The 72,089-nt window shown below is 41.6% G+C and overlaps 2 protein-coding genes across 3 annotated transcripts; both read right to left on the bottom strand.

Annotated features, from left to right (window-relative positions):
* Positions 1–24,901: 24,901 nt before the first annotated feature.
* On the bottom strand, positions 24,902–30,343 carry kcnj2a (potassium inwardly rectifying channel subfamily J member 2a). Its single transcript, XM_034227587.1, has 2 exons — positions 30,171–30,343; positions 24,902–28,113 (listed from the first exon to the last, which is right to left on the bottom strand). Exon 2 carries the CDS (start codon positions 27,866–27,868, stop codon positions 26,585–26,587), a length of 1,284 nt encoding a protein of 427 aa, XP_034083478.1. The 5' UTR covers positions 27,869–28,113; positions 30,171–30,343; the 3' UTR covers positions 24,902–26,584.
* A 3,122-nt stretch (positions 30,344–33,465) lies between these two features.
* kcnj16 (potassium inwardly rectifying channel subfamily J member 16) lies at positions 33,466–43,047 on the bottom strand. 2 transcript variants are annotated; one of them, XM_034227584.1, is made up of 2 exons: positions 42,880–43,047; positions 33,466–36,789 (listed from the first exon to the last, which is right to left on the bottom strand). In XM_034227584.1, the coding sequence occupies exon 2, from the start codon at positions 36,777–36,779 to the stop codon at positions 35,502–35,504; it is 1,278 nt and encodes a 425-aa protein (XP_034083475.1). In that variant the 5' UTR covers positions 36,780–36,789; positions 42,880–43,047; the 3' UTR covers positions 33,466–35,501. The 2 variants fall into 2 exon arrangements, with proteins under 2 accessions (XP_034083475.1, XP_034083476.1); XM_034227585.1 differs by having other exon boundaries at positions 42,930–43,007.
* Between the last annotated feature and the right edge of the window lie 29,042 nt (positions 43,048–72,089).

Below are 72,089 nucleotides of genomic sequence, written 5' to 3'. Positions count from 1 at the left end.
GAGTTTTTCATGAGTCAGTCACATTAATTTGTTTTCATCAGGTTTTCATATGCCATATTCATATGTATCACACACGTAAGGGTAAGACACAAACCTATTCAACAAATGCAATGCAATGGATAAGCTTAATGTTCACTGAAGTCACAGATAACGTCATATCTAATATTTAAACAAATCATTTCCTTGTCACTAACTAAAGCATTGACCACGCTATTCATCGTCCTTAAATGCAGGCATTAAGTTACATGTTCCGTTCTACAGCCACGATAAGTCTGTTTCTCAAGTGTGATGATAATACAACTGAAAGAGGCATTGGTAATAATATTAAAAACAACAATGTTTGGGTCGTTCGTCGGATATGCGGTTAGCTGCAATAAATAACTCCAGTTCAACAAACCATATTACAATATCTAAGGGAGCGTTATTTCTGGACCATCTTGAAATGTGACGTTCATATTTTAAAGATTCACACATTTTATTGTGAGGTTGATTTAATATACACTAAGCCTCTCTTCAACAATACGTTGACGTTAGCTAGTCTATTTTATGCTATAGTAGAGCATAGCGAATTGAAATTAACCTTAACAATGCATACAGTAACCTAACTAGCAAACTAACTATCTAACGTACAAGGATGACCTTATTTTACCAACCTCGCACAGAAGCCTTTTGGTATACAGCAGCATCCCACTTAATGTTTTATACTTCTCTCTTACGTTTAACTTGGATGCTACGCATAGCATCGTTAGCACAGATGGAGCTACCGATTGCTCAAATGCTAACCCAACTCTAAACATTCATTAACGTTAGCTTAATAAAAACACCAGTAACATAACATAAAGTACGCAGGGTTGACTTACCGAAGAAACTGCATTCATGGATGGTCTGTTTTAACTGCAGATAAATCCTATATTTGCAGGACGAATAGTCCACCAGGAGCCAACACAACAAACACGGCCGAGTTAGTGTTCTCCTCATGAGCTGAGCCCCTGTAGCATCACGGAGCCAATGGAGCTAACGGAGCTAGCAGTGAGACAGAGGAGCTAGGAGCAGCAGTCCCGTTGTCATGAAGGGGGAATCTAACTATATACAGAATATGTTTTTGTGGATCCAGGCTAGAAACATGTTCATTTTCTGATGTTAAGTTGGAAATTTTAACATAGGGTCTACGGGAATTGCTCCCATCTGCATCCATCGCCAACAGTTTGCAGCATTGGGCTTCACCGCACTCTGTCTCAGAGTTCGCCGCTTGGCTCTGATAGGCCAGAAGTCGGTTTGATTGCATTCGGGCTCGATTGCTTATCCTGTCTGAGTAGCCCGGATGATGTTGCATCGCAATTTTGGACATCGAATTTTAAACACTGACATTTTTGACGTCGAATTTTATATGCATTCAAAAAATGTTCACTTGCATTTTTGGGATCTGAATTTGACTATTCAAATTTTTTTAACTTGAATTGTTACATTTTTATTTCACATAGGTAAATTCGGAGCAAAAAAATTCAGATATATGATTTTCAAAGTAATTATTTTCAATGCTATAAATTCGGTGTCTGATAAAATTCAAATACTTCTGTCTCTTGTTTGCTTCCATAACAGAGGGAATAAAAAAGTCATCGTCCATAAATACGGTGTATATGTTTTAACCTGATGAGCCTTCTTACTTGTAAGACTTGCATGTTAAACCAGGGTGTTTACTATATTTTATACCTCTGAGACATGGATGGACCTCTTACTCTAAATGCCCAGAGGCCTTCTTAGGATTCCCTAGTTTCTTATGCTCCAAATGACCTCAATGTGACAACAGGGACCACACTGTGCGTTGCGGGAGTCAAATAATCCTTAGTCTGAGTGTTTACATTCAAACCAAGATCACGTTCAATACAATCATACGGTTGAAAACCTCCTAATGAGCCCTTAACAGTTATTCATTTTATTTCTACACATACCTGTTAATGGCACAGTACATTCTGATATGTTTTAATTATCTGCGTAGCAAAGCAGAGATCATTATGGTTAAAATGTAACCATCAGTAAATGATCTGAACATTACACTAAATAATTTCTAAGATGTGTTTACCTGACTGCAGACTCTCCTGGTTGCTATGGAGAGACGAGAGCTGGGAACGACGAGTTTGTGACTAAGGACACGGGTAGCAGCAACAGCAAGTGCATCAGACCACACGTACACACACTTACACACACTCACTGCACCATTAGCATCCATAAAAAGTCAGGGCTTGTCAGCATTAATCAGCCATGGCCTGTTATTGTGAACTATTTTGCCCAGGTGTACATGGACGTCCAGCAGCAGGTTTTTCCTCATCATCATTTGTGCACAGCTCACGTTATCTAACAGGTAGTAGGGGTTCTGATATTCATCCTGTCCTCCAACAGGAAATTGTCACAGGGTGTGAAAATAAGTGACATTGCCCCAAACACTTGACAGTGATCATGGTTAAATGTTGAAGTGACCCTATTCTGCTTTTTTTAAGTTTCCCTTTTTTAGTGCATGTAAATGGTCTTCATAGGCTAAAATTCCAAAGTTCCCACCAGAGGGAGTTTCTCTCCCATACATTCCCCTCCTGCCTGAAACGCCTGCATTGGACTACTTTGTTTACTTGAGTAACATAGTGACATCACTGCGTAACACTCACACTTCTATTGGCTAGCGCTCCACATACATTCATGATAGGCTAGGGGCTCGGCATCACTAAGCAGTTGACCAATCACAACAGAGCCGGCCAGCTGACCAATCAGAGCAGACTGGGCTCTGGTTTCAGACAGAGGGTGAAAAGAGTTGCTGCTGCACACGTTTTGTTTAAACAGTCATAGTTCCCATATGATCAATCCAGACATTCGTGATCCCCTCGAATTGCCCCAAACACTTTACAGCGACATGTTGTCCACCCAACCTTTAATATACTCTTACTTTCTGTTTTATATCTGTTTACATTTCTCTTCATATCCATCCTTTGCTATCTTCTTGTTGATCAACTGTCATAATTTTTATCCTGTGATAAGTTCAGTTTGAGCTTGGACTTTTCTGAGGCAAACACTTTCACTTACAGTATAACTGTAGCTCCAATACCTGACTAGTAACGATTAACACTTTTAAATTAAATTAGCAAAACTGTTTGAGACAGCAATCTTTTTGACTTTGCTTGTCCAACTTCCTGGGTCCCTTGCTACATCCAAACGCAAAGACATTGCAGTCGCTGGTGAATAATTGAAAACACATTGATGCACCCTCCTGTTTTAAATAGCACTTTGGCTTCCCAAAGTAAAATAAATTAAATGGGTAAGATATTGATTTATTTAGGATTAGTTTTAAAATTAAATTGATTACTTTTGTTATTTAAGATGCAAGTTATTATCAGCTCCCTTTCAAAAAAGAAAATAATACATAAAGTCTTGCATTGGTCATACCCTTACCTGAGAAAAGAGACACTATATTTTTTTCAGCGATCTCTGAGCATTGCTACTGTCTATCAGAAATATATATTTATTTTATTTTATGTCTTAGATTATATTATTTTTAGATGTATTATTTTATTTTCTTATATTATAATTGTTTCTTGAAGGCGTTTCACTGGGTAGTTTCAATTTAAGATTAAGACATTAAATGGATGTCACCCTATTTTCTTTATTTTTCTTAAAACCATCTTAAAGGTGGGGTAGGTATATTTCAGAAACCGGCTCGAGTGCACTAAAATTTGAAAGTACACAGCCGAAAAGAATCCGCCCCTTCCTTCAGACTTCCTTATAGAGCACCTCCTCCAACACACATGAACGCGCACATGACGTCAGCAGACTGGTGAAAGTGGCCGCTTGTTGCTGGCGAGTCATTGAAGTACTGCTGCAATGCACGCGATACATTTGTGCGTGCACGAGATGGAAGGCTGACAGACAGGGCGGCAATCCAATCCGTTTAGCCGGGCCGGCTAAACGGATTGGTTGTACTTTTTACAGTACCACGGCTTCCACAGATAACATTTTTTTTATGGATTTTTTGTCAAAGCACTTAAGATATTCATTGCTATCGGGATGTTAAGAGCATTCCATGGAATATAACAAAAAGTGTATCTCGAGCCGGTTTCTGAAACTTACCTACCCCACCTTTAACTAATTAATTAATTTAGTCTGTGCTTCAAATGACTGCAGTAATTGTTGTGTAGCACGGAGGAGATTTTTTTTAAAGTGGACACTTGGAAATTAGGTTTCTTTGTTGGTTGCCCTGGTGATGCGAGGATTAAATGAAGCCTCTAACTGAAGAGAGCATCTGATTCTTAAGGTCAAGTCCAGTACTCCATTCCAGTCCTGTACACTATTAATAAGACAATTGAGGGTACTGCCCTCCAAACCTCTCATGAGACATGAGCAGGCAGTCTGAAAGATGCGTCATGTGAGGACAGGGGGACTTATAATCAAAGATTTACATTGCAACTGACTGAAATTCCAGTGTGTTTTAAGTTTAGCTGAAAGTTTCTTTAATCGGGTCTGAAGAATAGGGAATTCAGGAAGGACTGTATAATGAAAGTTCCACTCGGAATGACGAACGCTTTGGGGTGTCGGTAAAGGCCGGTACACACCAACCCACAGGCCCGGACTGGCCATCAGGAGGACCGGGAGGTTTCCCGATGGCCTGGCCTGCTAAGTGGCCTGCTGGCCTGAGGATTTTTTTTTTATACGTATGTATTGTGAACGCAACTTTCATACAGTTCATACTAATACCCTCGATTGGTCTCTGTGTGTCATTCAAGCTCGGGAGGGTGTGTGTTATGTGTGGCGCGAGCGAGTGAGATAAAGCACGCGCACCGGTTACGTGTATTGTTGTTGTTAGCATCTTGTGCTAGCTAGCTGCGCTAACGGATATAAGGAGCTGTTTCAACAACAAGGTGGAGGAGAGTCCTCTCCAGTCAGACTGAGAGACTGATAACTACAGCTCAGGTAAGGACTCTGAGTGTTTAGATAGTTAACTTAGTCTAAGTTCTCTGTGGGTCTCAAACGGTTTGGTCACCATTTATGTAAACACATATTTCCATTTGAGGGGGGAGTGATTAGTAAAATATGCATGAAAAAAGGTAAGATAAACTATTAAAACTAGTCTTTGCTGCTGCCTCAAAGAGGAGACGGGGGAGACGGGGGAGACAGCAGAGGCTGGTTCAGGAGCACAGACACACTCACAACTATAAATGAACCAAAAACAAATAAATAAACAAGTTTCAATGTTTTTTCATATTGGATATGGGATGTTATTGGTTATGGCCATGTTCTTATGATTTTATGATTATTTAAATGTATACAGTTATGTTTCATATGGGTGTAGTCTCTTTATTTCCCCCTCAAAATGCACCAGATTAATGCATTTAAGTCCAACATTTATACCGGACCCCCCTATAGGATTTGAGGTCCACCCCCACTTAAAATATGTTCACATAGGTTCCTAAATAGATTTGCACATTTTTTTAAATAGTAACCCATGTCCATATGTTTATTTTGGGTAGTAGATTTAGAGGGAGATCACTATGGGCAGCAACGCTGTAAATATTGACAAATAAATCCAGCAAAATGGCACAAAAAACTGGTAGTGGCCTGGCTGGGTGTATAATTCCCGGCCTGACTTATTGTCCCAGTCCGGCCCTGCAACTTGAGACCAAATAACACGTACCGAAGGCGTCCCGACTTTTACGTCCGCTACGTCGCCTGCGTCGGCTACGCCGCCCCCCTACGAACACACCGCAAAGACTTCAGTCGACGTGTGGCAATAACTGTCCTTACCAGCAGGCAGCGGTAGTGTGTATTCGTCATTCAAAGGAGGCAACAGCCAATCTAGAGTGATTTCTTTGGCCGACTTTCTTTGGCCGCGGGAGGTGTGAAAATGTGCCGTAAAGCAACGACGGTGCGGAACACACCAACCTGAGTAGGGTGCCGCGAATGCCCGACTGCCTCTGACGGCCTCTGACTTCCAAAATCGGGTAGGTGTGTCAGGGGCTTGGTAGCGGTTAATTCCTTTTACTGAAGATATCAACACAACAGTCACAGTATTACAGCCTTGGAGCAGGTGTAGTGTATGTATATGTGTGGTCTATAAGAGAGAAATACAAAGGTACAAATATAATTAGAATATATTATTCCAATATATTATACAGTGAAAATATGCATAACTTTCGCATTAATAGTACTAAATGACATATTCTACCAGGCTAATTGACTGCTCAACAGGCAGGTTGTAATATAACCCTTCCACATAAAAATGAAGTATACTGGACAGATAATTCCTTTAACACATAACATTTCAGATGGAGAAAAGTACAGCTACATAGTGCTAACATTAGCTTTGTTAGCTTTGCTCAACTTGTCGATAATAACCTGAGTTAGCACACTCCAAAACAAGTAATATGCCGTGAAAGGCTGAATACTGTCCAGTCCCATGTGAGTAACATTAACTTACTGTTAACTACTAGTGGCGCGTTTCCACTGCAGCGGGTAGCTCGCTTTAAGCGTGCCGAGCCGTGCGGGGCCCGTTTTTGGTTGCGTTTCCACTTGGCCTAGTTTTGGCTACTTTTTCACCTTTTTTCTGGCCCGACTAAATCGTGGTTCTAGGGCCAGGAACAACCAGGCTGAGTCGGGCTGAGTATGCTAAACTAGAGAGAGAATCGCTGGCAAGGGGGCTACAACTACAACAAGATGAACATATTTGACCTTGATTTAATTGCAATACACATTTCAAAATGATGCCGAAGTAACAACATACTGATACCGGTTAGTAAAAACCATGAATTAATGCTTTGACAAGTCTGCAGACAGACGGCAGGCGAAAAACCCTTTTAAAATGCGTGCTTTCTAAATGGAGCTTGGCTAAGCTAACGTTATATATGCTCCGACCGTCCACACTTACAACAACGGCCTATACAGACATAAATAAACCAGCGACTGTATTCGCCATGACACAGGCAGTCTGTGGTTTGTACTTGTTTAACTTTTGTCTAGTTTCTGAACAGATATGAAGAGCTGTGAGCTCTGAGTGCTAAGAGCTAACGGCTGTGTTGTTTTTTGGGGCGCTCATTGAAGATGACGTCACGGCTCCGCCTACACTGCGTTACTATAGTAGCTACCCCAGTTCCTAAACTGTAATGGAAGCGCAGCATTAAAGTGAGCCGGGCCTAATAAGGCCTAACCAAACCGAGCGAGGCCGAGCGAGGCCTGCAGTGGAAACGCGCCATAAGTTGCCACTAAAGGCCCAGGCTGCACTCCGTGGACATGGCGTGCTTCTCTCCCTTTCTCCTAACAGCTGCGCTCGATGTGCTTGATAGTTACAATTGCGCGTGCCGCCAACAGAGGGCGCTGGAGTAACAGTCAGCAGGCTTTCCAACAGGGTCCTTATTTACAAGAGCTATAACGAACATTTATTTCTGAAATATTTTTGTTGATAAATCGAACACTTATTTTCTAAATTAATTGATAAACCCTGCAATTTCCCAGAGCCCAAGGTGGTGTCTTTCAATGTCCTATTTTTTCCAAAACATCTCTGCTGTTCACCGAGATGACGATAATGTTCACATACAGTACTCCTGCGCAGGTAACCCATTTAAGATACCTTGGCAAAAGAGGAAACATGTTGTGATTCTATTTTCCTGTTTGCCTGTTTATACAATGTTCTTTGAGATTAGAGGACAAATCATGACTGAGAGTCAGTTCATCTAAATTATAAAAAGACCCATATCTCTCTTTAACCCAGAGGTATATGGACAGAGAGATTCCGTTTGATGTTCCAATATCTTCAGATGTCTACCTCTGTCAAACTGGAGGTGAATAGAATTTGAATCCTCAAATCCCTGAAAACTCAAGTTTTTAAAAACACAAAAATGACATGTGGCAATAGCAACACCATTAGCATTAGCATTAACACATTTAGTCACACAAATATTTGGTTCTACATGTTAGGGACGAGTTTGTGTTAACATGCTTGTGCTAGCTAGCCAAAATAGCTTGCTTGGCTATAGGGCTTGCTACCTGTTAGCAGTCTCGCTAGCATTGTCAATAACTGGACTAATTAAGTTAAGGGAACATTTTTTATCACCCACTCATTTCAAACCATGCCCCTGGAGTACAAGCACTTTGACATCCAGGGTCAAAACAGGTAATATGATAGCTTCCTCTACTTTTGAGACTTGATCAGCGTTGCGTAAAAAGTGTAAAAAAAATAATTACTTACTTACTTAAAATATGCTTATACTCTGGCTTTCCTAGGTATGCTATATTATATGTTGAATAAGATACATTTATGTCGAATACTTTCCCAATGAATCGGCCAATTTATTAGTTGTTAGCAACATTTTCTGTGAATGATTTCCCAAAATGTGCATTTCACGGTGCCTGGATGAAGCAAACGTTATTTTTTTGTAGTTGGGATCCACTGACCCTTCAAAGCACCTTTTCAGGTCATTGATTGAATGGTTTGTCCTAGCTGTCGTGTTGTGAGGTCAGTTTTGAGTAATGCATCCAGGATGCGGCTGCTCTCAGAAAAGGTGAGAGAAGTGAAGTGCTTGCCAGACCTCTGCCAGTGTTAGGCTCTCTCTGTAAAACAATCCCATCCTGTCCACAGCTGTTGTTTTCTCTCCTCTGTGTCCCAGTCCCTGATTAACCACACTGACCAGTGAATAACCCCCCCCCCATCCCGTTCACTCCTCCCTCACTCTGAATAGTTAATCCCTCTCTCTGTTTGTCTGTAGATATCTGGCACACACAGCAATGCAGCCTTATCCCGAGCTTCTGTGGTGTCCATTTAATCATTGACAATGTCTTTGTATATCTTGCATTCTGTGCGATAAAATCACCATGTTAACAAAGCCACGAGCCCTCCTGACAACATGAAAATGAATGGCAATGTACATGGAGCTCTGGAGTTACTGTTGTCAATGCTAATTGTTGACTTTTCTGTGTTCGCTGTTATGGAAAATGCACTCTAAACACGTCATTCATGAAGTGTTAGATACAGTAATGCTGGTTTTTAATTAATCTTGCAGGGGTTGCTCCATAGACTACATCATGATATGTTCTGGTCAAGGGAAACGGTCAATGATTTTCCACTGCTAATTAGACCATAACATGTCAGAAAATAATCACTTTACAGACACAACGGCTCAGAAGGATATCTTCCCATGTTTTGTTTTGCTGGACCAACAGCGGGAAACCCACAGGGATTAAATATACAGTAATATCGAAAAGAAAAATGAAGCAAATGCGATCTTTTTATGCCCATTTTCCTGTATTTGACGGTAACTTGGTGAGGTTTTTTGATCCTTCAAGAAAAAAAGGTCTTTATATCCTGAATTAACTGAATAAAAACTCCACTAATATCTAACTTTGTCATGATCAAAACAAAACCAGTCATACTGTAGTGATGTCTGAAAAAAATCGACCAATTTGTAGACTTAAATAAAAGTCAGTACAAAATGTGGCAACAGGCGCCCTGGGATAAAGAAACCAGGTGCGCATTGCAAATGTGTTCCTGATTTAGCTTTTCAAATCATAAACAACAAGTGACATGTGCAAAACAATCTTTTCTCCTAGGTGTAAACCCATCAAAACTAATTGCGCTGACCCTGCAATATTGTGACCCAAATCTTGGAAACATGTTTTGAGCTGCCCTTAAGATTAAAGTAAATAGGCCACTGTGACATGACGGATACAAAGTGACACACGCTTATGTCAGAAGCCCTTTTACAGATAGATCCTCCCATCAAAGTGAAACACCCCATCCGGCCACCGATCACACCACAGAAGAAGAGTCACATATCAGCTGGTAAACCTAAAACAAACAGGCAGCAGATACTGTGAGGATATAACAGTAATCCAGTTTATTACTGAAACGGGTATCGCTGACACAAGTGTGAAACACATTGATAGTGTTCAGAAAAAATGGCAACCGCTGCACAAGTCAGATGGTTGGCAAGTGACAGACTCGTGACTAGAGATTTATTTTGTGTAAAAAAAGCTAAAAGAAGTTTCTGTTGAATTCCCATTATAGTGTTAATCGTGACATTCCACTTGAAAAAGCTGTCAAACTTGCTATCATGGTAGAGAAGTAAAAAAATAGAGCCTGATTTAAAAGATACAGGAATAAAACATTTTGATGGAAGGGATCCTTATGATATAATGACTTTATTTAAGCTTATTTAATAGTTTGTAAAAATGAATCTTACATAAAAAGGTGAATCTTACCTGTAATGCCATACAAAAATGTTTGTTTTTAAAGGTCCCATGTCATGGCCATTTCTACTGATCATAATTCCATTGTTGAGGTCTACTAAAATAGATTTATATTGTGCAATTTTTCAAACTCACATTGGTTTCTCATACAGCATCTCTGTCCTAAACGGCTTGTTGGAGCTCGCCCCCCCTCCCTGTGAGGCCAGTGTGCTCTGATTGGTCGGGACGCTGAGAGGCTCGTTGCTGCTCGCAGCTGCTGCGAGCTGCTGTGAGGAGCGGACAGGTTTCCGGGTTGGCGATACAGCGAGAACAAGCTAAACTCATCCTGAGCACACACAAACACTCACAGCCGAAGTAAAAACAATAAGTGTGGCTTGATATTGAGTAAGAAAAAGGTTTATTTCGCTGTGAGCATGGGTCTGCGGAGAGCATTTCTCCGCGACCCCAACGTAGTAGCCCGAAAAACGTTTACCCATTTAAACAGTCGTGGTATACCTTATTTGTTTTAAACATCAGAAATACACAAACAACAATGAATACTTACAGGTTGTGTACCCGAATCTCCCGCTGGTCCAAACAAAGTAGGAACAGCTTCGTTCTTCAGTGCCCTACGCTGTACATATCCGGCATGAATCGCTGAAAGGTTTGGGAAGCTTTGTTTCGTGAAATGCTGGCAGAGGGTGCGGCCTCTGGGTATTCCCACGTCAGAGTACCCAGGAAGTAAATGAGAAATCTCCAACGAGGCGTTTTGGGGCAGCATAGACTGTGTTAGAGTTGTACTCGCCACAGGGTGTACTTTGAGGGTTTTTGCCTCTGCAGACCGTTTACATGCATAAAAACCTTCATAACACACAAGGGGACGGGTAATAACCGGAAAAGCATGAAATGGGACCTTTAAGATTAAATGTAAGGCAAAGTGATTGCACTATGTATAAGTGCCGTTTTAAGCATATTGTGGTGATTATCAGGATAGACTCGCATCAGTTATTTTTGGTCAGGGTAATAATGACATGACATTTTCATATGGTCCAATGCCTACTGGTGAGCCCTGTAGAAGCTGTGTTAGGGTTAGGGTTATGCCGAAGAATCTCACTCCGGGTACGATATGTTGGACAACAACAGAGAGGTCCATGGATGGGAACATGAGTGCCTTTACAAAATGTCATGGCAATCCAGCCAATGGTTGTTAAAATATTTTGAGTGGTAGACCGACTTACCAACAGACAGACAATGCCAAAGCCACGCTGTTAGCACAGTGGCCTTTTTTTAGAACACCTAGTAAACTCTTCATTGTCAGTCTTGGATTAACTTTAATCTGTTTGATCTGCTCAGTTGTGTTTTGGCTCAATGCTAAACACTCAAGTTTAACTCTTAAAAGCATACGTTTTTTTCAAACGTGCCTACTTTTCTCAGAAATGTTTTTTACACTCCAATGGTTTTTTACACATAGTTTGAGTTCACCATCCTCTTTTCTTCCATTTAAGTTTCTCCGTTGACAGCAGGAAATATAATTTAGGCTTCATGAAGAACCAGGGCTGTTTGTGCAACAACTGTTTGACGTCAACAGTCAGAATATGACCAACAGCTCGGTCCGAGTCAGACTTGAAGTTATGACAAGCACCTCAGTAGATCTCCAGCTATTAAACATTACACAATATGATTTAGCCTCCCAGCAGTTGCCACGCAGAATTTAGACTGAGTCCACATTTAGCAGGAGCAAAGACAATAACCACTCCAACCACCCATGACCTTAATTTAGTTTGAGTAGGAGACAGTCATTGATAAATCCTGTACTTTGCCATCTTGTCTCACTTCATTTTTCAGTATGACATTGGTTTAATTTTCACTTACTTCTTAAAACTCTTCTGATTCACTTCTTAAATAAAATATAATAAGTCATGACCAAAGCATTTGCAAAAATGGCATGATTTGCAATTGGCCTTCAGTTAATATGCCATTCTTTCTATAACAGTATGGCTGTGGCTGGCTGTACCGTAGTATTGAAAATAGTGGAGGGGAATATGTTATTAGGTCTCAGATGTTGGCGGTGTGTGGCACAGTGGGTTGTGCGTAGGTGTTGGGATCAGGAGGTCACAGGTTCAAACCCCACTGCAGTCAGCATGTCGTTGTGTCCCTGAGACACTTCACCCCAAATTGCTCCTGTGGGGATTGTCCACAGTATTGAGTATGTAAGTCGCTTTGGATAAAAGCGTCTAACAAGTAACATGTCATGTAATCTTGGAAATATCATTTGTTCTGAGTATCACAATTAACATATGATGTCCTTTCCTGGTGTTTAAGGTTTCAGTACAGTAAAGTGATTGATTTTTAAAATGTTACCAGACTTTTCTAGCAGTTGTAGTATTACCCTTTACCTTCTTAGTCATTAAATCGATATTACTGATAATTATTTATCGACATTCTCATTAACTACACATTTCGTGAAAGCATAATTGGTCAACCCTAAAGTATCCTCTCAACATCAAGCTATTTGGTCAGAAATATGGTGTTATATGTCATCAGAGAAGTTGCCTTAAGGTACCATAGGATTGAAAGGCCCTCTCTAGAGTGTGTATATAGTATATCCATTCTGGGCTACTGTAGAATCATGATGGTTCAACATGGCGGACTCAGTGTAAGATGACCCACTCCCTACAGTATATGAAGAGCTAATTCTAAGGTAATGAAAACACAATCTTTTTTAGTTTGAGTTGATTATACACCAATAAAAACATAATGGCAGATTCTGCCACTATCATTAAAACAAATATATCGACAGGCATGTAAATACATCGAAAGGCAATTGCTGAAAACTGCTGACCATAAACAAGTTTAAAAAAGCCTTTCTGAAAATCTTATTTGTATATAACGACCGACGCCAAAGCTAATGCTCTGTACAGGAACACACATACTACCGTCCCTATGTATTACTCTAAATTAGCCAAGACCAAATTAGCCACAGTGTTTTCTAAATATCCCAAAATATAAAACTTGGCTCATTCAGTAAACCCTGCATGACATCCAGATGTTGCTGTATACTGAATGCATCTCTGTTGTTACCTGCAGATTGTTGATGTGGTCTGCTCTCCTTCCCCATAGCAGACATGTGAGAGAAAAGTGGGCCCTTTGATTTGATTTGTCCAACGTGTTATGCTCTATAAAAAGACCAAGTGAGGCCGGATTAAATTAACGAAATGATTTAGCCATGTAATGATGATGGTGATGGAAACGTTCCTAATTGGTCATTGCAGTGTGCGTGTGCATGTGGTTATCAGCAGGATGAGGCAGCAGATATTCTTATAACAGGGCGTATTAACCCGTAATGTGTGCTTGTCACTCTGTGAAGCATTGGCACCGTGTTGTGGTCCGCCACAAAGGACCACATGACCTTTCCGTTACGCAGCTACAACACACCTCCCCTCGCATCCCTCACATTCTTTGGCTTTTTTGCCAACCTGACATTCTCGCTGGCGTTTTATGGCTGAATAATAGGAGGATCAGAACTGGAATTTGTTAAACAAACTGTGGTGCTTTCACTCGGAAAACATTATTGTGGGGTCCACAGAGTCCCCAATGTGGTATTTTTCTCTCAGGTAAAGCAAATGGCCAATGGTATTTTAACACTTTATTACTACATTTGATGTGGTGCAATATCGTTGGATGAAAAATACAATTTTTTTCTGAGAAAACAAAAACAATCCTCACACTAGCTTTGTTTTAATTATTTCAGTGTTATAAGATGGCTATATTTTGATATACATTCTAGCGTTGCACAATTAATAAACATTTTATTGGGTAAAATCAGGCAGATATCCCCACCAAAACATTTGTTATTCACAACATGCTCGTTTTAAATATATATATTAATGATAAGAATAATGTTTAATAAAAAATGGTGTTTGTTGCTGGAGTGTGAAATAGTGGACAGGGTCACGACGTTGTGAACAGATTGTGCTTCAAGATTCTCTGTGAAAGTGGCTTTTGTCGCAAAATTGTCAGACCTCATGCCAATATTTTAGAAATCATCCATATCCACTTTATTTCTATAGCACATTTTAAAAACAGAGGGTTTGCCAAAGTGCTTCACAACGAACATATCATTATAACAAAATATAATATTACAAGAATAGATAAAAGGCAGTGGCACACATAAGAATAAATACAAGGCACATAAAGGCTATGGACAGACAATAAAAGCATACAAATAGGTAGAGCATAGCTCAGGCAGACTCGAAAGCGAGGGAAAAGAGGTGGGTCTTTAGGCGGGACTTAAAAGTTTGAGGAGTGGGCGACAATTTGACATGGGGGGGCAGGTCGCTCTAGAGCCTGGGGGCTACCGCTGAGAAGGCTCGGTCTCCCCTGATATTTTTCTTTGTTTTAGGGACTACCAGCCGCAGCTGATCAGCCGACCTCAAAGCCCTTGAGGGGGTGTACACCTGTAGGAGGTCGGAGATGTACAGAGGGGCCAGCCCATTAAGCGATTTAAAAACAAACAATAGAATCTTAAAATTAACCCTAAAATGGACAGGAAGCCAGTGGAGGGAAGCCAGCATTGGTGTGATGTGCTCATGCTTGCGGGTTCCTGTAAGCAGCTGAGCTGCAGCGTTTTGTACAAGCTACAGGCGTGCCAGCGAAGTCTTATTTAGGCCGGCATAAAGTGGATTACAATAATCGAAACGAGTCGAAACAATTACACGCTCAAAGTCTAAAAAGGATAAAACCGGTTTAATTTTGGACAGGAGCCTCAAGCGATAAAAACTGGACTTAACCACAGAGTTTATCTGTTTATCTAATTTAAAAGCACTGTCGATTTTGACGCCAAGATTTGTGACCATGGGTTTTGCATACGGTTGCAGGGAATCCAGGTCAATGGAAGGGACATCACCATTTGGTCCAAACACAATGACCTCCGTTTTGCTCTCATTTATATTTAAAAAGTTTAGCACCATCCAGGCCTTTGTCATTTAGACAGTCAACCAGGGGCATCAGAGAGCTGGTGTTTTCTTTTAGGGGTGGATATATTTGGGAGTCGTCCGCATAAAGGTGGTAGGAGACGCCATGTTTTCTTAAAATTAGTCCAAGGGGGAGAAGGTATAAAAAAAAGAAAATGGGCCCCAAAATAGAACCTTGGGAAACTCCACAGGATAGGGGGGCAGAAGATGATGCAAAGTCACCAAGCCTAACAGAGAAGGATCTCTGGGACAAATAGGACCTGAACCACTCTAAGGCAGCGCCCCTGATACCCACACAGTGCTCTAGACGAGAGATAAGGATGGAGTGGTCAATCGTATCGAAGGCAGCTGTCAGGTCTAAGAGCATAAGAATGGCAGAGTCACCAGCGTCTGTAGTGACCAGGAGGTCATTGAATACTCTTAGAAGGGCAGACTCAGTACTGTGAATCGCTTTAAAACCGGACTGAGAAATATCAAAAATGTTATGTGCATATATAAAAGACTGCAGCTTGTTGTTATAAGGTACAAAAAAAAAACTTTAATTTCTCTAGCAAGTTTGTCCTGCATCCAATTTGTTCAATCTCACCCTAAAATACAAGTAAATACATATATATATATATATTGAATAATTAATCATGATTAACCTCAGATTATTATTGTGGCTGCCATATGTCTGCTATTCACGGACAGATTCAAGTTTAGTCTCCCTGCTTGTTATCGCATGGGGCTCATACCAGATCACAGTTGACCTACAGCTCTGTATCCCAACATGTTTCTTACAGTCTATTCGTCTGTCAGCGTGCATGAAGAGGCTAATCTCCGCCGCACAATGCTCGGAGCTAAATATGAGGACAACCCTGTCCGTCAAACAGCAAAGCCCCCCTGCCAGGCTCAGGTTTCTACGAGTGGTTGCATCCAATATGAACTCATGCCCACCCACCCATTCTCCAGTGTCCCGTTAACTTCGGCTACCACTAACACGGCGAAGGTCAAGGTTAGACTGCATGTACCGGGCCAACAGCGTGTAGAACTGACCCACCCTCCAGGGCACAGACTCTAACTAGAATCATCACTGAAATATGCAGGGCATGCATTCCACTTATAATGGATATGAGGATGTATATGGTGCTTTAGCTGGGGGTTCTTTAAAAGATTATCACATAACACGTATGGACCTGAATTTCCCTTTTACCCAATAAAAAAGGTCCAAATTAAAAGTGGTTTAAATTATATAATTTTTCATTACTAATTGTAGGAACACTGCACTGTGTGTGCTATTTTAAATGTTACTTTTTACATACTGTTAGTTACATTCACAATTCAATTAGTTTAGATGTTAAGTCACGGACAGTGGAATACATTTTTGGAATTGATTCTGGATTTTCCTTCTTTACAGTTTACATTTAGTTTTCTCCTCAATTTTGTTATGGACATCCTGACATACTTACATTTTGGATGCACAGAGAGGCTTTCAAACCTAACTAGGTTTTTTTACATACAACATGTATTTATTAGGGATGCACGATATTAGGAATTATGACGTCATCCCGATAAACCCGATACCAGTATTAATAGCCCCGATAATATACAATATATTTTTTGGGTAAAAAAAAAGAAAAAAATACTGCGGTGTGGGTGGATTGGGATGAGGGGCGCTTGTTTTTCACTCGGCTCCTTCCGTTTTGCCAGTACTGTGGTATTAGTGGTTTAGGAAGAGGGGAGTTTTTCACAAATCCAGCGCTCCCTAACTCATGCCTGGCTGTGACGTAAATGGTGTGCGGCCGTGAAACCAGGACAGTAAACAAACATGTCGTCGGTGGTATGGGCGTTGGAGCTATGTGCAACTCAAGGCATATGCTCGAACCGGAGCTGCCTGGACGCTGCAATCATGTTGCGCACTATCCGTGCTGAGTGTGCTGACTTTTCGTACAATGTCCCACTGTCTGGCTTCCTGCATAAAGTCAAGTGCTCGGCGCAGTTGTGGCGAAATGTCGCTCCTCTGTTTTCATTTAAACAGCTCCATATCCGTTAGCGCAGCTAGCTAGCACCAGATGCTAACAACAACAATGCACGTAAGGTCTCTCTCTCGCTCGCTCGGGCCACACATACACACACCCTCCCGGTCCTCCCAACAGCCAGTCGGTGCCTGCCGGTGAGCGTGGAAGTGTGGTCTGCCACAAGCGGGCGGCAGGAGTGGGGCTGTCAGCATCAGCTTGTAGATGGTATTTTAAACTCGATGCGCTCTGAAACTACGGGGCGGCCGAGGAAAAAAAATACACATGCGTTAATCGCGTTAAAATAATTAGTGCCGTACATTTTTTTTTGTTATTGGTATCGGTCTTGAGCAGCAGGAAGTTATCGGTATCGGTTTCAAAAAACCAATATCGTGCATACCCTAGTATTTATCCAAATGATTTGGTAAACAGCGGTAGTGTGGGGATATTCCCTGATGCATCAGAAAGTAAAGGAGTTAAAACAGGTATGAAAAGTGTTGAATGGTTTCATCACCTAGTAGTAACCAAGAAACTGTTGGTATATGGTCTGTTCAAAGTGAATAAAATATGCGTCTCTTTCGGGTTGATGACATGAGATAGCCTGCACTTCAAAGGCCTCTATGGGAGTAGTCATATGAACAACTTTGCGAAAAGGTTTTTTTTGGCTGTGTTTTACTTTGTAGCCCAACTATGCTCAAATGACAGATGTACAAATGTACCTCTGGGTACAAGTTACGATTTTGTGCCCACTTCCTGTTTGCAATTTGTTGCATTAGCCATATGGTTTGCGCTGTTCCAGCTTTGCTCTGTGCAATGATCAGAAGTCAGAACACAAAGCATTGTCCAAATGTCATGCAGATGATGAATTGTTCCCGATGTGATAAGATGGCGACATAAAGTATTGTTTACTAACCTTCTGTTTACCTGTTACATCCTACTGTGGCAGTCTTTCTCAATGGGCAAGGCTTTTATTTTTGTCATCAGGGGAGAGGTCAGGATGTCCAAAGTCCCTGTAGTGTTTGTTAGTCGTCAACTGATACTCAGAAATATTTTATACATGATTTGTAAAATATATTTAGTGCCAGGAGCTCCCAATTTATGCTACGAGCTTCCTTTGACATGGCTGTGACCTGTTTGTTGACAACACAAACTAGAGATGGAACAAAGCTTCCATTTGTCCACCACTCTGCTCTGGATGTTGCCAAATAATGCCACCAATGCAAGGAGACCTTTACAGAATGCCAGCTCAAGACTCATGCAGGAGGATCTGAACCAAAACTGTCTTTTGCTAATTGCTAAATTTCAATACTGAGAAGGACATTTCCAGTGAATGCCAGAGAGGTCAAAATACATTTATGGGCGGTTCGGTGATGGGTTTTTTCTTTGTCGGTGACATTGTTTGGCGTCACATCAGAGACGGGTCAACAGAGTTGGAAGAGCTTCAAAGTGCAGCGAGGCGTTTTGGGGTCCACTGGATGGTCAGCCCATAGGAAAATTCCACTGTCTCTCTGCATGCTTGCGTGGCTGATATACACACAGTAAATGGCTTTATTATATTATTGTTAGGAGTACAAGTGTTTAAGGCTCAGGGAATTCCTGTCAATGTTATCTGATACTTGTGGAATTTGCAATATTAGTTATCATAAAGATAAATGTATATACTTTTGTATTATTTTAAAAAGGGATGCACGATATTGGTTTTTTGAAACCGATACCGATAACTTCCTGCTTCTCAAGACCGATACCGATAACCGATAATAATATAATATATATATATATATTAAATGTACCTGTAGTTTTTGCAAACCTGGTGGTAAAAAAAAGACTAGTAGTGAGCAAAATGAAGTTAGAGATCGTTTTAGCCCTGGGGTCCTCTCTGGCAAACTTCTTGCCTTTTTCAAAAGCCTCGTCGATAGGTAAAAGCCCCGGTGCCTTTGGATTCGCTGCTAGTTTAGCAGCGCAGGCGTCTTCGTACGCTTTTAACACACCATCGTAGCGATGGCGATGTTTCAGGTGACTAATCAGGTTGGAAGTATTATAGCTCGTTGTCTTTTTCCCTCCTCGTGGAACTTCTGCATTGCATTTGTTAATACAAATAGCAAGCGAACTATCTAACTCTGAAACTTTGAAATAGTCCCATACTACCGACGACATGTTTGTTTACTGTCCTGGCTTCACGGCCGCACACCATTTACGTCACAGCCAGGCATGAGTTAGGGAGCGCTGGATTTGTGAAAAACTCCCCTCTTCCTAAACCACTAATACCACAGTACTGGCAAAACGGGAGGAGCCGAGTGAAAAACAAGCGCCCCTCATCCCAATTCACCCACACCGCAGTATTTTTTTCTTTTTTTTACCCAAAAAATATATTGTATATTATCGGGGCTATTAATACTTTTATCGGGTTTATCGGGATGACGTCATAATTCCTAATATCGGACCGATAATTATCGGGCCGATAATTATCGTGCACCACTCATTTTAAACCATTATAATCTTTTTACAGCAGCTTCTCCAACTGAACTAATCTGAAGTTATCAGCAAATCAGCAAATTTGACCAAAAAGCAGGGGGACGGCATTCAAACAAAGGCCAAAAGGCAAACAAAAGTGTGCCAGACGTTAGCAACATGTTCGTAGAGGTCAAACCACATTGGGCCCAAAGATCCTATTGACTAACATTGGGAAAGAGACATCTGTAAATCATAGGATTTTTTTTTTAACTAAATCAGCTAACCAGAACAAACACTTACAGGTAGGGATGCTCCGATCGCCAATTTTGGGGCCGATCGCCGGAATCAGTATCGGCCGATACCGATCGCCGATCGAGTGGGTGGGGGCTATAGGGATCTTCCATTTAAAGTGATGTTTAAAACTCAGTTAATGGGGCTCATTCACTGGCGCTTCCACAAACAACAACCAACATAATTATTACATTCAGATGAAGTACATTATTCAAGTTTACATTCACTTTGGATAATAACACGGGAGAAATAACGGGAGCCTCTCTCTTTTCCTCTCTCCCTCTCTCCCTCCCCTGACAGCCGGTCCCTATCCGTCTCATGCAGCTCACTGATCCAGTAATGAGTGACCCTACAGTGAAGAATAAATATATGTATAACTAGTTTATCTTGTTCCAGAGGTAGATGAAATAGCTAAGTGTGTTAGGTCTAACTCTTAGTGTGTGTGTTGCTCCGCTCAGCGGTCCGTCACAGCGGATGGAGCTGCAGGATTTCTGCTTCACACACGTTGCATACCGCTATTTTATTGTCATTTTCGGACACCTTAAAATACTGCCAGACTGGTGATGCCATTTTGGCGAGCTTGTTTTGCCACGCACTGAGAAAATTGTCATGTATTTTACGTCATGTGATCCGCTCTCCTGATCGGCCTTTATAGAGAGCACCGATCGATCGGCAGAGTGAATCTCTGCCGATATCGATTGGAGCATCCCTACTTACGTGTATTTTTTGCTCTCGATAGTCATGCCAATTTGCCTTCATGCGCCTGAGAAACTTTCATAGGATTGAACGGGGTCCCGCCTCCAACGCTGTATCCAGTTCTCCTTATACATTCAAGATTCAAAGACTACATTTCCATAACGCTGGGCTGAAAAAACGTACTTGCAGGCTAAAATTCAACTCTAGTCTTCTGTCTGGAGACTCAAGGACTGAAACCAAGCACGAGTAGAAGAGCAATGAGTAAAGGGAAGTCTGCTAGCTGCCAGGCTTATTTATACAGCCTTAAGCTAGTACTAGCTAGCCCGTCTTCTGTGCAGCTTTGAGCAGTCCACCTTCTGTGACGATGGTTTTGTCTGGCTGTGCAGGGGTCCGTGTGAAGCAGGAAGACTTGGCTTCAGCTACGGACAAAACACAGTGAGGATCACAGGTCTGTACGAGAGCTGAGCCCGTTTGAACGTCAGGTTCCCAGAAGCTGCGATAAAAGCCAGGGGTTCCGGTTATAGTTCAGGAGCCCGGATTGTGTTTGTGTTGCAGGTTCAAGCTCTTTACGCCTACATTGTTGTTTATCGCTCTGAAAGTCTGAACAAGGCTCGATCAGCTGTGAAACACAAATAAATAGTGTTATATAAAGTTTGGATTATTGATATCTCAGTGGTTTACTCAGGATAATGGAAGTTGGCCTAACATTTACCTTTGGATGTTTACTCCACTGGTATACAGTGTTATTGTCTTCATAAACAAGGAATGAGAAAGTCTGCACAATAGAAGCACACACCTACAAAGCTGTAACACTACACACAGCGCCTAACAATGTACCACTATTCTTCCTATCCGACAGGAAGTCACTTCAATGTGGCTTTCCTGGTCACAACTTTAAATTAATAATTCAATAAATAAATGCAATATTAAATGGTGTGACCGGAAAGTAACTCCTTACTTTCCCACCAGTGTCGCCCTTCAGGGACAAACTACTTGTGTGTTCGGAAAAAAAGAAAAATGCTTTTGTTTACAACAAAGTAAATAAATGAGGTGAATATCTTCTACGCCTATCTTATCCTGTAGTCAATTGTCTGTTGTGGTTCTAGGTTTGAAATTAAATTTCAAATGATGTCTCATAGAGGAAATATGAAACACAGATCCTGATTATAATAAGCAACTGAAACAATCCTGACTCATTTCTCTCCCTCTTCCCGTTTCAAAATGATCAAGATGAATCAGATACTGTAACTGCTTTATGTCAGATGAATAGAAGACACACACACACACACACACACACACACACACACACACACACACACACACACACACACACACACACACACACACACACACACACACACACACACACACACACACACACACACACACACACACACACACACACACACACACACACACTTACTTACTTCAAAGCTTGAGTCCCGACTCCAGTAGTTGACATTAGTGTCAGTCTTCCTTAATGGTAAACCGTGGAATTTTCCATAGAGCTGACATGCAGTGCTTTTTGTCTGTGCAGATGAAGATACGAGATTATGCTTTAGAAAGAAAATCCCCATACTTTTTGTTCCCCCTCTTTCTCTGCTGTCTAAGAACTTATTATTGAGATCATTTGCAATACAATCCTTATGTTATTAATTCCTTTGGAATTCATTTATCTCAAAATGCATCTGTGTTGATATATTTTTTTGTATATTAACAGATAATAAACAGAATTTTAGGAGCTATATTTCAGTGCTGGTTTCAAACGTTCTAAGCATGTGACCCCTCACCACATGTTGCATTTGTCTGTACGTTCTGATTAGTTTATACAAAGAGGGACATATTCTGCTTACTTTCAGGTTCATTGTCTCTACTGGGACATGTCTCCATGCTTTAATGTTCAAAAAACTCTTTATTTTTCTCATACTGCCTGCAGCACCTCTTTTCACCCTCTGTCTGAAACCAGAGCCCAGTCTGCTCTGATTGGTGAGTTGTAAGAGAGCTCTTAAACCGTGATAAAATATACATTTTACTTTACTATCTTTCTAAAAACTAATTTTGCAAATATCACAAATATCGGATGTATGATTTACAGTTATTCCCTTAGCCTCAAACACTCAAACAGCCCAAAAAGCATTACAAGGCCTCTTTAATTTAGATCATTTTAGAACTAAGAGCTAAATGAATCCATGATGAAGGCAAAAATAGTAAGGGTGCACCAATTTGACCTTTTTAAGTCCCGATCCAGTTACCTGGTTTTTGAAAAACGACTCGTAAAAACTACCAATCTGATACCAGTTTTTAATTGAGCTGTGTGGAAATGACTGTAATCTTTTTTTACATAGCTTTCCTAATCCTATTTGCCAAAAGGATGTTCAGGCGATAAGTACATGCATAATTAATTTGGAATCAAGCTATTTCAGTCAGTATCAGCATGATATCTGATAACAGTCATTAAATCCTTGAAAGCGACAGAAGGCTTAGTTTTGCTCAAAATAACAAATGGCTAATACAAGCACTGAGGCTGAATAATATTTTCTTTTAATTTTGCATTAAAATAACAAGACTTGCAGGCAAAGCAAGCAAGTAAAGAAAAACAGAAAATATCTAAATAATAAGTTCTAAGATTAAGGAATGAATTGGGTGGGAGGGGTGAGAGTTAGAATTGAAGTAGTAGTAATAGTGAAATATTCTTAGTTTAGCGTATAAACAATTGCAAATGTGCAAAAAACCCAAGTACTAGTGGAAAAAGTCAGAAAATCATCAAGTCATTTTGATATATCCTCTTGCGACCACAGATATCTTTCCCAAATGAATTAGCAATCCATTCAGTACAGTAGTTGTGATATTTATTTACTATAATAATTGAGATATTTAAACTCAAATTGGCGAAAGACAAGCTTTGTAAAACTGCAGAGTTGAACATCATTTTCTCATAACTATATTCAACACATTTTTCTAAAGGATAAGTGCATCTTTTGACCATTTCAGTGTCAAAAAGAATCAGATGTTTAACAGAAACTGTGTTCTTCCCCGAGTACATCCGGCATAAAATATAATTTACACTATACAAAGACGGTAATAGTTAGTAGCAATAGGATTCCTTTGTTTGTGATGATTGCCAAAACTAATTTAAATCCCATTTGTGACTCAATGTTACTGCTGTGAATGGATTCAAAGCGGGCGAATTCATTGGACATTATGAAGAGCAGAGAGACAGTATGAGAGAGAGAGAGCCGGATGATGGAAGACAGGATGAAAGATGGATGAGAACAATGACTGTTAAGAGCTGCAGAGAAAAGAGAAGGTGTTAATCCGTCCTGCGTCAGTGAAGGACGCAGGACGGGCAGCTGGTTACTGTCAGCGCTGCTGCTGGGGATGTCAGGCCTCCATGTGTCCACACGCCTGCTGGGAATCTTCTATGTGAAGTAGGGCAGCACAATTCATCCACATTTTATTGATGCACCAATACGGAATAGTGCAATATCAGTAAGCACAATATTTGGAAGAATACAAATTTGAAACTGTTTGGTACAGATCATCCTAAAAATATGAACTTGTCTTAACTCATAATAAGTTAACATATTTTTCACTGATAATGCGAATAATGTTTAAAACGGACCATTCCCTCTAAAATGGTGAGAGATTTCGCAATTGCAAAATCAATCTAAATAATTGCAATAAGTTATTTCTATCCAAATAGTGCAGCTCTTATTTGAAGAAAGTAGTCCTGAAAGATGTAATATCATGTAAAAGACTGTGCAAACAACATATTTGAAAAATGAACAGGGCAAGCTTGAATCTTTCTGTTTTTACTTATTCTTAACTTAATGCATACAGCACTAGAAAAGATTGTAGAACATATTTCGACATTTTACTGCTTAATTAATTGTAATATATACTTTATTGATCCAAAATTGGGACCTTTTCTTCATATCACACTTTACAATACTTTAATTAAAGTTCAAGTACTTCATTCATAATGTAACTTTAAGTAAAAACTCAAAATTATTTGAGTATAAGTATAAATAAACATGCAGAAAGATAAATTAATTGAAAGTACTTCGATGTTCTGTTATTATAGGAAATGTGAATTACTGTGTATTATTTTTTTCAATTTACAGTGTTAAAGTATTATATTATCTGGTTCTGTCGATTCAAAAGCAAGTTGCACATACAATGTTATTTCTTCTTGTTGAAAGGTATATATAAAAATGTGATATTGTAACGCATCCTTTAAAAAAGGATAACATGTTGTATCCGTCTCTGATCACAAGCCACACTGCATGAATCTGATTCTCCATTGACCTTTTATTGAAAAAAGAACAAAATATAATGAACAATAATAATTATAATAAAATAATACAAAAATCTGTACATTCCGTGGTTTTGCAGTACATTTGGAAAACGTATACAAAATAACTGCAACAGGGAGGGAGGTATTTACACATGTAGGATGTATGGAGCCCAGTGGCCTTCAGTCAAGGTTTTCATTTAAAAAAAGATACATTTAGTATTGATGCAAACTCTTGTGCAGTACACCTTCATAGGCCAGGGTTACAGTACATTTGGCTGTGAACTACGCTTTTTTTAAATCTCACATTCTGATATGAAACATAAGCATCACAACAGAGAATGAAAGCAGTGTTGATGATAGAGTATGCTGATCTGAAGTCAAAAAGGGAATGTGGCATTGAAAATGTAAAAATATCTTACTTGGAGATTACATATTTTGGCCAAAACTACTTTTAGCAAGACAGTTTTTACAATCTCCAATCATAACACTATCAGAATCAGATATTAGAAAGGAGACCGTTTTGAAATAAGTGCTTTCACCACATTCAACTTCATTTTAAATAACTTATAAAGCCAGTTTGGCCTTAAAAATATATTTTTTGGTGCAATTTGACTATAAAATACTTCAAATATCAGTCAGTTTTTATTTTAGTTCATCAAACATTCTGTTTAATGTCCTTTGCAACTTTGGGTTATTTATACATCTTCACTTTGTAGGTTAAGGCTTGATGAAATGGCTCAAAATAAAGATAATCTTCGTAAAAAAGAAAAACTGTACACACATTCTCAAAAAACAAACCCTTAGTAAAACTTCCTAAACGTTCTACCACTGTACCAAATCTAAGCAGGTGTTTTTAAGAAACTCATAACTATGATAATAACACTCTTTGGTATTTTTTTATCAGCTGTAAAACAAAAGAATAAAATAAGCAACATTTATAGCAGCACTTTTAAGGACATTCAGATTCTCATATCACTCAAATTAAAGTAATGTATGTGTTGTCAGTTTGCTAATACTACCCTGCTCAGTCTCTTGACATGAGCAGGCATGTTTCTATCAGTCCGGCCAGCAATGAACAGTATCTCAAATTTGTAAAAACTGCAAAGGATAAAGCAGAAAACCGTTGCGGTCAAGTCAGAGGAAATCACTAAAGTCTTCTACTTTGTTACATACAGAACATTTTTGACTTCTGTGATGTCTGCTATGAGACCAGCTTGTGAACAAATACTCTACTTGTACTTTCTTTGTTGCATACATGTATCGTTCATTTACTCTTTGGTTCTAAGAGAAGGCACTTCTAGCAGCACTTACAAATATTCTAACTATAAAAAACCACCTTTCTGAAACATCTTGTTCATGCCGGACAGAGAAACTGAGACATGCCTGCCATTTTCAAGTCATTTCAACAACTTCCTTCCTGTCTGTCACCTTGCAGTCAGCAGACACTGAGCACACATTCATGGGGACTTCATTGAGAATTCTTCCTTGTGATATGCACATGTTTCATAGTGCTGTGTTTTGTCATACTGTATGTAATCAAAGTTCAAGCAGACTCTTACACACAAAGCCCTAACCCTTCGCCGCTTCCCACAGCAGTACCGTTCGACTTGTCCTCTACCCAAGGCCCAGCTCGGCCTTTCAGAGCAGAGAGTTGATTTTAGAAAATCCCTCACATGAGGTCTGAACACTCATATTTCTGATTCTCGTCTCAGAGGCCGGGGCTCCAGCGGCACCGTGGCCTGGCTGTGTTCAGTCTCTGAGATATTGTCTGTCTGGGTGCCGTCGGGCCCAACGCTGCCCCCGTTCCCCTCATCAGTGTCCTCTTTGTTCTCGAGCGCCATCTCGTTTTCGTAGCAGAAGGAATTAGAGTTTGTGAGAATGTATTTTTTCTCTGCAAAGTCTCTCGCACTGCACAGAGGGGTGCTGGGCACCTCGTATGTCTTATGGAAGCGTGAGTAGTCCACCTTGTAGTAGTTTTTCTCCTCAAAGAGCACTGGCTCGAACCTATGGCCCCAGAGGATCTCGCTGGAGACGTATGAGCTGCGGCACTGTGTGGTCATGGCGGTCGCCTCAACCATGCCCTCCAGGATGACCACGATTTCAAACTCAGTGCTCTCAAGGTCCTGTTTGCTCATGTTGTAGAAGGGGCTGTCCTCGTTGATCTCGTGGACGATGGTGATGGGCGTAACCAGGAAGATGCGGTCGATTCCACTGTCGAAGCCCACATCTATGTCCATCTGGTCCAGGGGGATGTACTCCCCCTCCGCCGTTGTCCGGGACTTTAGAAGTTGCGCTCGCACATGTGCCTCCACCAGGTGGCTCTTCCTTAAGTTCCCCACACGCCACATCAGGCAGAGTTTGTTGTCCCTCATGGCCACGGTGGCATTATGGCTGAAAACCAACGTTTCATTCCTCTTCTTGGGTTTTGCCATCTTTGCCATGACAGCGCCGATGATGAAGGCGTCAATAATGCAGCCCACAATGCTTTGGAAAACCACCATGAAGACAGCGACGGGGCACTCGTCTGTTACGTATCTGTAACCGTAGCCGATAGTAGTTTGAGTCTCAATGGAGAACAGGAAGGCAGCGGTGAAGCTGCTCACGTTGGAGACACACTTCGTAGAGTTACTTTCCAAGTCCCCGTGGAAGATGGCTACTAGCCAGAAGATGCAACCGAAGAACAGCCACGACAGGAGGAAGGCGAGGCAGAAGATGATGAACATCCACCTCCAGCGGATGTCCACGCACGTAGTGAAGATGTCAGCCAAGTACCGCTGACCTTTCTCGCTCATGTTGATGAACTGCACATTGCAGTGACCATCTTTCTTTACAAATCTGCTTTGTGGCTGGTGCCTAGTTTGCACCTTGCCCTTGCCATTCCCGTAGCCGTTTGGTACTGCCATAGTGGCAAGCTTCATGCCGTCCTCCTCTGATGACACAATGCTGTAGCGGCTGGCTCGCACGCTTCCCATCACCTCAGTCTGGGAGGGCTGTGCTGCTTCTGCTTTGGAAAACAGTCTGAGATTCTGGAAAAAGCGTTGGAGAAACAGTTTTGAAACCTTTTGGGGGTCCAACTCTGAGAGGAAATGGTGACAAGGTGAGGCGGGCTGAAGGGATGCCTCTTCAGCCTCACTGGCCCTTTTAGATGGAGTGCAACAAGAGGAGGATGAATTGGTCACTCCTCTTTCATCAGCTGACAGGACCTCATGAAGTTCATCTGTTGGAAGAAAGATAGAAAACCTCTGTCAGTCAAACTACTTCGGATAAAACGTAATGAAATCCTCGTCAGGGCATCTATTGACAACGGTTATTTTGAGCAATTGTTGAAAGTAACATCTCAGAACGGCTGACTTCCTCACTGTAATGTAAGACTTTCGTGCAGCCTGAGAAAAACCCTTGAAATCTTTATATGTGTCTCTCTGTGCCAACAATATATCACCCAGTTATGACAAACAACAACAATGATATTTAACATTTCAACTTTCACTATGAGAGGCCACCCTGTAATTGCACTCAGATCCCGGTATTGGTCATTTACAAATTCCACTTGTTTTACTTGGCTGCCCCGCGCTGACTCCATCATTTCATGTTGAATGGTGGGTGACAGCGTCCGTACAGGATCCCATGAACGGATGGTTTTGCAAACACTGACGGATCAAGTTAATAAGCCATGACTGAGAAATGTTTTATTTGCAGCTCATTTCTCTTAATGACATCTCTTGATTAAAATACTGAAAGATACTGATAGCGCACCGCAAGGTATACAAATGTAACCAAAGCTAAGGACAAATTATTCATGACTTGCACACCTCTGACTTTTACCCAGTGGTTTTCGCATGTAATTCATTTTTAAGATAGACATAGAACCAAGCTCTATTTTGCTTGTGCTCCTTCTGTCGGTTGTTTTCAACTATTATTACACGATTATTCAGTCGTTTGTTTTGTGATTTGCAACAGACAAAACAAAGATTTGCAGAACAGGCGCAGTTTCTGAGTGACATCATGGCTGACTTATATGCGGTCTGTTGTTTAAAGAATCTTTAGGGGAAAGTGCGTGCTTCGTGCTTGTCTGTGCAGTACAGATGCACAGCTTGTTGACTCTCAGAGCGCCTTCAGGGATTTCTCTGCTGCAATAATGGCTGTCCTGTGAGGATTCTCCTAGCACCACTAAAACACCTCTCATTAGTTCTGGCTGTCCTAGCAACAAGTCTGCTGCAGTCTCACTTTGTGTCACACAGTTGTGTTCTTTATATTCTTGCAAGGATGGCTTTTTCTCTGAGGCTTGAGGGTTAGATATAAGAAGTGTGTGGTTTAAAAACGTTCTTTATTGTCACGTACTTCATGTAAAGCTGCACAGTCATTCTTTAAATTCACAACTGCTAAGTGAAACTGGCTGTTGCAAATTGCCTGCAAGGCTTTTACACATGAACCACACAAAAGTGAACAAAGTTCCAAACAACTACAAAGCACATCTTATAATAATCATCTAATGTACAAAATGTAGGCTACATTCAGACATTATTCTAATGACGAAGGATGCTGTGTTGCTAAGCAATGCACAATACAAAAAAAGAAAAAGTTGACGGAGATGCAAACATTTTCAAGAAACAGTGCAACCGACTTTCTTTAGATTTAGTATGTGTAGCCAATTACTTTTATTTAGAAATGAGCAAAAGATAAATAGACATAATTCCCTAAATAAGAAAAACGCAGTGATAGTTTAAATGCTATTATATTATTTTCTTACGTTTATTTTTTTTGTTTTTCAAAGAGTATAATTAAATAGTATGTGGCTGTGAGTGGACAGGCAAAGCTGCTCTCAGAATGCACCAAATGCCAGCGACAAATGTTAACAGGTGCGGGGAAGAGAAGGGAACTGACTTCTGATGCAATCATCCACCCACCCACACACACACACACACACACACACACACAGTCACACAGTCACACTCCTCACACTATAATCCGTGTGGATGCTTAAATTCCAATCTCCGTCTTTAGAAATCTAATTTAAATGCAAAGAAATAGGCGAGGAGAAATACGAGCGGTTAAATCAAAAACTTTTTGGCGGGTCATCTGACGGTTGTTGCAGCAGAAGTCGTGCGTAAAAGCCAGGAAGTGGCGTGTCATGGAGAATAATGTAAACCATCACAACCTAATATATGTCTACCAAACGAGTACAATTCTGACATGCGTAAAACTCTTGTTAGGCGCATCACATCTCATATTAAAGCAAAGAGAGGTTATATGAAATGAATGTCATGTTTCCTCTACCTGTTGCTCATTTGTGGACCGGCTGTTGAAATATAATCCAGATGGTTTGGGCCTCTGTTATCCTCGGCTGCCGTTTTTCCGCGCACTTGTTGTTTGTTTTGCTTGATCAAGTGTAAACCTTGCCTCACATCTCTGGAGGACCGGTCTCGATCATGTGCTTCGCGATGAGTTCCCCCAAAGCGTTTTAAACAGCACGCACCGGCACGTCCCGCCCCTTTGCTCTGAGCCAGGGCCAATGAGGGAGAGGAGGGGAGCGCGCACAGTGAAGCAGCCGCAATTATGCTGTGTTTCTGTGTCATTTTATGTGTTTGACTGGGAACACAACATGGGGGTAATGGAGGGCAATTTGGCTCTAATTGGGCGATGCCAGTTTGATCTCAATTGGGGTTAGGACAAATTAAATATAGACATAAATAGCAGAAAAGCATCAATTTAGGCTTTTTTTATTGAGTAACTAAATGTTATTAAATGTAGTACTGCTTAATATATTCATAACAACCACAGGTTACTTATTTGGCTGGCTGCAAACATTTACACATGGGACACTTAAAAAATAGTTTGATATCTGCCCAGATTTTCTTTAATTTCTTGCTGCGTTGGCATTAAAGCATTCCAATGAATTTGCCTTGTTACCACCTGCTGCTTAGCCAACTGACCATTACACTGGTTTTTTGTTGCAATATCCGTTGTTTTTATAGATCTTATTTTTAATGTGGGTATGGAAAATGTGTTCTGTTGGAAAGAATGACTCACCCAATACAGGCCTACATGCCTGTATTATGATATGACTGTCTTTCTCCACTCAGCTATCAAGTTGCCTCGGATGTTTAGACTGTGCATCTGTTGCCCTATAATTGTAGGTCAGGCTGTAGCTGTGTTGTTCTAAAGCCACTGACTTAATCACTCTTCCTGTTCATTCATAATCAACATTAACTACGTGTTTCTCCAAAAGGCTTTTGTCTTATTTTTAGTTGTGGTTATTTATAGCAGCATGTATATTTAGCGCAAACCACCTGTGTCAGTGAACTGTGTGCATTGTGTGTGTTTGCTTTCCATGCCCAATTGCAGCCATAAAGAGAGCGATGCATGCCAGTGCTGCATGTTGACCACAAGGTGGAGAGCTGGAGACTGAAACACACACACACACACACACACACACACACACACACACACACACACACACACACACACACACCACACACACACACACACACACACACACACACACACACACACACACACACACACACACACACACACACACACACACACACACACACACACACACACACACACACACACACACACAGAGAGATCTTTAAAGTGAGCAAGAAGCAGACAGCAGCAGAGAGGAGGAAGAGGAGGGCAGGGAATGTGAACTTTTCATGCAGCTTCTGTCACTGCAGCGATATCATCTAAAGGATTTAGAGGAAATATGTTATGTACAATAAATACATCATGATGAGATGCAGACATTACCCACTGGGCTATTTTTTTCTGTGTCTGCATTACCATCATCTTTGTGGAACAATTTCTCAGAAACAATCCGTTTTGTTATTGCTCAACAAAAAGAAGAGAACTCTTTGCAGTTTCACAAACTTAAGAATTGACAAACATGTGCAAAAACTTGGTATGGACAGTAGTCGACATCATTAAAGGGATAATACTACAATGCAGCATCTCAGGGATTTTTTAAATAATTGTATTAGTTTAATTCCATTTATTTAATGTTTTTAGCCTGTGGTTTCTTGACAATTGTTGTTGTCATCTATCATCAGAATCAGAAACGGGTTTATTGCCAGGTAGGTTCACACATACGAGGGATTTGACTTGATGTCATGGTGCAGACATAAAATATAAAACAAAAACTCCATATAAAACCAAAAATCTAATATAAAACAAACAATCTTTAAGGACAGATAGCAATAAAATAAAGCAGTAATTTACAGCGAAATAGGATGCAGTGAATTATAGAATATGAAATAAGAATATGTGCAGTAAGCAGTATTTGAACAGTGTGTGCATTAATGTAATGCATATAGGGACTATAGTTGTGGCTGAGGTAAAGTGTCAGAGGCGGGGCCTTGTTTAAGAGGCCGGTAGCGGAGGGGAAGAAACTGTTCAGGTGGCGAGAGGTTTTGGTCCTGATGGAGCGCAGCCTCCTGCCAGAGGGGAGGGGGGTGAACAGTTTGTGTCCAGGGTGGCAGGGGTCGGCCACTATCTTCCCGCCTCAGGGTCCTGGAGGCATGCAGGTCGTGGAGGGATGGCAGATTGCAGCCGATCACCCTCAGCAGAGCGGATGACACGCTGCAGCCTGCCCTTATCCTTGGCTGAGGCTGCAGCGTACCAGATGGTGATGGAGGAGGTGAGGATGGACTCGATGATGGAGGTGTAGAAGTTCACCATCGTCGTCTTTGGCAGGTTGAATTTCTTCAGCTGCCTCAGGAAGAACATCCTCTGCTGGGCTTTTTTGATTTGAGGTCCTGGGCGATGATGGTGCCCAGGAAGCAGAAAGACTCCACAGCAGTTACTGAGGAGTCACACAGAGTGATGGGGGCGGGTGGGGCTGCGTTCTTCCTAAAGTCCACAACCAAAAGTCATGCAGTCATCTAGTAAAATAAGAAGCATCTAAGTATATAACACCTGTCCTTAAAGTAGTAGTTAACATTAAAGGAAATACTCTTATTACTGTAGCTTTATCTTAATAAACCTTATTATTTTTGTCTTTTATATCATATTTTCCTACAGCTGCAGTGGAGTTGAGCTGCGTTGCCATTCAAATTAAAGTTGTTCACCGGTAAACCAGCAGAGTTGAGTCTTCTATTGGGAAGCTGCCAAAAGCAAGGTATTTGACAACGTGTAAGTACAGTATGTGCTAGTGGTGTTACTCTGCAATAATGTGCCTTTTTATACTTTATGTACCACAATCACACCAGGCCTAATTTTTTCAAAAATATTTGCAAAAATTAAATTACCCTTTCCGAGATATTGTAATGAATATAATACAACTAATGTTACTGATTTGTATTCAGATTCAGATCATAACAGCACTGTCATGATCTCCTGCCTAAACAACATCCTGAGCTTTGGATTGATCTATTTTGGATATTTAATTAAAGAAAATATAATTTCTTAACTGGATTACACAGTAGTTAAAATCAAAGCAGCACGTCTTAAAGCAGTCTGGTTAGTTGACATCGAAGCAAGCTTCTGGTTCAGCTTTTGTTCTTTGACAAAAAACATGAACCATCTCAGGCAGGTAAATTATTATTAGACGAAGCAAAGACGAAAACCAGACATTTAGACATAACTTTATTAAAATTGTTGACATCTTGTAAGCAATGTTTTATAAACATCTGCTTAATGATGCTGTATGAACGAAATTACAAATACATATCTTTTATCTGTAAAGGATCTACAATATTTTTGGTCAATACCGAACATCTAAGACAATAATCAGGCTAATATCAAGATATTAAATAATATTAATTGTCCAGACAATAAGTAAATATATATTTTTACGAAAAAACAGTTTTGAATGGCTAGACTTTCTGGTATTTAATAAACAAGTGTGATTCCACCACCACAAACATAAAGAAAACGTAACATTTGACATGTTTTCCATACAAACTCTGACGTTCCACTCATAATAAGGGATATTGCTGTAGTCACCCCTATGACGATTATTTACAGTGACTAGACCTTAAACTCTAATGACAGTCAGTTAAAGTTGTGATACATGACGGATAAAATGTAGAGACCTTCTTTGGAAATAAGTAACGTCCTAAAATGTATGTCTTTCTTTTCACGTCATTTCTTTTTACACTTATAATATAATTATATACACAGTAGACAAAACAATCTTCCCACAATATCCTTTTAGTAGCCGTTCCGAGGCTTATCTTCCTCAGCAGATTGCCCAGTTTTTAAATGCATAATGTGACCTTACAAGTCAATTCTTCTTTTGAACATTGCACTTGATAAGAAAATCTCTCCAAAAGGTCCATGAAAAGTATTAAAATAATTTTAAACCATGTGTCTTTCGTTGTTTGCCCTGAATTGCACAATAACCTCAAACTGAATTTTACAAAAATCCAATACAAATTCTTTTTTTAAGATTTATGTTTCAAATAGGGGGCCTTTCTTTATTATAGGTTGATGCTTCCTTCAGTAATTATATTTTTGGGTATTATATACTGAAACATGTAGGCTTAAAAGTGGGCTGTAAGTAGTTTCATCATAGCCCGGCTAATGTGGCCAGTTTAAATACAAGTCACTTACAGCAAATTCCATATAGTAGATCGTTGATAAACTTTAATGCCACTCATGCAGGATTACTCTTGTCCCTTTGTCCATTTGTACGCTTAGTATATTCCTAACCCTTTGGCTAAATTAACTTGTTCTAACTCATATCCTCACACATTAACTTGTCCCTTCTGAATTGCTGTTGCTGTTTACAGTTTGGGTCTTTGGCACTATCACTCACTGCTTAATCCCTAAAGTTCTCCTGACCAATTAAAGAGTAGCAGGTGGGGCGCTCTCATGGGCCAAATCATGAATGTATTACCAGAGCTCGTAATAGCATAGTGAGTCAGCTTTGCAGACAAGTTGTCCCAGTGGTCAACTGCAGTACTGCAGCCTATAAAAGTGTCTCTGTAGGGACAACTCAAGCAAAACATGGACAGTTATATGCTCTTGTTTAACTGATCGGTATCAGCTATATTGAGCACTCGCTTTAATTATATTTAAAATTATTCGAAGACACAGGGGCTTTGCTCGGGTCTTGAGGAGTTTATGGTTAGGGTTGAAGCTAGCAGAGCTCGCTAGTAGCACTAGCGCCACTCGCTTACAGTTTTGTTTATCTTCAGGCTTATTTGAGTTGGCTTTTCCACTCTGCATTGATGATATTGGATCTTTGATCATTTGATTCATTTATCAAACCGGATTCATGCGTTGTTATGCCCACGGGTGGGGCTCCATAAATCTAGCCTTGGGAGACCCCTGAGGGGCAAAGGATCTGCAAGTTGATGGTCTTTTGTCAGGAGGTACTAACACCATTGGTATCGTTCAATAGTCTACATGAAGCCTATGTCCTAAATAAACATCTTCCAAGCCTACAAATTTGATACAGATGTTTTGCTGGAGCATCACTTAAAACAATTTAAATAATGTACACACAAGAACAATAATTCTTAACATTATTTGGTACCCATTCCAGTTGACTCCAAGATATTCCTCTTCAGCAGTGACTTCTTTGAAGAAATAGACAATCAGGACAATGTGCAGAGGAATGCCCGCCTCAAACATGCCTTAAACCTAATGGTTTCGCTTTTACATTTCTGTATCTTTGAGATAAATTGGCAAAGGCAACGTATCTTGGTGTTTATTGTCTACTTGAGATGTTGAAACACTTGCTTCAGGGATACTATCATTCACAAGTTCCACGGTTACCGTTGGGGGTTTCAGAAGCTTTTCATGATGATTCCGCTGCTGTAACCTTGGAGAGGGGCGAGGAGAAGATCTAGGTGATAGCCGAGGGGAAGATCTGGGTGAATGTCTTGGGGAATGTCGGGGAGAGGGCCGCAACTGCTTTTTGTGTTCGTAATCCTCAGCGCTGACCTCAGGCACCAGCACCTTTGCAGTGTGATTGAATAAGGTGTAGTCCACCCTGTAGTTCCTCCTGCTGACCCTGATCATCTCCTGAAAGAGCTGACCCCAGAGGATTTCAGGTGGAGTGTATGAGGTTCGGGTCTGATGCAGCATACCTGAGGAGTCGTCTGTGTAGGTAAAAGACACCACAAGCTCAAAGTCTGCTTTCCGAAGATCTATCAAACTCATACTGAACAGAGGGCTGCCGGCTTCTATCCTGTGAAAGACGGTGGTAGGTGTGACCAGAATGATTTCTACCTGCTGAATGACCAGATCTTCGTATGTCACGTCCATTTTCCCTGTGGCATGCACCGTGGAGCGGACAATCTGGGCGCGAGCTGTCCCCTCCACAAGATGGTGCCTTCGGAAGTCTCCAACTCTCCAGGACAGACACAAATAACCATCACGAAGATTTATGACGGCGCAGTTGCTGAATCCTACCGTCTGCGCCCTCTTTCTTGCCGAGGCCATTTTTGCGACAACAATTCCAATGACAAACGTGTCAATGAAGCAACTGATGACATCTTGTATAGTAACGATGATAATGGCGATCATGCAGTTCTCGGACATCCCTCTGGAACCGTAGCCAATGGTCGTTTGAGTTTCAAGGGAGAAGAGGAAAGCGGCTGTGAAGCCGTGCACCCCGTAAACACAGGGTTCGAGTGTGATTTCTCTGGTGTCACCGTAAGCGAGAGCGATGACCCAATAGATGATGCCGAAGAAAAGCCAAGACAGGATGTAAGACAGGGCAAACATCAGGAACATCACTCTCCATCTGATCTCCACCAGGGTTGTGAAGATGTCGGTAACAAACAGCAGCCACTCCTCTGGAACATGGCGGAACACAACGTTACAGCTGCCCTCTTTGCGTATGTAGCGGTGTTTTTTTGGTTGTGGTCCATTCTCAGTCTTCTCAATGACGTCACTGGTGGGGCTCACTGAGGTATATTGTTTATGCATCTTCCAGAGTCTGAAAGGAAGATGTCGAAAAGGTGTTAGCAACCTTAATGCTAAATCAACTTTAGGTAATTCCTACACATCGTAGTTTATGTATCCACAAAGAACTTCAGGAATGTGTGTCATGGCATTTCAGATGTTATAAAAAAGCATTTGCATCTACCCTTCCTGCCCATTTTCCATCTTTCTATCCCCTAACTGCTTTTGTTTTAGGAAACAATTAACAGCGGAGTATTCCATGTATCAAAAATCTTCAATCTGCATCTTGCTCTACCTCCTTTGTCATGTCATATAGTTTATATTGAGCATCACTTTGTTAACAAGATCATCAAGACAGTACAGAAACATGTTGCTGCTGACGAGCCACTGCTTTTCTTTTCTTGTCTTTGTCTTTAAAGCAACTCTGGTAATGAACTTTACATCATTCATTTTGGGCAAAGACTTTAGTGTTATGGAACGTTTGCTTCTGTTTTATCATTGTAGGAGTAAGAAGATATTGTACAACAAGTGGTCTCTTTCTGTACCACATGTCTTTTGTCCCAGAAACTTTCTTCAAACATACTATAATTTTTCCATGCAAATGTTTGATGGTGTCCCTAGCAATGGCACAAGACTTATTTTTCTGGGTGGTGGTCAATAAACTGTCAGAGGGCCAATGGAGGAAGCACCACAGGACTGAACTGGTCTTAGATAGCAAGGGAAAAAATGATTGTGGAAAATAAAATGGTGTCACGGTGCGATCACGGGCAGAGAAAAGATCAATCACAGCCAAACCACTGAGAGCATCCTCTACGCCCAAAACAAATGGGATTTGAATCACCGCTATCTGACTGAGTGAAATGGGCTCCGGTCACAGACTCCACTTTCTCCTGGCTGCAGTGAACATCCCCACTGCCAGACTCAGGAACTTACTCCATGAGGTCATAGAAATAACGTCCAATTAGCTTCCCATAATCCCTTCCTAACTACCCTGATATGGGCTAAAGGAGAAAAATGTAGCATCTTACTGGAAAACCAAGAGACGCTAAATGACTTGCATTTTTAGGTCATCCGTATGAAATTAAACCTTCATTTGACCTGCACATTCGGAAGTGCAAAGACATGCAGTTATCTTTATGTCCTCAGTAGTACTTTACAGGTGTGGCAAAAAGTTGCTGCTTTATCCTGCCACTTACATCCACTTTCACTGCTTTCCAACGTTTTCACAACTTTTGATGGTTGTTGTTTTAGTTAAGAACAGAGCAGAATAAGTTGGCAACTGTTTGCGTTCGCAATTAATTGTTTAAGTCACTTCTGGCTTTAGAAATGGAAATTCAGTAGTGGTCAAGGTAACACTTTAGTCCAGACTGTAATATGAGTTGCTTGATTAATTTCCATATAATCTTAAATACTTATTGGTTATCAGTGGATAATTCCTATAGACTTTTATTCCTATGATAATATTGTCTTTGCATGAAACATCTGTTATTTATCAATTTGCATTGGCTTTATAACTATTAGACGGACCAAAATTAAATTAGGTTTTCATATATTATGTTTTCCCCATAGCTAGATTTTTATCCAAATTAGATTGTGTTCAATACTTTCAAAACTAAATAAATGGCATTCCCATCATCTTCAGATGTACTTTTTAGCTTATTAGCTAATTTTAGCAGGCTAAAATGTTATCATAAGATGGTGAACATGGTAAACATTACATGCTATAGGCATGTATATACATCAGACAGTTAGCATTGTCGTTGTTAGTGTTGACATTCTGGTTTTAGCATTTATCTCAAAACATGCAAGACCTTATGAATAACCAAGTTTTAGTTATTTGATATATCTTATTTGTTGTTACCTTTGGCTTTAGGTAATAATGTGCTGCATTTTTTTTCAAGATTGTATTATGTTATATAAACGAAAAGGTAATTTGGTTTGAGAAAATACAGGCAGAAACAGCAATTAGTTCAAGCACTTGTATTTATTTATTATTTTGTGATTAACTGAGGGAGCTACTGCCCACAGAGCGAATCTGCTGTAATTGTATCTTGCTGCACTAGAGAGTAGACTATAACAAAGAAAGTAAAAACAAGCGCTTCAAGTATTATTACAAGAATAACAGTGAAATTAGTATACTCCCTTCTTGTTGCATGTGGTCAGATAGTAAACTCAACCTCAAACCACACAATTAATATACTATTTATCCTGCATTTTTAACATGATGTAACTGTTGTGGGAGTGATTTTGACAATAATAGCATTTGGAGAAGCGGGCCATGAAGAGACTTTTAATCAACACTGAATGTTTTTTAAATGGTTCAAGAGAAGGGGAATTTGAACCACTTCAGTCGACTCAATACTACTGTAATATGGCGTCTGATTAGGAATTCGATTATTTTTGAAACAATGATAATTAAACCGCTTAACTAACTAAGTATATTGCTTTTGCTCTGTATTTTGGTTTTACCCACTGTTCATCAGCCCTGATACGTCTCTGTTGTGTTGACCCACTAGGTTGAGCTGTTTTCTCTCATTTATGGAGCTTATGACCTGAAACAAGCAACTCTGTGTACAAAACAAGACATAACACAGAACAAACTCTTACAACCAAAACACATCCTGACCTTTGGCATAAAGTTTCCACTGCACTTTGTATGAACACAACTATGATACTGAATATTTTTTTGGTTTAAAACCATTTGAGGTTTTTCTCTAAAGTGTCCTTTTGTTTTCTAAAGTTAGAACAAAGGTCCGACATCCACTGCTGACAATCGAGGGATTAACTCTGGAAACAACTTAGGCAATTGGCTTGTTTCCTTCCCTGCTCGGGGCACTTACAACTCCATTACATGCTCACCACCCATCTGTGGTCCACTGGAACAGAACCGTGTAAACAGGTGGCTAGTCTTAGCTCTGCCCCGGGGCTTTCTGCCACCTCGAATGACCTTCAAAAGCCCAATGCTGCTAAATATTAACATCTTAACCAGTAACGACTCACTGACTTGTCCAATGAAATGTTGTTGGGACATATTTCCAGCAATAACTGTAAAATCTGACATTGTTTGGACGTTCTCCTTATTTCCAGGAGCTTGTTCCCAATGCAGTTTAACGGTCAGAGTGCTGAGACGTTTCTCCATGATTGAGTCAGGATTTGTGTCGAAAGGTTAATGGTTTATCCAAGCTTCAAAAGTCCGATTGGACAAGAGCGAGTTTGGTTTAAAGTGGACCTATCATGCTATATTTGACAAATATATTGTAGGGCCATACCTATATAAAACATGTCTGTGAAGTTTTTTTTTCAAAATACCAAACAGATCATGGATTTTAGCCATGCCTCATTTCGCTCTATTTTCTCTTTTCCTGCCCTGTTTTTGCAGGGGCTGATTCTGTGACGTAGCTTTAGTGGAAATGAGCTGCAGCTGACCACGCCCCCCTGCAGGAGAGGGGAGCGTAATCTGAGATCAGCTGCTGGGCTCTCAGAAGAGGGAGAGCAAAAAAGAGGCTTTGTCCTCCGTGTATTATTCTCATATGATTATATATAGTTGTTATTAATTTGTTTTAAGGCGAGACACGGCAGGCAAAAACATCGTTTTTCAAGTACTGGTCAATTTTGAGATTTTGTGCTATTTTGATTCCATAACATGTTTTCTTTCAGGCTTTTGGAAGGAAAACGTACAAAATACACATTTAAGTGTTTATTTTACTATAGTTTGTCTATTTGCGTTTGTAGATTTCTCCTAAATTCACCAAAAGTTAGCATTCTAACGTAACATAAAGTACCGCGACCGCTGTGTGCACCATGTCAACAGAGGTATCGCTGGAAAGCTGTGTCTCTCCTGCACAATCTCATCGGATCCAAATATGGTCATTTCCTTTGTATCAGCAACCAATCGTGAAAGCACAAAGGGGTCTTAAACCAAGAAACGAAATCTCATTGGCTGGTGTCAATTTCTGACAACGTGATTCGTTCAGATGCGTCACGTGGTGTGCTAAAACACTTCCTGGTTAGCTTTCAGCTAGAAATTGAAATCTCAAAATGCCAAAAGAACGGCGAAAAAAACGTTCACAGAGAAGACGACAACAATTGTCACTTGCACGAAGCAAGGTTATAAAAAATAAATAAAAATGACCCTGAACATGAAATACCTTCACGGAGTGCGTCGATGCGCAAGCTGTCATCCAAAGAACAGGAGGGTTTAGCTAGCGCCTCACTGCAATCTTTAAAGGTCGTTTTCTCAAAATGAGTTTTTTCTCCTACGAGTTCGAAATTTCAACTTCAGTAGCACGTACATTCACCAAACCTTCCAGTTATATTCCTATCAATATTATGAAGGCTTTTACAGAAGGGTTTGTTCATATATAATTCATAGCCTGAATTATACAACATTGTATACCTAAAAACATGGCAAAAATGGATATTTTAGGGCTGTTGACAGTATTTTCTGATTTATGGAGTGATAAAAAGAGATATCCAATATCCCTTCTGTAAAAGCCTTAGATACTAATATGACTACAAAATGAAACAAGAATTTTGAATCTGGCTATCTCCAAAGTTCAGATTTCGATTCCTGAAATGTGTTAAAATATGTGCATATTTAATGAGATAATGGATAATTTGCATATTTAAACATGCTATTTCAGATAACTTGTAATACAAAAGACAATTGCCTTATTGTAAGTAATTAACTGGAGAAATGTCTAGCTGATACCTTTAAGTTAAACAAATTACCCTATTCACCTGGGGTGTCTCGCCTTAAAGCTCAATAAATAACAAAGAAGACCTTTGACCGACACTTTTCTAATTTTGTCCGGAAGATTTCAACTTTAACGGACATCTTGACCGGCAAAAACAAATCTAACTGAAACTCTGCCGCACTCTGCTCGTTCCTTTGGAAGAGGCGGAGAGGTGGGTGTTTGTCATCTGCTGGTGGACTACCGGAGAGAATTACAGCGAGGGAGGGATTGCATTGAAAACGCTTGCCTCGGGGAGGGAGAAAAAGAGCCACAGCGGAGAATAAACAGAAGGGCAACCATGGCAACCATGCGCGGGAAGTCTTATTTGGGTACGGAGCAAAAGAGAGAGAGGATTGTATTTTCTGACATTTGGTGAGTTTCCTGGAACACCGGGGACACATATTCATGTATAAAAGACGTACAAAAGTGCATTTTGCATGATAGGTCCCCTTTAAGTTTGAATGTCAGAAATAGCCTAACATTGCTTCTAAAGAGGAAGAACTTCCAACCAGAATCACTTTAGATGTTGATTTGTTTCCTGTTGATTCGGGTCATTCCTGTGAGTGTCAACACTTATTTCTCTTTTTGCGCACGGAAATGTAATTAATCATTTGTTGGTCTACAGTGTTTCAAATCAGCAGTCGGTTTCTGATTCTACTTTGTCACTACTGCTGTATGATCTTTAATAACGCAAACATGACCTTTAGGATTACCAGTCTTTCATTTTTCGCTGTTTAAAACACCAATACTATGATAATAATGAAACAGACTCAGTCCTGTTGTGACAACAATAATGGCAACTGTCCTTCTCCCTTGAACATACCTATTCTATTTTTATCAAATGATATCAAACTTATTCATATGCATTATTTTATCAGCGAATACCGCTAATGGTTGTGTTGTATCCAAGGTCATTAACAATTGTCTCTTGCATGACTGAGTTTGATCAGATTACACTGTGAAACATGATCACAAACCTTGCTTATCACCTTGACCACATCTTGTTTTGCTTTTAACCATTCAGGCATTGGATTTCTCTCTTAATACCAATGCTCAGATTACCAATTGTTCAGCTGTACAAAGCTTTTAATGACTTTTTCCTTAAGATTTCTGTCAGCTCGGCGAAAAACCTTTTAAACATACAACATTTGCATTTCGTGAAGCGGCCAATAATGTTTACTATTCATTAGCCAGGGTTGCAGAACATGCCCATTTTATCCATATCATTTATTCTTAGTAAAACTGAAGAAAACCAGCCTTTTAGTATCTAAATACATGTATGAGATCATATTTCACACCCCTTTTTTTTCACCCTAGATTTTTGATTGAATTACAAAATCTGACTTTGCAATTACTGCACAGAAACAATTGTTTTCACAGATTCCTACCTTTTTTGTGTAAAAAGTGAATGGTGAACCAGTCGCAGGAGTGTCTCTACCTGAGTGGAAAGGCTCTCCGAGGGGCTGTACAGTAGCACGACAGTCACCTGCTGGAATGAGCCAGCCCCACTTGTCACTGCAAAAACTAAAGATTAACACCTCCCTTCAGCATCACATGGTGTCATACTGGCAGATGAGTGTTTGTTTTTCTCAATGTGTGTCTGCAGGCCAATGTGAATATGCATGAGTGTGTGTTGTTAGTGAGTACGCATACATGCAGGTGTTTATTGGGCTTTGGCGCATGCTTGCACTCAATACATTGTGATAGGAAGCTTTTGTTTATGCAATAAACAAGGAGTAAGCTATTCAAGATGTCATACTACAGTATATCCAATCCAATAATTAAATATAGCTAAATATTGCAATATATTAGCTTCAGACTTCTAAACCTGGCTCCCTCTTTTTGCATCGGCTTGATCTAAATACTGGAGATCCTGGTTCAAAACTATTAAGATTGAATTGTTGATAAGATATGAACATGAGTTCTACTGGGATAATTCAACTCCTGAAATTGATGTAGCTCAATCCTGTTACTAGGAAAGACTCAAATATAATTTGCCATCACATCCATAGGTCCAAATAGTACAATTATTCAGCTTATTTTCCAAAGCTGGAAGAACTACTCCAATATTTTATGAATGTAAAATTGGCAATACTACAGTGTAGAAATACTGTAAGTTACAAGTAAAAGTCCTGCATTCAAAATGACACAAGTAAAGTTAATCTTTATGGAGAATGGCCAATTTTGGAATCATACATTTAAAATGATTGTATTTGAATTGTTGATGCATTAATTTGTTCATCACTTTACATTACATTACATTGCATTTAGCTGACGCTTTTATCCAAAGCGACTTACAATAAGTACATTCGACCAGGAAGACACAACCTTGAAGAAAACAGAATCATATAAGTACATCAGGTTTCATAGAGCCAAACATTTCAAGTGCTACTCAACTGGCTTTAGATAAGCCAGTCCTTTATTAGTATATAAATGCTTTGTTAATAAATCTATCGCTCGAAGTGGAGTCGAAAGAGATGAGTTTTCAGTTTGCGCCGGAAGATGTGCAAGCTATCTGCTGTCCTGATGTCAATGGGGAGCTCATTCCACCATCTTGGAGCCAGGATAGCAAACCCACGTGTTTTTGCTGATGGGAACTTGGGTCCCCCTCGCAGCGAGGGTGCAGCGAGTCGTTTGGCTGATGCAGAGCGTAGTGCACGCGCTGGGGTGTACGGTTTAACCATGTCCTGGATGTACGAAGGGCCAGATCCATTCGCAGCATGGTAAGCAAGTACCAGTGTCTTGAAGTGGATTCTAGCAGTTACCGGAAGCCAGTGAAGGGAGCGGAGGAGCGGAGTGGTGTGGGAAAATTTAGGAAGGTTGAAGACCAGACGAGCCGCTGCATTCTGGGTGAGCTGCAGAGGTCGGATGGCACATGCAGGTAGACCAGCCAGGAGGGAGTTGCAGTAGTCTAGGCGTGAGATGACGAGAGCCTGGACCAGAACCTGAGTCGCTTTCTGAGTCAGCTGGGGACGTATCTTCCTGATGTTGTAAAGCGTGTATCTGCAGCAACGGGTTGTAGCAGCGATGTTTGCAGTGAAGGACAGGTTGTTATCTAGGGTCACACCCAGATTCCTTGCAGTCTGAGTCAGGGAAACAACTGAGGTGCCGATGTTGATTGTTAGGTCAAGAGTGGGACAATCTTTTTCCCGGGAGGAAGAGCAGCTCAGTCTTGTCAAGGTTGAGCTTGAAGTGGTGAGCAGACATCCACTGAGAGATGTCAGCTAGACAAGCAGAGATGCGTGCGACGACCTGGGTCTCTGAGCGGGGAAAGGACAGAATTAATTGGGTGTCGTCAGCGTAGCAGTGGTAAGAAAAACCATGCGGGCTAATGACTGATCGGAGCGAGTTTGTGTACAGGGAGAAGAGGAGGGGATCAAGAACAGAGCCCTGAGGGACCCCTGTAGTTAATTGACAAGGGTCGGACTCAGACCCTCTCCAAGTCACCCTGTAGGTACGGTCTTTGAGGTATGAGGTGAGGAGGGAAAGTGCAGAGCCTGAAACTCCAAGTTTTTGGAGCGTGCGAAGGAGGATCTGATGATTCACCGTGTCGAATGCAGCAGACAGGTCCAACAGGATGATGACAGAGGAGAGGGATGCAGTTTTGGCAGTGTGCAGTTCCTCAGTGACAGCAATGAGAGCAGTTTCTGTGGAGTGACCTGCCTTGAAACCAGACTGGTGCGGATCCAGAAGGTTGTTCTGATGGAGATAACAGGAGAGTTGTTTAAAGACAGCGCGTTCAAGTGTTTAGACAGGAACGGGAGGAGAGAGACAGGCCTGTAGTTTATAACATCTGACGGGTTGAGAGTGGGTTTCTTTAGGAGAGGGTTTACTCTTGCCTCCTTGAGACTGTTTGGAAAGTGACCAGAAGTTAGAGAAGTGTTGATGAAATGGGTGAGATACGGTAGAATATCAGGAGCGATAGTCTGAAGGAGGTTTGAAGGGATAGGGTCCAGAGGACAGGTGGTAGGGCGGGCAGAGGTAATGAGGGTAAGAACCTCACTTGGAGAGAGAGGGGAAAAGGAGGTTAGTGTGTGGGTGGAAGGAGGGTCTGGTGACCCAGCGGTGAGTAAAGGTGAGTCAGAAGACTTTATCTTTTCATTTGGTAAATCTGGGGTCTATTTTAATTATTTGATATAGTGATGGGCAGCGTCAACTATAATAATAATATATCATAATGTTTAAGTTGAGTTGTCCATTTGCAATGCAGCTCAAATAATTTAGTGGAGTAAAATTATAAAGAAGCATAATGTGAAAATACTCAAGTCCCGCAAATCCCACCTTGGTTCAGTACTTGAGAAAATGTTAAACTCCATGTAAGACAAAACACAATAAATTAAACACTATTATTGGCTTTAATTCAGCTGATGCAGATCCATAAAAAAATCCCTGGATCAACCCATTTATTATTAGTGACACTTCCTCTTCAGCTAAGCGTCTGTTACTACAACAAATTCCTGCTTTTCACCTGTGGATGACACCAAATGTCAACATTACCGCATGGTTAATACATTTGTTGGCTTATATGAATATGATCTCCTCTTTCCAGCTTGGTTTCATAACACCGTTATTCAAAGCAACCAAATACAAATTGGTGAGCACTCTCCCTCTTTTGTGCCTCTTTTACAAGGCCTTGACCAAAATCCCTTATTCCCAGCCTGAAACTCCTTAGAGAGGTAAACTCAAACACCTCTCCCACTTAATAACTGCTTTGCAACCAAACTCTATTCATTGTCCTGAGAAAAAAAGCCCAACTCAGGCTTCAAACAAGCAAATCTATTGACGGTCAGCCTGTGCTCGGTGTGGAGAGAAAAGGCTTGCAGGTGTTACGTATTGTGATTATATGGGCTGTCTCTCTTATGTACCCACAAACAGATCTGGGGCAATGGAAATGGGAGTCTGCTGTCAGGTCAACATGACTTTTCCATCCTGGTGTTGATGTTTATTGGAATAATAGTGTGTAAATGACGGGGCTACTTAGCAGTGTTGTGGAAAGGTATGCTGTGCCTTTAACTATAGGACACCTGTCAATCATTCTTTACTTTGAACACACTGTAGTTAAGAGAATGGTGAATGGATAATTTAGAGGTGGAGTAGGGTACTCATTAGTACATGTAATGAGTATCGTGAAGCTTTGCAGTCAAATGCTGCTTTTAGTTGAAACCCCTGTCATTAGAAAAGAGCCAATGAAATTGTGGAGGAATAAGTAAAAAAAAACCTGAAATGTTGTTTGTTTTGCACTTTTGTTTCCCTCCTCTCAAAGTCAATGGGTTTTTGGTTAATAAAAGGATAGGGTTTTTGAAATATCTCAGTTACTACCCCACTCAAAACATTTTTAAGCTTTTAAACGTCTTAATAAAGGTGGTTCTGTTAAGAATTCCATTTTATTAACCAAAGCGAATGACTAAAATACCACTGCGCTAGGGAACCAGTGCAATGCGACCTCCAGTGTTTGCCTACAAAACCATGTCATCCCTGCAGCACTCTATAGGCATTATTTTAGCCCCATATTGCAGTTATGATTGTCACACGTCAGAAAGTGCTGAAGGATGTACAAGACTAAACGTTCACGAGTCCAAGCTGCTCTGTGAGGCTGTAGGCAAAGAGGTGGTTTAAGATTAAGTCTACGCTAAGTTATTACAATTTATCCTCTGAGCATCCTGAATTTGAGTATGACATTTTGGAAATACACATCCAACACTATGGATATATTTCATTATAAACCAACTATTTAAACATGTTGATTGGGATCATCATTGTCATTTAGATTCATCCTCTGGGGACTATGGATATATGTGTTTTAAAATGTCTCAATCCATATAGAATTGTCAACATATTATAAGATGAATCAATCAAACGCGATGAACCAATCAAAAGTGATGAACCAATCAAGCGCGATGAACCAATCAAAAGTGATGAACCAATCAGAAGTGATGAACCAACCAAAAGTGATGATCCAACCAAAATTGACCAGCATTGAGAAAAAACTCTCCGATTATTTCAACAAGTGGGCCTAAAATATAAAATCTAGTCTGATAGAAGGCGGCAGACAAAAGGCCAATTTGATACCTAATCAATAAGCTTTATATAAGTACGGTGGCCTTTCCAAGATATTTAAGACTCTGCTTGTCAAGCTCAGTTCTACACCGACATACATAGCTCATATAGCATGTTAGCTAACAGGAATTCTGGGAGGTTTCCTGTGAGAAACCAAAGTGTTGGACAAATGTAGATGTGTTGAAACAACATACATTTGAATGCAACATCCAGAGTCATTATGGTTTAATCTATAGGTATCATTAGTGCCTGCATCAAGGCAATAGTTATAGAGATCTCACTGGACCAAATGTTGGACTGAGCATCAACCACAATCCTAATCTTATTTAGTCACAGTTTGAGTGTAGCTAAAAATCAGCTTTAACCACAAGGCATTTTTGAGAGTTTGATGATATTTTGTTGGTCAGTCACGAAATGTATGATCTCTGGCTCCTTCAGTAGGAAAACAAGCTATTTGACACCTTCTTAAAATCTGCAGACTAAGAGGGCATGGCAAATGAATGAAATGACTCAATACTTTTATTTATCAAGATGGAGCGCAGTGTGGGGTCCTTGCAGTAAATTCCTCTGGGTGTCTAAGAGCATGTCTGTGAAAGAAAGCCAGTTTTTATGTTTATGAACTTGACCACATTTTTAGTGAACAAATGTGAGTGTGTGTGTCTGTTTGTGTTTGTGTGAGCACAAAGTGTTCGGTTTGTGCACAGTTGGAGGGTTAACGGGGGTCTCAGCAAAAAGTGGACCTGTAACAAATCACCTCATTCCCAGGAAAAATAAATAATTTGTTACCAATAAAAATGATCCACAAAAAATACATGAGAACAGCATTTTGCACAGTCAGAGCTCTTTCAACTGAATGCCAAGGCACACAATTAAAGAGGCCAGAAATATTGCGGGGTGTGAAATGCAGACACAAAAAAAGATTAGTCAGGATCAATTGCATCATCGAAAAAAGGTGAACTGGGGTAGCGACCAGTTTAAATGTATTTTAAGTAACTATAGTGAAGTAATGCTGTCTTGACGGAAAAATATATTATCAACATGTGATTACATTTTGCACAAGAACAATCTGAACATAGAACTCTTTCACCAGAAAGTGGCTCAAAGAAAATGCATCCATGCATCCATAGAAATAGTCAGTAGTTACTACTTCGACTACTCAAATTATATTTGATAACAACCATGATTAGATTCAGCCCTAGAGTTATTACATATTACTTTTCAGCCATGCTCAGTGTCCAAATCACAAGTTTGATTACAGTACAATATTATTTTTAAGTCTTTGTATAATAATTAATTCAATTTCTTGATATAACATCAAGTTTTCGACAATACAATTTTGCTTCAATTCATGGACTTAAGATCGATACGAGACAATGTGATATGCTCATTTTATGTTCACATTTTGATACCTAATAAGCTACAGCGGTTAAAACAATTCACATCTCCAATGCACTTTAATGCACATGTTCTTCTGTTTGTATTCTGGTCTTTGTTAGGATGTTAAATGGGTCATGATTCCCTTCAAAATATCGATTTTATATTGCTGTGAAAATGTCTCCTACGAACAACTACGTTTTTTAACTACAACAACTACATTTTACAAGATTACATTTAAACACATCCTAATAACGTTGTAATTCACCTTTGACAAAGCCATTTTTTTAATTAACTACAGCTTTAAGGCATTTTAGTGCAACTTAATGGAGCCTCCCTCTTTGAACTTTAACTATTAGCTTTGTTTTAGCCTAGCAGAACTCTCCACTGGATGCTAAAAGCTAATGCTAACTAGCTCTCCTCCTTCCAATTTCAAGTCGGATTTGAATTTCAAAATACTGCGTGCAGGCAACCAATTGGTTACGTCATCTGGCTGCATTAATAGTGAGTTAACAGTAAACTATGAATGTGTCAATGGAACAAAGGGAGGATCTCCTGGTACATCTGGTACTAGAAAAAACAAGTAAGTTCTCGGTTTCAGAATGTTGGCATCGAAATAATCTGTAATCCAGACTTCACAAATATGTATCCAAATTGGTAGATCAATACAAACTTACTTAAAAACTACATTATAAATACCCAAATGTATGAACAGTACATTTTGTGCCTATTAAACAAATGTGCCTATTAAAACACTCACTCTTAGTAAAGTATCCACATTTATAAATCATCATAGCTCTTTTATATTTGGTATTCTTAACAAACATTAGTTAGTTAGAACTGTTTTCATTGTTGCTTGAAGACCAATTTGCCAGGGCCCACTGCCATGCTCGACCCCTGGGTGTCCACTCAGGAAGCCCTGGTGGTAAATCCGGTTGGGTCACCATCCCTCCTTTATTCCCTGTGTGTGTGAGAGCATGCCTGTGATTGCGTGTGTCTATGTCCTGGCCATCTGTGCAGCGTGTGTGTGTACGTGTGTTAGAGATTGCATGCATGTAGTGTGTATTCCTGCAATGGGAGGTTCGTGTGGTCGACATGAAATGATTCAGAGTGTATCTTCTCCTAAAAGGCAGAACAAGCAAACAAACAGCGCTGCAGTAGGAAGCTCGTCGGCTGTTTAACAGCTGCTGGTCTGCGGTTCACTGCAGTTCAGCTGCCTGATAATGACTCAGACAGAGCAAAGAACACTGTACTGGACAGTCTGCCTCTGGTTTCACCTGGTATACTCCGCCCTGCCTTTCATGTTCTTTGAACAGGACACACACTCCCCTCTCTGTGCACAAAGGTGGGAAGCAACTGCAACAATTGTGAAGGAGCTGGGAAAGAAGCTTAAGGGAGGAGATGTTTTATGCCTTTATTGGATAATAGAAAGCAGAGACAGACACATATTTATCTTTAAAAAAATGGAGCACAACATATTTCAAAGGATAAGAGAAGATATTCATATTCTGCATTTGTTGTGCTGCTTGGAGCGATGGCTGCAACTATTCATATATATTACTTAATTTACTATTCTCATAGAGCTGCCCAAATATCAAAATGTTATTGAAAACGCAATACGGACTAGTGCAATATTCAAATTGCATGAAGCATATACACTGAACAAAAATATAAATGCAACACTTTTGTTTTTGCTCCCATTTTTCATGAGATGAACTCAAAGATCTAAAACATTTTCTATATACACAAAATAACAATTTCTCTCAAATATTGTTCACAAATCTGAAAGAATCTGTGATAGTGAGCACTTCTCCTTTGCCGAGATAATCCATCCCACCTCACAGGTGTGGCATATCAAGATGCTGATTAGACAGAATGATTATTGCACAGGTGTGCCTTAGGCTGGCCACAATAAAAGGCCACTCTAAAATGTTCAGTTTTATCACACAGCACAATGCCACAGATGTCGCAAGTTTTGAGGGAGCGTGCAATTGGCATGCTGACAGCAGGAATGTCTACCAGAGCTGTTGCCCGTGAATTGAATGTTCATTTCTCTACCATAAGCCGTCTCCAAAGGCGTTTCAGAGAATTTGGCAGTACATCCAACCGGCCTCACAACCGCAGACCACGTGTAACCACACCAGCACAGGACCTCCACATCCAGCATGTTCACCTCCAAGATCGTCTGAGACCAGCCACTCGGACAGCTGCTGCAACAATGGGTTTGCATAACCAAAGAATTTCTGCACAAACTGTCAGAAACCGTCTCAGGGAAGCTCATCTGCATGCTCGTCGTCCTCATCGGGGTCTCGACCTGACTCCGGTTCGTCGTCGTAACCGACTTGAGTGGGCAAATGCTCAGATTCGATGGCGTCTGGCACTTTGGAGAGGTGTTCTCTTCACGGATGAATCCCGGTTTTCACTGTTCAGGGCAGATGGCAGACAGCGTGTGTGGTGTCGTGTGGGTGAGCGGTTTTCTGATGTCAATGTTGTGAATCGAGTGGCCCATGGTGGTGGTGGGGTTATGGTATGGGCAGGCGTATGTTATGGACGACAAACACAGGTGCATTTTATTGATGGCATTGTGAATGCACAGAGATACCGTGACGAGATCCTGAGGCCCATTGTTGTGCCATTCATCCATGACCATCACCTCATGTTGCAGCATGATAATGCATGGCCCCATGTTGCAAGGATCTGTACACAATTCCTGGAGGCTGAAAACATCCCAGTTCTTGCATGGCCAGCATACTCACCGGACATGTCACCCATTGAGCATGTTTGGGATGCTCTGGATCGGCGTATACGACAGCGTGTTCCAGTTCCTGCCAATATCCAGCAACTTTGCACAGCCATTGAAGAGGAGTGGACCAACATTCCACAGGCCACAATCAACAACCTGATCAACTCTATGCGAAGGAGATGTGTTGCACTGCGTGAGGCAAATGGTGGTCACACCAGATACTGACTGGTTTTCGGACCCCCCCAGACCCCCCCAATAAAGCAAAACTGCACGTTTCAGAGTGGCCTTTTATTGTGGCCAGCCTAAGGCACACCTGTGCAATAATCATGCTGTCTAATCAGCATCTTGATATGCCACACCTGTGAGGTGGGATGGATTATCTCGGCAAAGGAGAAGTGCTCACTATCACAGATTTTTTCAGATTTGTGAACAATATTTGAGAGAAATGGTTATTTTGTGTATATAGAAAATGTTTTAGATCTTTGAGTTCATCTCATGAAAAATGGGAGCAAAAACAAAAGTGTTGCATTTATATTTTTGTTCAGTGTATGTTAAAGGGGCTCTATTCAGTTTTTTCAGGTGTATATCAGTATGTAGTGTCTCTACTTTAAAGAGTCCTCTCCTGCTGATGTTCAGGTGTATATCAGTATGTAGTGTCTCTACATGTCTCCATGCTTTAATGTTCAAAAACCTCTTTATGTTTCTCATACTGCCTGTGCTGCAGTGCCTATTTTCACCCTCTGTCTGAAACCAGAGCCCAGTCTGCTCTGATTGGTTAGTTGGCCCGCTCTGTTGTGATTGGTCAATCGCTTAGAGATGTCCCTCCCCTGAGACTATAAAGTACAATGTGTTGGAGCGCTAGCCAATAGAACTAAACAAAATGTATTATCTTTTTTCAATGATACAAGAATAATGATGTACAAATTATTAATCCCTAGCATATCGTAATAGCAATGTTAGTCAAAAAGAATTGCAATTTGTTGATTTTTCTAATTTGTGCAGTCCTATATTCTACCATTTTTCAATTTCAATTAAATTGCACTTAATAATAGTATGGGCCAAAATAAAACCATTAAACTAAATAGATGTATTTGCATCAATGATTTTGTTGGTAATCTAGGTTTTTCTAGGCAGGGTTTCAGCCCTTCTTGGAGCTCTTATTGCCCCCCTGCTTTACTTTGGTCTCTTTATTCCCATCACCACTTATTCTCATGTGTGTCCAGTCTTTCTTCAATTTACAAAATATTAAGGTTAGCCCTTGGATCTCCAATGTATGGGAAACAGTTTACATTTCAAATGCTGTTGTTTAAATCCTAATACTGTACTCTTATGTAAGAGAGGCCACACACACTAACACACACACTCATGCAACGACTAAAGAAGCGATAAATCGGTCAGTAGGGGATTTCGTGCTGAATGTACTGGACGGGGATCTGTTAGGTTCCAGTCATTTCACTGTGTCTCTTGTTTGTTTGTTTGCACGGGTTTTGTACGCATTCTTATGTCACAGCTCATGATTCTGTGATGCTAATCTAGCCAAGCACCACCAAGGGAAACAGCTACATAAGACTGTCTCTCGAACACAGCGGGCCATTTGGCAAAGTTTTAATTTTACATCCTCAATCGTTGGTTTTCAGCACTTTCGTGTGTCTTTTATGGTCTTATTTTCTATACTACTTCCTTAAACTGAAGAAGAAATAAAACAAACAAGATGTGGGAGAGAAACTCCTTCTGGAGGAGCCTTTGCAGACCATGTACATGTAAAAGAAACCTATACAACACACTACATGAAAGGGAAAGCCCATAAGAGATTAAAAGGGCCCATTTTGAATAAAAAAACTAATAAAATAATAGAGCACTTGAGAAGTTTAGCGCATTTCAAAATAATGCATCAGCACTCACTGTAACATGGTTTGGCTTATTTAAAGTGAATATACTGTATCTACACTTTTCTTGTATTTCTGAGTTTGTATTTTTATGGTTTATATCACATATTTTATGTTGCTTTTGGTAAAACGTAAGCTAAATGCAATGAAATGTATTATAATCATGAAATGTATGCAATTTAAACTCCATGTTACCGCCAAGACAATAACTTGATAAAACATGCTCGTAAAAGATTAAAATCTCAATTAACCTATTTGGTTTTAATCACAGATAAAATGGTTCATAAACCCCGTTTATGGTGTAGTGCTTGAGTTGGGATCTATCAAATCAAGGTGTCTGAAAATTACCGACACAATAACAATTTCCTTTGACTGTTTATGCTGTTTACTGGCTATTATACAGCAGCGTAAACGGCCTCTTAGGTACCTCAATAAAACAGGCATGTGATTACCCAGCTTGTAGTATATCGTCAAAGAGGGCTACGTTTGGAAGAAGGAGCTACCACTACATCGTATTATGTCTTCACTGCTGATTATTTTCTGACTTGGTAGCATATAGGCTCCCTGTCTAGCATAATTATGTCATTACTTTTTAACTTCAAGAAACACAAATAGTCTATCTAACGTCCAGTCTTTGTTTTGCCAAACTTCATGTCTCTGATTGTGCTGGACAACTTAATTAAACTTCTTAGAATATCTTGAAAATATATTTTGTTTACACTGTCTCATTCCAGCTGCACTACAAATATAATCAACTTGAAGCGTTCTACACTCGTTGGTTTGAACATCAACTACAAAGTTTCCATTCAGGTTGACAGTAGTCTGCATGGCAAGTGTTCAGATCCTAGCATGAGATCAAAACTCAATTATTTGACTACACTTAGTTAGCCTCAGATTCATCCACAATCTCCATCCAAAAAGTATTGGCTTCATTTTACTTCAGTGTTTCGAGATAAAAAATAGTCTTCAGCACAGCCAGAGTTTACTGTCACAACAACTGCATTGTTTAGCTTAATGAGACCTGAAACCTATTCGCAATCTGATGCCAAGACAGGAATAAAAGTTGACCACAAGTGTGTTTCTTGATATTTTAAGACACATAGTTGGACAATAATGTGTGAAACAATCACTTACCTTTGCGAAGTATTAAACTCCAAAAACTGTGAAAACAGTAACTGAGGCAAAAATCCTACTCCTACTTGAAGTCCATTGTGGCTGTGAGTGTTTTGTATTGCTTCTAAAAAAGATACATTGTACATTAAACACCACTTAAAAAATGATTGACCCATGTGGGGGGCAAAGTTCCATCCATAAATGACTCTGAATTACATTACATGTCACTTGTTAGACGCTTTTATCCAAAGCGACTTACATACTCAATACTGTGGGCAATCCCCACAGGAGCAATTTGGGGTGAAGTGTCTCAGGGACACAACGACATGCTGACTGCAGTGGGGTTTGAACCTGTGCTCCCCTGATCCAAACACCAACGCACTAGTCCACTGCGCCACACGCCTCCCTCCCCTCCTGCCTGAAACACCTCCATTGGACTCCTTTGTTTACCTCCATAACAAAGTGACATCACTATGTAACACTCACGCTTCTATTGGCTAGCGCTCACACACACATTGTATGTGACTTGCTCTAAACGGTTGACCAATCCCAACAGAGCCGGCCAGCTAACCAATCAGAGTAGAGTGATTGGTTATAGAGAGGCGAAGTCCCTCCCCTTCCGGGAGCCTCCATGGCACCCTGGAAGCGGAAAATTATACATTGAAGTCAATGGAGAGAGAAAAGTTATCTTTTGATCCCGTTTGAATTGTGCCACGAATGACACATATGATGTTTGTCAATTTAAAAGAACATTTTGCAAGTCAAAAAAATAAAAATGTGTCGTAAAACTGTGAAGTTACACATTTGTTTGTGTGAAACCGCTCAGTGAACTACAGGTCTCTGGTCTCGCACAATACGCGTCACCATCACAAAGACGGCCGTCACGTTAGCAAATTTCACCTGTTTCTTTCAGAATGAGGCGAAAAGTATAAAACGAGGTGAACATCACTACAAGTCTGGGCATGTTGAGAGCTGTACATACACGAAAGGGGAGTTAGTCGGTTCTGTAAGAGCAAGCATGCGGGATCGGCTTTACAAGGTTTCGGTGAGTAATATGAGTGCAATGTGTAACGTTAATGTCAGCTAGCTAACATTAGCTAACAAGGTACACTAACGTGTTTTGTTTTAGTAACTAGTTTTCTCCTTAAGAACTTCGTGGTCTCTGTGTATGCTGTGGATAACATTAGTGTTCACAAGAACAAGGTACACTCCCGTGTTTTGTTTTAGTTGCTCTTCAGATTCTTGCACACACAGTGACGTCACGAGCTACCCACAATGCAACGCGCGCCATATATATATATATATAAATACGCCATTTTCCAGGAGGTGCTAATATCCTGGAGGTGCTAATATAAACAGCTAGGTAATGTAGCCAGGCAGAGCGCACTAGTTTTTTTTTCTGAATTAACGACCGAAGAAATCGCTGCATGTCTTCGGATTACATCTCTGGACTTGAGGGGTGTGCTCTAGGTCGTTACCAGCGAAAACTAGAGCTGTGTGGGTTGTCCGATTGCCCTTACAGACTGCCTGCAGATGTATGGAAAAACGACTCTCGAAAGTGGACTTCGGTCGATTTTGGCAGCATCTACGTCTATCTTCTGCAAATACCAGGTGAATACCCCACAAGTCACAATAATATTATCATGCCAATGCATATATGTGGTATTTTAGAGTTGACTATATTGATTAAGGCAATCGACTATGATATTCTGCTTGCACCTCGTGTGAAATGGGGGATACCGGAAGTACGGTGTCGCCCTCGGCCCAAAACCCGTATGTGTGTGTGAAAGAATTGAAGCGGCCAGTTTTATATCGACTATACTGTATGTGTGATCTCCTTTTACATCTCGTTGTGTCATTTGAGTTTATTTGCTGTCTGTAGATTCAAGGATTTTGGTTATCTTGTCAATTTGTTTGGTTATCTAGGCACAGCTGTGTGTGACTCCCTCTGGTACACTGGTATGTGTTTTCCTAATGTAGAGAGCATTGATTAATTAATAAACTACACACTGAGTCTAGATCCTGACCAAATCCTTTTTTATTGTTGATCACATGTTTTTCAAAAATGTATTCATACACATTTAGAAAAATACAATGTACAATCACAACCAATACAACACAAATTACAAAAAATACTGAAAAAACAAACAACAATCAGACAAGAGGACAACACTATGGAAAAATAAACCCTCCCACCCCCAGATCCGGACCATCCTTTTATTATTGCTCATTCAATCTATTATAGCATGCTAACAAATGGTACTTACTTTATTTTTACAGATCTGAATGGGAGACGATGGCGCGATGCAGAGCGCTGTCTGTGATTGTGCACGGGGGATGTACAAATGCAGCCATGCTGCAGCATTGGCAATATTTGCCATGTGACAGATCAGCTCCACAGATGTTGAGTGCCAGTGGAGGAAGCCTGGCACTTAAAAAGTAGTCCAGCCGGTGTCTCAACTTTACCAACAGCGAGAGGAGACATACAACCCACTGGCCAGAGACATCGCCACTGAGGATGTAGACTGGTTCAGGTCTGCACTGAGGGGCGCACAGTGTGGCATGGCATGGCTTTTGTCACCTGAGCCAGAGCCGCGGCCTCAACATCAGGCCATTGTCACCGTGCCGGAGCTGGTGAAGGAGCATGGGGGTCGGGGGCTTGAGGCAATTATTGCCTCAATGCGACTGAGCAGAGACCAGCAAGCTGCCATCCAGACAGCCACCGTAGGACAGCGGACAAATCCTCAGTGGCAGTTACACAGGCGGGGCAGGTTGACAGCCAGCAATTTTGGTGCTGTGCTGCGGTCGGGACTTTCATCCACTCCATGCGCATCCCTCATGAAGAGGGTGCTTGGGGGGTACAACTTGGACGGAGTCATGGCTGTCAACTGGGGGGTTGTAAACGAGGCCGAAGGGGTGAAGGCTTTTGTGGAGGCCTATCAAGTGACAGTGTTCGAGTCTGGTCTCTTTGTGAGTGAGTCGGGTGTTTTAGGAGCATCACCGGATGGACTTGTGCAGCCATCTGCCCTGCTGGAGGTGAAGTGTCCACACAGCCAGAGGAACATGACCATCGCGGAGGCAGTCCAGTTACCATCCTTCTGTCTCTGTGAGGAGGGTGGGTCTTATGTTCTCAAGGAGAATCACCCATACTGGCACCAGGTCCAAGGGCAGCTGCACATCACAGACCGGAGTCTCTGCTACTTTGTTGTGTGGAACACAAAGGAGGCGATCATCATCCCCATCCCCAAAGACCCTGCATGGCATGGAAATCTCCTCCTCCTGGAAAAATTCTACACCCAGCATATGCTCCCTGTGTTGGCCAGTAGAGAGGAGGATATTTAAATAAACATACTCTTAATACCCTCGGACTCTGCGTTGTGTTTGGTATGTGTGATGGGGTGTTATGCAGAGGGGAGGAAAACAGGACACAGCAGATTGGGATTGTGGTGGAGATGCTGAGCAGTTATTTAATTGTTGCATGTAATTATTATTATACTGCGTGCTTCTTAGTTATTCCATCTTTGCTGTAACATGGATCTGTATGTAACTCTATATTTACTTGTTATCTACCACACTTCCTTCTACATCATCCACCATCATTATACATGATGGTGTATATAGGATATATGTATTTGTATACATATCTGTAAATTGTATAATTTTATTTAAACGTCTTTTTGATCTCTCTGTCTATAAACACAAACTGAGTAAGATTGACAATATATTTGACTTTGAAAAATATATATATTCTTTATGAAAATAGTTGACTGTTGGAGAAATGAATCCAAATGAAACGTTGGACTGAACTACAACTACGCCTTTAAATCTCTATGGACTGTTTTTCAGTGGGATGGCAAGTTGCTATCTTTAAACATTTATTAGTTTTTTCTCAGAACAGATTTGATTTTCTGAAGTTAATTTAACTTTGCCGACCATGTAAGGTCATTATTAAAAAGGTACAATCAATTTGTTTAGGGTTGACTAAAATAATGAAAAACATTCATTTGGATAATTTACTGACAGAATAAGAAACTCAATGATGCTCTACTCACCTGTTCCCTTTTTATAAAGTGAAACAGTTGAAACGATAGATTTTAGTAAACTTAAAAACAACCTTCTCCAAAAGCTATCAAGGAATATACCGAATACTTGTTTTAGAACTTTATTACATATTTTTATATAAATAGTTTGAATGATCCATAATTGACAGAAGCTTGTGTTTACACTGACCTGTTACTCATATATTAATGTCTTTGTAACTTCAGTAAACCACTACCTCACTAATTTCTTTCATTCATCACGGTTCAGTAAACTAAGTGATACATGAACCAGTTTAATCATTATAATAACGTAGGATTGCAACTCTTTGAAACTGTAGGTGGCTCTTAAAAGAGCCGTTGTGTTTGGGTGTGCTGGTCTCAGGTCAGTCTAAGCCCTCTCTCCGCGGATGCGGCGGGCCAGCTGGATGTCCTTGGGCATGATGGTGACCCTCTTTGCTTGGTTCATCTTACTGGGGGGCAGCTACATGGATGTCAGTGCAGTCCACAATCATTGTGCAGTTGAAGGCAGAATGAATTTATTATTGACTCCGAATGAAGCACAACTTCATGTCATACAATACATTGACTTTATTTGTAATTGTGTAAAAAAATATGAGCATTGATTAGCAAGCAGGACCTGCAGGAACAGAGAATGGTGATGGATGGAGCTGGGAAGAGAGAAGAATAAAGAAAACAGATCAACTTTATTATCGGATATTAAAAATTCAATTTCAAAACAAGTTGCCGCTCCTACAGTTTTCTAGTATGTAAAGATGATTTCACATGACCTATGCAAAATATCACACTCAATACATGTGTGTCTCTGGGGGGTTCATTGTGCCTTTGATGTATATAAATAATATACCATAACCAAATACTATTACGTACAGTGGAAATCAGGTTGCCAGAGCAGGTCAGTCCAGTGTGCATGTTGATTGATTGATTGATTGATTGATTGATTGAAAAGTTTATTAACAGCTTGTATATTGGGTACAGTACAGTACAGCTCAAAACATACAATTGTTAAGGGGATGCAGATCAGAGAAAGACTTTCGTCTTGTTTATATCAGGGTCCCCCCTTTCCAATTCATCATATCATTTAAGACATATTTGACATACAGATGGCTTATTTACAATTTACATACAGGTGGTTTTTTACATACAGATTGCTTATTTACAATTTTCATTTTAGATTTCGTTCTAATACATCCTAACCGGACATTTAAGACATACCAAGTCTACAGATATACAGTTAGTAACAGAGTCTAAAATGCGAGTATATACATAGATGGGGGGGGGGGGAAGCTGTCCATTGAACGACAGGTTGAGATTTGTACCATTACCCGGGGCCAGTTTTGCAATGCTCTCCCCCGAAGGTGCTCTTTAAGAGAGGTTTTGAAGGTAAGTATAGTTTTTACTTTCCTTTACAGTTGTGGGAAGAGCGTTCCACCCTTGATGTGGCATAATTGCGAAACGTGTATTCCCCCTTTTTTGTGTCAAATCTGGGTTTCACATGATTTGTGGAGCTCCCTCTGGTGTTATGATCATGATATTCCTTGACCTTTGGGAAGAATTTTGATATGTACATGGGTACCATAGAGGTGTAGTGGATCTTGTAGACCAGGCCCATTGCAAGTAGCTGTACTCTGTCGTCTACTCTAAGCCATCCTAGGTTGTCAAAGTGGGCAGAGGTGAGGTGGGTTCTAGATGAAAGGTCAAGCAGTAGTCTGACCAGTTTATTTTGCGATGTTTGAAGTTTTATTTTTAGCGCCTTGGAGGTGCTATGTTACCATGACGTGCAAGCATAGTCATAGTACCCTTGAATGAGTGCTCTTGCCAGAGTTTTCAGGGTGTTTTTGTTTACCAGAGAGGAGATCCGGTATAGGAATCTAGTTCTTTGATTGACTTTTTTTTATTACATTGGATGCCATTTTGTCACAGGAGAGGTTTGCCTCAAGAATAGATCCTAGGTATGTAATTTCCTTCTTACTTGTGACAATAATGTCACCCACTGCAACTGAGAAGTCGTCGGATTTGCTGAGATTATGTTTCGAACCGAAGAGAATGGACTCTGTTTTACCCAGGTTGTAATGATAATTTTATTATCGGCGAGCCAGGTGCAGATTCTGCCGAGCTCGGAGCTGAGGGTTTTTTCAACCTGCAATCTGCTCCTGTCAGAGACCAGCAGGGCTGAGTCGTCCGCGAACAGGAACAAGTTGCAGTCACATGCTGATGACATGTCATTTACATAAATTAGGAACAGTAACGGACCTAATATGCTTCCTTGTGGAACACCACAGCTCACTGGGAGGGGGGGGGGACAGAGTACCGTTTACCTCCACCATCTGTTCTCTCCCCTCCAGGTAGGATTGCATCCAGCTCACCGATAGTCTATCAAAACCAATTGCTTTTAGCTTGTCAATCAGAATGGGGTGATTGACAGTGTCGAAAGCCTTTTGTAGGTCCAGCATCACCATGCCGCAGTATTTGCCCTCGTCCACCTCTTGTTTGATGTGGTCGCTCAAATAAAGAAGGATTTTCTAAAGCCAGATTCATTCATAGATTAGTTTCTTTTCCGCGAGGTACTTTTCGACCTGTTCATATACTATTTTTTCCATGACTTTCGAGATGGAGGTAAGTATAGAAACAAGGCGGTAGTTGCCTGGGTCCAATTTGCTGCCCTTTTTGTGCAGGGGTGTTACTCTTGCAATTTTGAAGTCTTTGGGTACTTTTCCCTGTTTTATGGAGAGGTTAATTATGTGAGCTATGACTGGTGAGATGGCGGTTGCTGTGTCTCTGAGGAATTTGGAGGGGATATTGTCGTGGCCAGTGGCCTTGTTAGGTTGGAGGGCGCTCAGTTTAATGAGTACCTCTGCTGTTGTTACCCTTGCTAGACTGAAATCATCTTTGCGTACCCCTAGGTTTTTGTAGTAGGTCATGATGTGATCTACTCCATAAAGCCCTGAGTGGGAGGGTAATTTATTTACAAGAGTTGTGGCTATGTTTGTGAAAAAAATGTTCAAGTACTTGGCCACATCCAGTTTGTCTGTGATGAGCCTGTTATCTGTCTTTATGTTTAAGTTAGAAAATCTCGTTTTGAGTTTTTTTACTGCAGCCAAGCTGGTTATTGAGTAATTTCCAAAGTTCACGGGGTTTATTTTTGTTTTCCTCAGTTTTGACATTGATGAAATTCTTTTTGGCAGTTTTGATCATGGAGCTTACGTCATTTCTTAGTCTGTTTCTTTCAATTGTTAGTTCAGTCACGTGGGCCTGGAGTTCACTGCTCGTGCTTTTGGAAAGCATTGACTGACTTTTATGAAACTCAGAGCATTTTTTGTCTCTGGTTTTCATGGCGGTCAGTATGCCGGAGTGCATCCATGGCTCAGCGCGATTTTTACCCTGGTTGTTCTTAGGGGGGCCAAATCATTGAGTATTGCAGAGAATTTGTTTTTGAAACCAAGCCATGTTTCTTCAACTTGTGTACCACTGAGCTCATCTGACCAGTCCAGGCTCTCCAGTTCTAGGTTAAAGGCCTCGCTAGAGTAGTTTTTGAGGTCTCTAGATATGACTGTTTTGTGACAGCCGGCCCTTTGTTTTAGCTTTTTGCGGGTACAGAATATCATATAATGATCACTTAAACCGCATGCTATAACCCCTTTACTGGAGATCCTGGACTTGTCAGAGGTCAGAATGAGATCAATGGTAGTTTGTGTTGTTTCACATACCCGGGTGGGTTGGGTGATTAGCTGGCTGAAGCCGTGCAGATCACAAATCCTACTGAAGGACTTGAAGACGGACGTGTCTTTACGTTGCATATCCGTGTTCCAGTCTCCAATAATAATTGTCTCTACATCCCCCACATCAGCCAAACACCCATCTAATGTATCATAAAAGTCACTCTGTTCCGGTGGTCTATAGATTGTCCCGACTATTACAGATTTAGCTTTGTCACAAAGAATTTCAACCCACACAGATTCAATATTTTCATGATGCAGGTCAGTACGGTTTTTGAAATTGGTGTCTTTATGTATGTACATGCAGACACCACCTCCATTCACGTTCCTGTCCCTTCTCACTACAAGATAATCTTCAATTTCAATCTCTGAATCTGTAATGGAATTGTCCAATTTGGTCTCAGAAAAGCATAATATGCTTGCCTTACCGTTCATGAATAGCTGCCTGAGTTCAGCCAGTTTGTGTCTCAGGCTGTTAGTGTTCAGATGAAAAATATGTAGTCCATTTTTGTTGCTTAAATGCACAATGTCGTCAGCTTGCAGATATTTGTCTTTGTCCGTTACAGCAACCGGCTTGCGGCCTGCCGTGGTGTTTGGAGAGGTGGGGGTGGTGGTGGTGGGGGGAGGGGAGGATCCGTTGTAGCTTTAGCCGTTGATATGCTAGCAGGGTGGCTAACAACATGGCGGATATTTGTTCCCTCGGATCTCGGTTCTCTTCCTCTCGTCACTGCCTCATGCGTGTCTGTCTGCCGAGGCGTCCCCGGGGGAATGTCGAAGTCTCCGTTAATTCCTCGGTCTCCGCTGTCTCCACGGTCTCTGTTGTCGTCGTGTAGTTGTGTTGCTGCAGCGGAAGAGATGCTAGTTGTGATGCTAGTTGTGATGCTAGCTCCTCGAGCCTGCAGGACTGGCTTCTTGTCTGTACCGGGCCCCGGATTCAGATGGATGTCTCCCCGCTAACAATAAGACCAAGATGATCATACTTTCTTCGGTCTAGTTTGCCTGACGGGGGTAAGTACTTCGCGTCGGGTTTGCAGTTAATAATGCATGATGCTTGCACTTCCAAAAGCGAGGTGTTTCCTTTCCCAGCCGTTGAGAGGGTAAAAGTCATTGTGGTTCATTTTATCCCCGCTTTCCATTACTCTCCTTCTCTAAGTGATGTTGCCTCATTGATGAGTTGAGGTAGGAGTCCATAATCCATATTGTCAGGAGGATGAAATATGTAAAAAATCGTGAGGAATAACCTCCAAAAGCGGGAGCTCTCGAAAATGCGACCACTCATAGCGAAACCGGATGTCGATGTTTAATGCGCTCTCCTCAGGGTCTCAGCAGTTACAGGTGAGGTAAAGAAAATAAAAGAGAAAAAGGTCAGTAACAACACTTTAAAGTAACAACACATTGAATAATTATCTCTTTTAATAATTTTCTCTCAGTAATCACTCAACTACTGTCTTTCCAACAAACAGATTGACTCACCCTCACTATCATCACAATGAAACACGTCCAGAAAAATGTCATGCAAAGCTGCCTGCCTGCCTTCCTTCGACTCTCTCTGAACTGCCTGATCTTTTAATGTTCAATGTTAACCATTTGTGCAGATAGCATTAAGTAGAAAAGATCGCCCATGCTAATGTGCCGTTAGCCTACCTCCCGCCCCCTTAGCACCCGGTGGAGGGGGCGATAGGCTACTCTTCAAATGTTTCACAAAATACTTACCATCATGACTACTCTTACTGTTTAACATTTTGGTTTACTTCATGTTAAGGCTAATACAAATGACAAGGCTAAGTAATGTGATGCTAACTAACGTGCTCGCTACTAGCTAGGTAGCTAACTATAGGTTACTTACGTAACCCCAGTTCTCAGAGTAACATGAAGTGAGATGTCTCACTATGGGATGCGCCTCATCGCGGAGCAAACAGAAGCATCAATCTCATTACGCCAATCCTGATTGGCTGGTGATCTTGACGTCAGGGAATTCACCCCCTATAAGTAGCTTGCGCCACGACGCATGCGTCATTCAAAATAAGCACCTCTTCTCGCTTCACCATAGCAAGGAGGGCCGTCTGGTGAGACATCTCACTTCATGTTACTCTGAGAACTGGGGTTACGTAAGTAACCTATAGTTCTCATTCATAACACTCCGTTCGATGTCTCACTATGGGAAATTGTAGCTCCTGTATTGTCAGACGAGCTTATCTTGAAAATCACCAAACCAACCAGAACTTAACAGGTAGAGCTCTGACTCAACCAGGTGCCCAGCACTGCTTGAGTCACACTGGGAGCAGAACGTCCAGCCTGTTAAGAGGCGGACAAAAGTGAGCGGCGAGGACCAGCTCGCCGCTGCACCAATGTCTTGGATGGGAGACATCCTGGACAGAGCCCAGGATGCAGCCAGACCCTGAGTCGAAAGAGCTCGCGGACCCGAGGGTGCCTGCGAACTCTGACTCGTATGAGCCCCAAAGCAATTGCTTCCACAAACCAGTGGGAGAGCCGTTGCTTAGTAACAGGCTTGCCCTTATAAGGGTTAGCCCAGGACACAAGGGGTTGGTCATTATGACGAAGCACCCTTGATCTGTCCCTGTACGTGCGTAAAGCACGGGCTGGACACGGCAAATCCGGCCGCTGTTCCTCGGAGGAATACAGTGGCGGGGAGGATGCCTCAATGTCAAATGTGGTGCCTGAACCAACCGCCTTAAGATAAAGGCAGGGTTGGGCTTCAACCACACTCTGTTTGCCCTGGGGCGAACTGAGTGCATGAAGACTGTACAGATAGTGCATGAGTGCCACTGGCTCGCTTGGCAGCTGCCAGGGTCAGCTTCATGTCACACTGTATTCAGATTGTTCCACTCACGGGCCAGGCCCATAGAGCCAAGCGCTCTGGGTGTGGGTGAAAGATCGCCCCCCCCCCGCTTGGGACAGTATGTCCCTGCGTAGTGGGAGCTGCCATGGCTGCCCGCACAGCAGCTGATATATCTCCGCTAGCCAGTACATAGCTGGCCAGTGCGGAGCTATCAGGATAAGTGTGTGGCGTTGCTCTCTCACTCTGGCCAGAGTTGGGGGTATCAGAGCCAGGGGTGGGAACGCGTACAGAAGGCCCGGGGGCCAATCGTGTGCGAGTGCATCCACGCCTAACGGTGCATTTAGATCGCGCATCGAAAAGAACAGCTGACACTGAGCGTTGTCTTTCGATGCGAACAGATCCACCGCGGCTCTGCCGTAACGCACCCACAGCTGGCTCACAATCCTTGGATGTAGAGTCCAGTCTGCATAAAGTGGTATACCTCTGGACAGTAGATCTGCCCCGAGGTTCATCACTCCCGGTACGTGCGTCGCTCTCAGAGAGAGGAGACGTCTACCGCTCCATAGGATCAGTTTGCGCGCCAGTGTGTGTAACTGGAAAGAACGCAAACCCCCTTGGCGGTTAATATACGATATTGTGGTCGTATTGTCTGTCCTCACGAGGACGTGATGTCCCCTGAGGAAAGGCAGAAAGCGTTTTAGGGTGAGAAACACCGCTAAAATCTCCAGGTAATTTATGTGCGCCCGCTGGAGGTCTCTGCTCCAGAGACCCCTCACCGGGCGACCTTCATAAATACCTCCCCAACCTGTCAGACATGCGTCCGTGGTGACCACTTTCCGTGAAAGGACAGCACCCATAGGCACACCTCGTACTAGAAAGGTCGGGTGCAGCCAGTGGCGCAGTGCCATTACGCATTTCACAGTAACCATCACTCTCGCCATGGCGCGCGGGGTTTAGTTTTAGGGCGGCCACCCAGCGCTGAAACTCCCTCATGTTTAAGCGTCCCAGTCGTACGACCAGGATGGCTGACGCCATGAGCCCCAGCAATCGCAGGCATGATCTGAAGAGAACATGTTTGCGCAGCTGGAAAAGAGCGAGACAAGCTCTGAAAGCTTTCACTCTTTCCGCTGACAAGCGAGCTGAAAAGGGCACCGAGTTCAGGCGTAAACCCAGGAAGAGTATAGTCTGCGCGGGGCACAACATGCTCTTCTCTGTGTTTATTATGAAACCCAGGTTGAGCAGGTGCTTTACGAGGACATTTGTCTGCGTAACAGCCTCCTGCTCCGACTGTGCGAGAAGCAGCCAGTCGTCCAGGTAGGTCGCCAGGCGAATACCCTGTTGTCTTAACGGGGCTATCGCGGCTTCCGTACATCGTACAAACACCCTTGGACTGAGAGACAGACCGAAGGGGAGTACTCTGTATTCATAACAGATCCCCTGAAATGCGAATCTCAGATATTTCCTGTGTGGGTAATATACTGGGATGTGAAAATACGCATCTTTCAGGTCGACTGATGTAAACCAGTCGTCTTGTCGCACGAGCCGCAGCAGAGATGTGTGAGTGAGCATTCTAAACTTATATCTATTTAGATATTTGTTCAGAGCCCTCAAATCAAGTATTGGCCGAATTCCGTTCCCTCCCCGTTTGGGAACGAGGAAGTACTTGGAATAGAAGCCGCCCTGACTCTGCTCGGCGGGTACAATAGATATAGCCCTCTTTTCTAGGAGTGAGAGAATCTCTCTCTCCAGAATATGGGCTGACTCTCCTCGGGCCTGCAAATGCAGAATGCCCGAGAAGCGAGGGGGGGTGACGGTGACTTGGAGTCTGTAGCTCCGTGTAACTGTCTTGAAAAACCCAAGCAGATGCCGTGAGCATCTCCCGCTGTATGCTCCTTAGAGCCAGCTGAGATGTCACGTCTCTTCCCCTCTGAGTCTCTATTTGTTGTGTTATGGGGCCCTCCAGTGTCTGAGCACTGTGGTGCCCCATTTCGACAATCCCCACCGACACAGCGCATGCGTGTGGCGGTGGTGCCCTTACGGCTCCAGCCGGCACTACGCATGCGCGTGACGGTGGTGCCTTCACAACCCCAGCCGGCACTGCGCATGCGCGTGACGGTGGTGCCTTTACAGCTCCAGCCGGCAATGCGCATGCACGTGACGGTGGTGCCTTCACGACCCCAGCCGGCACTGCGCATGCGCTTGACGGTGGTGCCTTTACAGCTCCAGCCGGCACTGCGCATGTGCGTGACGGTGGTGCCTTCACGACCCCAGCCGGCACTGCGCATGCGCGTGACGGTGGTGCCTTTACAGCCCCAGCCGGCACTGCGCATGCGTGTGACGGTGGTGCCTTCACAGACCCGTCAATTGTCCGCCCTTTGAGAGAGGCCGTAGCTGCTCTCAGAAGGGGAACAGTTGACGAACTGTTTATTGTTTTTATTGTTTTTCTTTTCATTTTTTCGAGCTGCGCCCTTGGCTCGAAGCCTAGATGCGTCAGAATGTTTAAATGTTTTATGACAGAAAAATCAATAAGTGTGTGACATGTGTTTATGCGGACTTGAGGATGGTGTTGAGGCATCTCTCGAGGTGGCGGGAACACATTTAGAGCTGGGGAACCGTAGACTTCCAGCTCTGTCACAGAGGGGAGAAGGAGGGGCTGTCACGCCGCTCGCTTCTTCTTCCTCGACTGCTGGCCGAAATTCTGGGTTGGCTGCGCCTGGGCTGCAGCCGGAACCGGAGATTTTCTAGGCCAGCTCGCCCTCGTCCCCTGCCTGGGCTGGGGACTCGGGGCGGACTGCGACCTCTGCGTTTTCGGTATTTTGAACCGAGCAGGGTTCGGGGCAGCTTGGACGAAGGGCTGCCGCTGCGAAGGCAGCGGCTGGGCCCTTCGAGGGAGGCAGAGGTGGAGGGCCTCGTCCTCCTTCTTTTTCGACTCGCATCTCCTCTGCATGGAGGCAAGAGCGGAGCCGAAAATCCCCTCGGGAACGATGGGCATGTCAAGCACATCCTCCTTTTCCCGGTCTGGGAGGTTGGTGAGGTTGAGCCATCTAGCTCTTTCCTGCACCACCATGATCCCCATTGTTTTGCCCGTGGCCTGGACGGCGCAGCGTTGGACACGGAGACAAATGTCTGTGACCGCGGCCAACTCATCCAGAATGGCCGGTCCAGGATTACTCAACATATCCTCACAGAGCTCCGCTTGGTATGCGGTTAGCAGTGAGGAAACGTTCAGAGCCCTGGCGGACAACGCTGCAGCTCTGTAGGACCGTTCAGTCATGGTCGACTGGAAACGGTCCACCTTCGCTGGCAGCGTGGGGTTCCTGCTTGGTGACGGGCCCATCCTCGGTAGGAGGTGGGCTGCCACCAGCAGTTCCATCGGCGGTATGCGGAGCAGGTAGAGCCTCTGCGGGCGAGACCATGGTGAGGTCTCGCCGGGAGCTCCCGCCTGGGCAGACGAGCAGACCTGGTGTGAGTCTGTGCCTGCTATCTTCAACCCGCAGCCGCATGCCCGAGCCTCCGAGTCCCTGACTCCTCTGGTGTGAGGGGGAGAGGCGTCCATCTTGTTCGCCTCGTGGCGTGGAGAGGACCCGCTCGTAACAGGTACGTCGTTGAGAGAAAAAGTGTTACCAACCCGTCCTTAATCCGGAGAAAAAGGGATGGTGTGGGTCCTTTGTTCTCAAAGAATATTGACTGGTGTGTCAATATACTTCTAATCCTTTTCTCCTCCGTGAGAGAGAAAAAGAAAAGCGTCCATGCTACCGTGGTGTCGGTAGTAAGGGGAAGCTAGCTAGCAACAGGTGCGTAGCTAGCTTGAGAAAAATCCAAACCTTACCTTACTTTCCGGGGAAAGAAACGGCGAGGTCGATTTTAATACTAACTGGTGTTAGTATTACCGTCTTCTTGCAAAGCAGAAGGAGTAGCCGGCGAGCGCCCGTCGACCGAAAGTCGACCGAAATGGTTATATTTGGGTTCAGTCTGTGGACCGTTAAGCTTGTCCGGCTACTATAGAGATGTGCTCTGAAGCGAGAAGAGGTGTTTGAATGACGCATGCGTCGTGGCGCAAGCTACTTATAGGGGGTGAATTCCCTGACGCTGACGTCAAGATCACCAGCCAATCAGGATTGGCGTAATGAGATTGATGCTTCTGTTTGCTCCGCGATGAGGCGCATCCCATAGTGAGACATCGAACGGAGTGTTATGAATGAGAACTTGACTATGTTCCATGCAAAACATGTATATTACCTGATATGTTTGGTCCAACGACTCCTGGTCCTTTCATCAGATGGGAAGCGATAGAACGAGCAAGTGGTATGATCACTTTTGTGATTACAACCTGGTACAAAGCACACAGGCATCTTGTAAAAGTGAATTTATTGGAGCAATCTCTTATATTTATTGGAGGGAATAAATCAGTTATGAGATCTTCTTCTTCTTCTTTGCTTTAATTGCGAGTCGCAACCAGTCTTGGAGCATTATCGCCTATGACATCACTTACGCGACCCAGAATGGGATTTGGGATTTGTAGTCTTTCTAGTTGCGTATTTTTCATAGTCTTATATCTCAACAGTTTTACAACAAACTGTGACTTTTTTTACATGGAAATGATTGTTTAATTGATAAACATCATATGTGTCATTCGTGGCACAATTCAAACGGGATCAAAAGATAACTTTTCTCTCTCCATTGACTTCAATGTATAATTTTCCGCTTCCGGGGTCCCATGGACCGGAAGTAGATGGGCGTGACATCGCCACTCTATAGGTCAGGGCTCTGGTTTCAGACAGAGGGTGAAAAGAGGTGCTGCAGCACAGGCAGCATGAGAGAAATAAAGAGCTTTTTGAACATTAAAGCATGGAGACATGTCCCAGTAGAGACACTACATACTAATATGAACCTGAAATGAAGATAATATGTCCCAAATAAGATAATATTACCATTAGGTTCTGCAAAAAATGTCTGATGTTATATGTTGAGTTTTAACTGAATTCTTTCAGAAGAAAAAACTTGGCATTAGATCAACTTTACCTAGCGCTTTTTTGAAGACGTTAATATGATCCTACAGTTTGATCATGCTAGAAGCATATTTATTTTATAATACAGATGACATTATGAATTATATTTATTTTATGAATTATATAATTGTACCTCTGTAGTGACCACACTAGGCTTTAGTGAAATCAGAGGAAGTTTATAGAAGTTTACATTTCCACGGTTTCCACTCACTTTTAAGTCTACAGTCAGTGCAGGACATATACCTTCTTTGGCTGTCAACTACTGTTAGTTTCATGTAGGACTTTCATTATCAGATTGTAACATTTCTAATTACATTCACTAAAAGGTAATTGTTGTCTCTGAGGCAAGACAAGGCAAGTTTATTTATATAGCACCTTTCAACACAAGGCAATTCAAAGTGCTTTACAAAAAACGAACGACATTAAGAAAATGGCATTTAAAATCAGTCATTAAAAAGAAAAGATAATAAAATAAACATTAAAAGAAAAAATACATGGATAAAAGTTACAGTGCAGTTTAAGATGTGAATAGTTCAATTAAAAGCAGCGGCAAAAAGAAAAGTCTTTAGTCTGGATTTAAAAGTAGTCAGAGTTGCAGCGGACCTGCAGTTTTCTGGGAATTTGTTCCAGATATTTGGAGCATAATAACTGAACGCTGCTTCTCCATGTTTAGTTCTGACTCTGGGGAAAGAAAGCAGACACGTCCCAGAAGACCTGAGAGATCTGGATGGTTCATAATTTAGCAGGAGGTCAGAAATGTATTTTGGGCCTAAACCATTCAGTGCTTTATAAACCAGCAGCAGTATTTTTGAAATATATTCTTTGACACACAGGAAGCCTGTGTAAAGACTTCAGAACAGGTGTGATGTGATCCACTTTCTTAGTGTTATTGAGGACTCGAAAAGCAGCGTTCTGAATCAGCTGCAGCTTTCTAATATATTTTTTCGTGAGACCTGCAAAGACACCATTACAGTAGTCCAGTCTACTGAAGATAAAAGCATGGACAAGTTTTTCCAAATCCTGCTGTGACATTAGTCTTTTAATCCTAGATATATTCTTTAGGTGATAGTAGGCTGATTTAGTAACTGTTTTAATGTGACTGTTGAAACTCAGGTCAGAGTCCATGACTACACCTATATTTCTGGCTTTATCTGTTGTTTTGAACATTGCACACTGAAGCTCAGCGCTAACTTTTATACGTTCTGCCTTGGCTCCAAAAACCATTACCTCAGTTTTATCTTTGTTTAATTGGAGAAAGTTCTGACACATCCAGTCATTGATTTGTTCAATGCACTTACTCAGTGTTTGAATTGGAGCATAGTCTCCTGGTGAAATTGTTACGTAAATGTGTGTGTCATCCGCTATGGTAACTTATTTTGTTGTTTTTCATTATCTGAGCCAGTGGTAGCATGTAGATGTTAAAGAGAAGAGGCCCCAAGATGGAGCCTTGAGGTACCCCACATGTCATATTTGTCAACTCAGATGTGTATTTACCTATAGAAACAACGTTTTTTCTGTCCTTTAAGTAGGATTCAAACCAATTTAGAACTGTTTCCGAAAGTCCCACCCAGCTTTCTAGTCGGTCGAGTAATATGTTGTGGTCAACAGTGTCAAACGCAGCACTGAGCTCTAATAATACTAACACTGAAGTTCTGCCACTGTCTGTGTGGATGTCATTGAAGACCTTTACAAGAGCAGTCTCAGTGCTGTGGTTTGGAGCATGAAAAACTGAAAATAATAATGTTTTCCAGGCTAATAAGCATCACAACATCAAAAGTAGGATTAAGAATTAGAGATGATCTGACAAGAATCGCAGTAAGATGAGTTATTGTACGACTTAAA

This window comes from Gymnodraco acuticeps, unplaced genomic scaffold (assembly GCF_902827175.1).
Source record: "Gymnodraco acuticeps unplaced genomic scaffold, fGymAcu1.1, whole genome shotgun sequence".
Classification (NCBI taxonomy): Eukaryota; Metazoa; Chordata; class Actinopteri; order Perciformes; family Bathydraconidae; genus Gymnodraco; species Gymnodraco acuticeps.
The sequence above is the reverse complement of the archived record's forward strand: the minus strand, read 5'-3'. Positions and strand labels throughout refer to the sequence as shown.

Coding starts and splice junctions, on each gene's coding strand:
- kcnj2a (XM_034227587.1), bottom strand. CDS start 27,868: ATGGGAAGCGTGCGAGCCAGCCGCTACAGCATTGTGTCATCAGAGGAG.
- kcnj16 (XM_034227584.1), bottom strand. CDS start 36,779: ATGCATAAACAATATACCTCAGTGAGCCCCACCAGTGACGTCATTGAG.